Here is a 64,810-nt window from a genome sequence, read left to right as displayed (position 1 = left end):
GTTTTTCGGCAAGAATTGTTTTAGTGATGTTGATTTTTTTTAATTTTGCCAACCCCGTTTAGCAAATTACTTAAGAATGTCTACCACTTATTTGTTCATAAATTTTCTCATAGGTTGCCTTTGCCAATGCATTCAAGAACCTTTTTGTTGCTTGAGGAATTTTATGCTTTCTGGATTTGCCAATATTGAATGATATAAAAAAGCGATTGCTTATATCAAATCTGACTATAATATCGCTTTAGCTGTCTTTAAGTTATGGATTCAGAATCACTCTGATGTTCTGAATAGCACAAAAAAGAGTTCCTGTGCTTGTCAGCCGAATATTTGCTTACTTGAATTTTATCAGACTTTGTCTGTTCGTATTTGGTTTAACCCGTGAACTTTCTCCTGGATACAATTTCAACCTGAGGATTGTTTTTTTTTTGAAAAAAGCTTTTTTGAGGGCGATTGAATGCTTTCTAGCGGCGATTTTCGGGTTGAAAGTGGTTGACTTTAACAGGTTTTTATAGGTCTTAAATAGTAGGTCCCTCTAGGTGGAGGCGAGATTCAGCGCAACTTTCTTCGGCAACATGGCGTTTGTTTTCGTCAGCAGAGTTTCCCATTTCGATCCAGCTTAATTTGGTCTATTTGAGATTTCCTTTCGGAGCGCATAAACTGGTTTTAAACTGGCGAAAGCTTGTCTGGGCTAGCGTTTATTGTATTGATTGGGAACTGCCGGTAAAATTCAACGTGAGATTTTTTTATGAAATTGTGATCCCATAATTGTACCTCCTCCCTTCCTAAACTACGAACGCTCCCCGACGACCCTACTGAAACCCTCGCCCAACCGTCCTATCTACCTACAGCTCTCATCCCCTCCCAAAAAGCTACCTACTCGCCCGTTATCTACATCCCCAGCCCTCACGTGAACCTCTACCTACTACCATTCCCCAACACCACGTGCGTTTTACCCTATCTACTCCTGGCCCCACCCCCAGGTACCTCCATTCCCCACTACCTCAAGCCCCCCCCCACAGCCCCACACAAACACCCTCACCCAATTACCTAGACTGTCTGCATTTTCAAAACGCTTTTTGATAGATTTTTTAGGGAAATATCTTTTGGTTTCTTTTATTTTTTGTCGTTGCTTTTTCTTTTGTTATTTATGATTCAGGCGAGGTTAGTTAAGAGTTCATGCAGGTTTTCCGGCATGCTACAGTTTTTCTATGCACATTTTTTGCTTGCTTGTTTTGACTTTTGGAATGACTTTTTGCTCCCTTGACTCTTTGCTTTTCCATGGATGTTAACGCCCGTGGCTTTTTATCCTCAATCACAATTCGGTCGCAGTTTTTTTCTTGTGATGTTTTGATGACTAGGAGGCAAAATTAAATGTTTTGTTTTGCGAGAATTGTTTTAGTGATGTTATATTTTTAATTTTGCCAACCCAGTTTTGCAAATTACTTAAGAACGTCTACCACTTATTTGTTCTTAAATTTTCTCATGGGTTGCCTTTGCCAATGCAATCAGAACTTTTTTGTTGCTTTACTCCATCCCAATGCTTTTAAGCAGGTTGTTGACTTGATCATGCCAAAGCAGATAGATAGGTCAAAAATCAAAAGATTTTGCGTCTATTACATAAAGTAGGACAACTAAATTGATTCCTTGAGGAACTTTATGCTTTCTGGGTTTGCCAGTTTTTAATGATATAAAAAAGCGCTTGAACATATCAAATTTGCCTATGATGTAGCTTTAGCTGTCTTTAAGTTATGGATTCAGAATCACTCTGACTATCTGAAGAGCACAAAAAAGGGGTTCCTGTGCTTGTCAGCCGAATATTTGCTGCCTTGAAATTTATCAGACTGTTTGTCTGTTCATATTTGGTTTAAACCGTGAACTTTCTCCTGGATACAATTTCAACCTGAGGATTGTTTTTTTGAAAATAGCTTTTTTGAGGGCGATTTAACGCTTTCTAGGGGCGATTTTCGGGTTGAGAGTGGTTGACTTTAACAGGTTTTTATAGGTCTTAAATTGTAGGTCCCTCTAGGTGGAGGCAAGATTCAGCGCAACTTTCTTCTGCAACATGGCGTTTGTTTTCGTCAGCAGAGTTTTCCATTTCGATCCAGCTTAATTTTGTCTATTTGAGATTTCCTTTCGGAGCGCATAAACTGGTTTTAAACTGGCGAAAGAGCTTGTCTGGGCTAGCGTCTATTTTATTGATTGGGAACTGCCGGTAAAATTCAACGTGAGATTTTTTTAATGAAGTTGTGATCCCATAATTGTACCTCCTCCCTTCCTAAACTACGAACGCTTCCCGACGACACTACTGAAACCCTCGCCCAACCGTCCTATCTACCTACAGCTCTCTTCCCCTCCCAAAAAGCTACCTACTCGCCCGTTATCTACATCCCCAACCCTCACGTGTACCTCTACCTACTACCATTCCCCAACCGCCCGTGCGTTTTACCCTATCTACTCGTGGCCCCATTCGCCACTACCTCAAGCCCTCCCCCACAGCCCAAACAAACACCCTCATCCAATTACCTAGACTGTCTGCATTTTCAAAACGCTCTTTGATAGATTTATTAGGGAAATTTGTTTTGGTTTCTTTTATTTTTTGTCGTTGCTTTTTCTTTTGTTCGTTATGATTCAGGCAAGGTTAGTTAGAGTTCATGCAGGTTTTCCGGTATGCTACAGTTTTTCTATGCACATTTTTTGCTTGCTTGTTTTGACTTTTGGAATGACTTTTTGCTGCCTTGACTTTTTGCTTTTCCATGGATTTTAACGCCCGTGACTTTTTATCCTCAATCACATTTCGGTCGCAGTTTTTTTCTTGTGATGTTTTGATGATTAGGAAGCAAAATAAATGTTTTGCGGCAAGAATTGTTTTAGTGATGTTATTTTTTTTTAATTTTGCCAACCCCGTTTAGCAAATTACTTAGGAATGTCTACCACTTATTTGTTCATAATTTTTCTCATAGATTGCCTTTGCCAATGCATTCAGAACCTTTTTGTTGCTTTACTCCAGTTCCAATGCTTTTAAGCAGGTTGTCGACTTGATCCTGCCAAAGCAGATAGATAGGTCAAAGTTCAAAGTTCAAAAGATTTTTGCGTCTATTACATAAAGTAGCACAACTAAATTGATTCCTTGAGGAATTTTATGCTTTCTGGATTTGCCAATTTTGAATGATATAAAAAAGCGATTTCTTATATCAAATTTGACTATAATATCGCTTTAGCTGTCTTTAAGTTATGAATTCAGAATCACTCTGATGATCTGAATAGCACAAAAAAGGAGTTCCTGTGCTTGTCAGCCGAATATTTGCTTACTTGAATTTTATCAGACTTTGTCTGTTCGTATTTGGTTTAACCCGTGAACTTTCTCCTGGATACAATTTCAACCTGAGGGTTGTTTTTTTTGAAAATAGCTTTTTTGAGGATGATTTAACGTTTTCTAGGAGTGATTTTCGGGTTGAGAGTGGTTGCTTTTAACAGGTTTTAATAGGTCTTTTATAGTAGGTCTACCTAGGTGGAGGCGGGATTCAGCGCAACACACACACACACACATATATATATATATATATATATATATTATATATTGTTCTAAAATGGGATCTTTTCCGTTTGTTCACCCTTCTTTCTTCTTCTTTCATCGTCATGTCTGTTGACAGACGTGGATTGCCTCGTTTGTAAAAAGTTGCCAAGATTTCCGAATTCTGGCAGCATGGATGATGGAGCTGGGACATCCCGGAAACTTTTGTAGGAAGAGTTGTTTTCCTCTTGCTTTTTCCCCTCTATTTGCCTTGTGTGTGTCAGCTCTTCCAGTTGCTGTTTCCTGATGACGTGCCCCAGGAAACGAAGTTGCCTTTCCCTGATGTCTTTAAGGAGCCTCGCTTGCCCACTTCGGACATCCACTTTCCTCCGGGCCGTCCATGAAACTATTTGAATTTTGCGCTTGCACCACATTTCAAAGCCGGCAACCTTATTCTGAAGATGCTTCGATATAGTCCAAGTGTCGGAGCAGTATGTATAAATAGGGTACACAACTCTTTAGTACGGGATACCTCCATTCAAAAGGCAGTTTTTTGTTACACAGAATAGCTCTCAGTAGTTATTTCCTTGTCGTCTCTACATTCGCAGGAATTCGTCCAGCCTAGGTATTTGACATAATCAATTTGTTTCAAGGTTTCGTCGTCCACCCTTAGTTCACAAGACGGTGATCTCGTTTTCTTTGAGATGACATCACTTCAATTTTTTTAATGTTTTTTTCCATTCCAAACTTTTGCCACAATAATGGAATTGTGTCCAGTATTTGAAAGCCTTCTGTGCATGTGGCTAATAACACCGTGTCATCGGCGTGTCTCAAGTTTTTGATGTTGACTGCCCCAACGACCAGGCCAGGGAGGTGGTTCATCGTTCTAATCAAATACTCGCTAAAAAGAACATCATGTGACAGTACGCAACTTTGTCTTGCCCCTCTTTCGATCGGCACCATCTCGCTGACTTTGTCTCCTATCCGGATCCCTGCTTCTTGCTTATAGTATAGACTCTGGATAATTCTGAAGTCTTTATCATCAAGATCCAAGTCGTCCAATAGTGCATCAGTTCGTTATGTACAACCCTGTCGAAGGCTTTAAATAGTCGACGAAGCGTAGATATAAGTCATTTTGCATTTTTTTTGCCCGCTGACCGAGTTTTTTCAATAAGAAAACCGAATTTCTGGTTCCACAGTCAGCTTCAAAGCCATACTGACATACTTTTAATTCATCATTGATATTCGCTTTCATGCTGTGGCCAATCACCTTCAGCAGAATTTTGGTCTGGTGCGACATTAGGCTGATTGTTCTGAACTCATCACATAGCACAGTTCCAGTTTTTTTGGGGGAATTAAGATCGAATGGCTCATTTTCTTCGTGAGCGCGCCCCGTGAAGACATGTTATGGTATTCATCAGCTCGTGAAGATAACAAAACGCAGTTCTTTCAATCATGAGGTTTGCTTTGCCATGATTTATGACAGCAAAGCCAATTGCTGCTACCAGAGCCTCGTTAGCTCAGTATTTCTGGACGGGAAGCACCACTCAGTTCCACTTACGATGGGGCCACCACGGGGAGGTGAGGCTGGAATTTGACCCTCAGTGCCTTAGGCCCCCCAGTTACAAAACACAGCACGTGTCAGTACATGGTAAATCATTAAAAATGTTGCAAAAGCATCTGGGGGGGGGGGGGGGGGTGCACATATTATGCACCCACTAAGCTGGGGGGCACAAACAGAAAAGAGTCATAAAATGTTTAAAAAATTTTAAATCCAAGATCATGTGTTAAAGAGTTCTTTGAGATTTAGGCAGTCGCTCTTTCTACAGATGTTTATTGTTTATCTGCTTCACTTTGTTTAACTATGCTTTTCTGAGTTTTAAAAACCAATATGTTTTAAAAAACGTTTCAGTTGAGAGCTTTTATTAATCTTATGGCCTCAAATTTCCTCCTGTAAAGCACATTTTTGACGATAATTTTTATTTTGTTTTAATATTTTGTCTACTGTGATATTTTCTTAATTTTTTGTGTTTAATAATCTCAACGGCTATTATTTAGACTCTGTTTTACAAATTTGCTTAACCTTTTGATCAGGTGTTTGGAATAACGTAAGTCTGGATCCTTACGTTTGACTCCTGACGTACTTCGCTCACTGTTTCAACTTACTAAATTTTAAATTCTGTCACTCATTGAATTACTCAATTGTAGTGAAAATGATCAAGGTTGTAAGAGCAAAATTAAAAGAAACTGGATAAGCCGATAAAGCCCGCCCTGTCATCAAGTCGAAGTGCATTAGGTTATCAAATTTCGTGGGAGTGATTGCTAGCTGTTATTACTATTAAGCTTAATAGGCTTCAGCTGATATGTATTGTCTAACTGAAACTGAACACCAATTTTGACACTTAGAATAGTTCTCTCAATTTTCTCCCTTATTTTATTCTTTTTCTTTTTTCTGTTTCAATTCCGATGTGTGTCAAGCGGGTTAACGGCAGCTGTTTTGCGAAAATTTGCCGTGTCTGTTTTGTTAATCGCGGCAAAACGATGGCGAGAATATTGTTTGTCTTTGTGATGTTTTGATTGGTCTTTTTTTTCGTTGCGACTCTTTTGATCGCGCACGAAGAAGTCAAAGAGTGACTTTACTCCTCACTGACTCCTACCCCTTTTGAATTCTTAGGTTATTAATGTGATAAATCATACAGGACGTATCTTGCTTAAGAAAATGTCTTCAGCAGTCACTTATTGAATCTAGGTTGGACTATAAACTTTAATTGATATTGAACGAGGTTGCCCGAAGTACATTATTAAAAACTATTTCATTTGAGAGACATTGGTTGTTGATTTGACAATTGGGATTGAATTGGGAATCAGAATGTTTTCAGGTAGCACGTTTTTTGGTCATCGGTTTTTAACTAAAGGTCTCAATGGTCTATTTCCTGACTATTTTCTGGCAATTTGTTGGCTGTTCAATTAATCAAATAGCGAAAAATGATTATTATAATTTACAGCAGGATCAAAGTTTGTTTCGGGAAAAGAAGAAGCAGCGGAACGGATCAACTGGTTCTGCACAATTTGGCAGTCAGGCTTGCTAGATATGAATATATTCATATCTAGCAAGCCTGACTGCCAAATTGTGCAGAAATCTAATATAGTCTATATAATATATATAATCTATACTCTGCTAATTTCCGAAGCTATGATGTCGTTTGTAGTGAAAATGATCAAGGTTGTAAGAGCAAAATTAAAAGAAACTGGATAAGCCGATAAAGCCCTGTCATCAAGTCGAAGTGCATTAGGTTATCAAAATTCGTGGGAGTGATTGCTAGCTGTTATTACTATTAAGCTTAATAGGCTTCAGCTGATATGTATTATCTAACTGAAACTGAACACCAATTTTGACACTTAGAATAGTTCTCTCAATTTTCTCCCTTATTTTATTCTTTTTCTTTTTTCTGTTTCAATTCCGATGTGTATTATCTAAGTTTGTTTCGGGAAAAGAAGAAGCAGCGGAACGGATCAACTGGTTCTGCACAATTTGGCAGTCAGGCTTGCTAGATATGAATATTTTCATATCTAGCAAGCCTGACTGCCAAATTGTGCAGAAATCTAATATAGTCTCTATAATATATATAATCTATACTCTGCTAATTTCCGAAGCTATGATGTCGTTTTTTGTGGTTTTTTGTGGAAATTTCCTCTCCCCTTTTTGTCGCCTTTTCTCATTCTTACGCTAAATTGACAGCAAGCATTGACAAATTTCTGGAAACATTTTATAATTTTTTGGTATAGAAAACATTTTTGTGGAATTCCTTCATTAGCCGATACTTAATTGTAATTTACTCCAATAGACTGCTCAGTTCACGGCATCTTATCTTGCCAGGGTCATTTAAAACTAAGTTTTGAAAACATTTTTTTGAAAAGATTAGTTTCTTCAACCATTATCTTTAACGTTTAAGCACAAATTAGTATTTTTAGGATTGTGTCGTAACTATGCATATTGCTGAATTCAAATATGATTGTGACTCTTTCGAAGGAAAGATGCAAGCGCTGCGAATTTTTGCTGAAAATCATTACTTGTTCCCGTTGTTTTGATTATGCATTAGATAAAAAATTAAGTAAGGCATGTTTAAGTAGTGAATATTGAAAATTAAATAAGCACTGTATTACTGTCGCGGTAACCATGAAAACTGTTATGCTCAGTGTTTAAAAATGATTTTTACTTTTTCGGACGTTAAAATATTGCAAAAAACGTTCTATCGCATTTTAATTTCAAGGAAAAATTAACCGTTCCCTCTCTGAAGTTGCAAAGATTTCGATAGTTGGTCGGTTGTCAAAATTGAGATTTCTTGTTTTTTCTTCTAAAAGCAATTAAAGGCATATTTTCATTAATTTTTTTATCGTACAAGTTTAACCTCGACAAAGTTTAAGCTAAACATTCTTAGAAAACTTTCAATGGTTCGTTCTGGACTCATCTAGCTGTTTTGAATCGCTTTTCGTTTTTTGATGACAGATGGTTGATCAACTTTCGCACTCCGGAAAAAATTTGATTTTCAAACGAAATGATTTTTGCTTGTGACCACAATTGAACAACAAACATATATTAAATGGTAAAGTATGGAATAGGTAATACAACAGACCAGATCCTGAAATGGATCCAAGAACAATCTGAAAGTTATGTTGGATGTGTGCGGTTTTCAGTTTAGTTGTGTTCCATGATGCAAGTTGACACTGGCGATGAGAACAACAATAAAGACCGCAGAGAAAAAGTTTGCAATGATAGCTTCCTATATACCAGCAAAATTACTTCTGAACAGACTAGCGCCGTTGAAGGCAATTATAGTTGTGTTGGTTCTGAAAGTAGTGAAGTTTTGAGTTCTGTCCCGATTAACTATTTGGATGGCACTTATGATGAAGATAGCATGGATCCAATTATCACTTTCGCTGCAGAGACGGTGGCTGGAAATTCCATGAACAAGTGAGTAATCTTTGAAGTAAATGTAAATTGGGACTCGACATCCATGGTTCGCAAACCTACCCTAACCCTAACCCTAACATATTCCCTACTTCATTATCACGGTACTACACTGATAACATTGTTCAGCAGCCTCCTTGTAAAGGTAAACACTGAACAGCCAGCTACAATCGATTCCCCCTAACTGTTCCTCAATGTTGGCCGGTTAAGTTAACTGCATGATTCGTACCTCGCATTCTCAATCAAAACATCGGAGCTGTTTTTCAAGTTTGTAGTGGAACTAATCATAATCAACGTGAAATCAGTGGTCAAAATATCCTTACCGACGATAACAGGTAACTGTACTACATTGCCAACAATGAAAGTCGGTTATGTTCGGTCCAGAATAATTAATTCCGACTATAGCATTTTTTAATCAGAATTTCATCCGTAGTTCCAAGAATATTTGTGATCGCAGTTTTTAAAGATCTAAATTTTATAAATTGTTTCAATTTGTGAAAAACACAATCATGAAATTACGGTACAGAAAACCGCGCAGTTAGATATGACCTGCCGTTTATGTGGAAATTTAGAGGGTATAAATCGGCTGCATTAATTGTCAAATGGATAAAAGGAAATCTTTGAACCACACACGCCAACTTTTAAAAACAGCAACAAGTGAACAAATTGTAAGAAACGCTCTCTAAACTGAGAGATTGAAAAACTTTTTAAAAATAGGCCTTGTCAAAGCTATTGAAGTCATTATTCTTTTGCGTTGCCGGGGAACTGAAACTGCGTTTCATTAGAACACTCAAAACACTTTTAACAATAGCATGAAATGACAAAATTAGCAGAAAGAGATTGCCGGCACCATTTAAAAAACAAAATCAATTTTTTTAAGAAAAAATAGGTGTTCTGAAGAAATGAAGCGCTAAAAAACAGTGTTTAAATCAAATTGCTGACGCAAAGAGAAGAGTAGAACGAAGGGAGAGTGTTTTTCTGTTCTTTCATAGTTTTGAGAGAGCGAGAGTAGTTGCGAAAAAATTTTTGGTTAGCGAGCAAATTTTCTTGATCACGTGCGGCATCTTCACAGCCGTTTTTTGTTTAAACTTCCAATTTGTCAGATGAAGGTGTTTGTACCACTGGTTGTTAACTTCTCATAGTGCGTTTGGAATAATTTTTGACCATCTGAAGCAAATGATACACTTGAAGATTCAATTTTGAGCTATTTTTTTAAACCGTTTTGGCATGTTGGAATCGTTTTAAGTTTTCAATTGTATTCTTTTTCAATTCTTTATAGCATTTGGGGAGTTCTGTTGTTTAAATTGGTTGCTCTAGTTGTTTTCTCTGCCTTTTGATGTAATCGATTTTAATTTTCAGTTGTTTTACTTAAAGATAAAAGAGTAATTTCAAGAAAATTTTTGCCGATTTTCATCTTTCTTTTTTTTCAATTTCTTTTCATTTTTCTTCTGGTTTTCAATATTTATTTTTGAGCTATTTTATCGGGGTTGCTCCTAAAAGTTGCGACTGTAGACTATCAGGGAACTGTTTTTCTGAAAAACAACACAAATTTTCAATTGTTTTTTGTTTTTATTTGCGTTTATTATTGTTGTTTACTGTTTCTCCCAGGTGTTGAAGGTTCGAATGCTAGATCAGTTAATTGTTTTTGCGCAAAGTGACGTTTGGGAAGCTGCGTGTCAGCATTTTCTGGATAATTTTGTTCGAGAATTTGACGAAGAATTTTTTATTTTTTGACTTTGTCCTTCTTTTCGTAATTTTCCTCGATTTTCTCGTGATAAACTATTTTTTGGTCCAACCTTCAATGGGTAGTGGTTTGACGAATGAAGACTAACCTGTCGCAAGGTTTTATGCCAGTAGCGGTTTGGATTTCGCATCTTTAAAGAATTTTTTTCAGATGATTTGAGCTTTTTTCGTGTTATTGTTTCAAATTTACAAGTTTTTCAAATTGACAAGGGGGGGGGGGGGGGGGGGGGGTTGACTTTTCTACTTCTAGTTGTTTCCGGTATTCTCCCGGCAAGGTTTGTTTTTGTATGATATTTTTACACATTTTCCATGACTAGCAATGGAACGGTTTTCAATATATTAATTGCTCAAACATAAGCAACTTTTTAATAAAATTTGCATTTTTTTGAAATTTGTTCAAAAGGAATGGTCATTTTTCTAATTTTGCAACCTTTAGAGACCGATGAAACGTACAAGGATTAAAGATAGGTTACTGGTTAGTAGTTAACGTTAACCAATTGGTTTTCGAGATAATATCAAAATTGTTAGCAGATTTTTGTTTTCATTTTTTTGATGTTTTATTATCTTTTTCCGAGTTTTCCAATCCTTGGGCTCCAAAGGAACTTTTGGGGGCTATACGCTGGTTTACTGATGTGTTTTTAGCCTCAATGAAATGAAATGGAATATGATAATATTAAGAACGTTAAAAATTTTTTAATTAAGTTCTCTTTCAATTTGTTGAAAGTTTTATCTTTTCCAGGTTTTTGATCTCTAGGGGCAAGCGAATCCTAATGCTTACTTTTTAATGGCATAATTTGGGTTTTGAGAACAATAGCGCCCAAAGTTTGAGCAACCTTCAACTAGTTTTTGCTTCTGTTTGTTGCTTATATGAGCAGCCTGATATTTGGTTGCCTTCAAGTTATTTGTTTCTGTAGAGTTTAGCTGGAGCAAATTGTTTTTGAAGCCATAAGTAGACAAATTTTTGATGAATTCAGTTTTATTTAAACGTTTTTGGAATGTGTCATGTTCAATTTTTCTGAGCACTTAAGCCGTCACTAAGATTTTTTAATGCACTCGGTGCGGAATTTATGGGTCAATTTGAACACAGAAATTCTGGTTTTGTTGATAATGACAGCAATGGTTTCTGTTGAATTTTTCCTCTTTCCTGACTTCTAGTTTTTCTTTGTTGCTTTGCTATCTCTGATTTTTCTTTCTATACCATGGTAGTTTTGTATATTTGCCAAGTTTTCTGCTCTTTTAACATTTGTAAACTGAGACTGATATTCAACACTCTGATCCTAGAAAAAATATTTTATTTCTTAATTTTGTTTTTCTTTTGTTTAATTTTTGAAACCATTCTTGTCATTTAGCTGGCTTCGCCCAATTGTTGAATTGGCCTACTGGTCAGGTAGGGTAGTTTTAAATTTTTGGTAAATTCTTAATATTATTTCCGGACTTGTCCTGTTAATTTTTAAAATTATGCTGTACCTTGTAATCACGTTTTTCGTTTTCCATAAGTCACGATTTGCACATTTAACTGGTGACTTACGTCAGTGTTTCAACTGAATGGATTTTAAACTCTTTCACACACATTCAATTACGCAATGTCGTGATTACGGTCGAAGTCAAAAGCAAAATCGAAGGAAACAGAAAAACCGATAAAGCCTTGTCATTAAGTCATAGTGCATGATTAAGTCATAGTGCATGAGGTAGCCTTCAATTTAGAAGCTGAATTAATTATAGTCTTAGAATCTACTCGAATTTGCCGACTATGCACGCCAATTTAGAAAATTTTTAAACTCGTTTTTCAATCTTGTTTTTTTTCCTTTTCTGTTTCAAATGTATTTCTGTTCCGGATGTATGTCACGCGGGTCAACGGCGGCTGTATTGCGACTATTCGCGGTCTTTGTTCTATTAATAGCTAGCTCATAAATCATTTTTTTTCTTAATTTTACCCTCATTTTGGAGGGAAAACCTAGATCCTTAAAAACCGTATATCTGATCAGCGAAAACGGAATTCGAAAAACGGAAGAAAAATTAGCCTGTAAGGGTTTTGGAATGATACTACTCATGGCTTTCTCTGGTCAATTTTTGGAGGTTATAATATCGCTGACCCGATTTTGTTGTTTTAGCCAGCGTATACGGGTTCTAGCCTACAAAATTACCAAATCTATCTTCTCGACTAGAAAAACAGAATCGTGGATTATTGTCCAGTTTCTAGACTCTTTTTCATTATTTTTCATCTTTTATTCAATACTGTAGATATAAGTATACCGCATTGTGATTGGTTAATAACAATGATGCTTTTTATCAATTTAAATACATATCAAATATGATATTTATAAGCATCAGGGCATATTAAGGATTCGACGAATCGGAGATTTTCTTTTTGTTTGGCTCATCGATTTTTTTGTGAAACAGATAACAGAGCATAAGAAAGCGTAGTTGCATCTCCTTTTCTTAGGAAATGAAAATAACTAAAATAAAAGACTTTTTGTCGTTTTTCTCAATTTTAACTTTTCTCTGTTTTGATATTTTTCTGCCTTATCGGGCTCCCAAGTTAAATGAATTGAACTCTAACTAAATATACAATGAAGAGGATATGTACATTAGAACAATGAATTTATATATTAGCAACATTTACTGCCGTCAACAAACAAAGTTGTAAAGTACATTTATGCATGCATAGTGGTGAAATTTAAACATTTAAAATGTTTCCCTTTAAAGTTTATATAAATTTGTAAGTTTCCTCATTTATCGATTGGAAGACTTGAATTGGAATCGGGATAACATCATTTTGTATTTCCCAGCTACTTCGTTTCGGATATGAGTACATACAGCATCGCTTCATTAAAGTGAACCGACGCTTTCCATTTAGGTTAAAATTGGAGATAAGGAATCAAAACAAAACCGGTTTCAGCAGTCAGTAGTGAGGATTATCGCTTCCTCCAACAGCACCCAGAACATGTGTTTTACAAGTGCTCGATGGTGGTTTGAACACGACCACTATACAAGAAAGTGGTATGATAAGGTTGTAACCACCAGAACACATCTTTGCTCAGCCACTGTTGAGGGCACTACCAGAAACTCCAGTAGTTTCTCTGTTTTTGCAATAGCTTATTTCAACAAACTACTTCAATATTCTTCAATGCAATTTATTAAAGAGCTAAATGGATAGAGCTAACGTTTTCATAGCTGCGAAGCTGTAAGCTGAGCGAAGCTATATTGCTATATTGGTTTTTTACAATTCAAAGAATTTGAATTGTATTGGGGCGCTGTCTTTTTTTTTAAGATCTGTTCACACATTTTCATGATTTTCGAAGTCAAATTGGAGTAGTGATTTTGGTCACGCCGAAACAGGAAATGGAGCGAAAAAGCGAGTGGTTTTGCGGCGTGAATTTTTTTCGCTCTAATTTTAAAGTAGAGTGAGAAAACGGTGTTTGAACGAAAATTCGGTTTCTCGGTAGTGGTTTTTTGTTCACATGCGGCAATTTCACTCTGATTTTTATTGTTTTTTCGATTTTTTGGATCGGATTTTTTTTCTAAATGGTTTTCCCAATCCATTCGCAGCTCATTCTTGGCCTTGTTTTTTGTTTGAATTTTAATTTTCATTTCTCGCTAATGGTTTTTTTGTTCAAATGCGGCATTTTGATATTGATTTTCTGTTTTTTTTTCTTATTTTTTTGTTCTAATTTTTTGGTTTTCTCAATTCACTGATAGTCCTTTCTAGGTCTAGTTTTTCTGTGTAGCCAATGAAAATTCTTTGAATTGTACGTCAGGACTTGTCCTGATATGTTTTTTGTTTCGTCCTCTGACGCTCTTTTTTCGTTTTACGTTTGTTCACTCAGCAAAGCTGAAAAAGTCAGAAAATTTTCTGAATGACTTCTTCCTCTCACTAACGGCATTTGCGCGCGTGACGTCATTTCTCACTCGCTTTACCAAAAGTTTTTAGGTTATTTGCGTGATTAGATTTTGATCATACGTGACTTACCTCACTCAATAAAATGACTTTGCACTTTAAAACTTAAGTTTAGTTTGAATTTGTTTAAGGTTAAAGGAACTCATTTGTGCAGTAAAGGTCCTTGATAAGAGGCTTCTGCGGAATGAATTTTAACAAGCTTTATTAATTTATCGCTGAATGTTTTTTACCTAGTTTTTTGAGCGGCGTCAATTTTTTTTTTCAATTTAGATCTGTATCTGTTTCTATCTCTTATATGGCACGCAGGTCTATTCTTTCGCAGCTATTCCGGCAATCTGCCGGCTATGTTCTTCAATTTGATTAATAGCCGTCGTCAGCCTCTCAAACGGCTATTGTTTAGGCGCGCTTCTTTTTTTAATTCGATTTACCTTTTCACGTTTTTCATTTTACATAAGTCACGAATTTCACGCTTGACTTCTGACTTACTTCACTCACTCTTTCAGCTGAATGGATTTTAAATTCTTTCACGTATCCAATTACTCAATGTGGTGAATACTGTCAAAGTCACAAGTGCAAAATCAAAAGAGACGGTATAAACCAATAAAGCCCGGTCATTAAGTCATTAAGAATTAGGTTATCAAAGTTCATTAGAGTGTTTGCTAGCTGACATTGTATTAAGCTTGTTCGCGCGTCAACGGCGACTGTTTTACGGCAATCTGCTGGCTATGTTTGGCTGAAAATTCGTTTTTCACCAAATGTCGAAGTCACTTGGCTCTAAACCCTTGTCACCATATAATATCGTTAAACCGAATGTCTTGTTTTAGCCAGCGGATACGATTTTTAGCCTACAAAATCCTCAAATATGTCTTCTCGACTAGAAAATCAGAATCCTGGAATTTACTGTATTATTATCCCGTTTCTAGCCGCTCTGTCTCTCTCTCTCTCTCTCTCTCTTATTATCTTTCATCTTTTTTATTCAGTACTCTAGATTTAAGTTAACGCATTGTGATTGGGTAATAATCATACTGTTTTTTATTAATTTAAATACCAAATATTAATTTAAATGCCAAATTTAAATATCAAATATGAATTTTATGAGCATCAGGGGATATTTAGCATTCGACGAATCAGAGATTCGTCACACAGGGTACAAATTGTTAGAACAGGAAAAAAACTGTCTCCAATAGATTCCCATCCCTCTTTACATGATGCCAGGACAAAAGAGGCCCGTTTCTTTTACCCGAAAATTTGCTATCCATTTTTAATATGTATAACTGTTTGTAATGGTTTTTCTGCAAGTAGTGAATTTTCTACGGCTGCTCTCCAGAAACTACCCTCCTTTTCTTTCTATTTAACCAGATAGACAGAACATTGTGACCGATTTTTTTTTCTAAATCAACTCATATACCACGTGAGTTTTATTTTGTTGTCTTAAGTGCTCAAGATTCAACAGTGTCAACAGAAGGAAGTTGCAAAGACAGAATGCCAATTGTGGCAAGATGTTTGAAATCTGTCACTCCTGCCATTGTGGTAACTTCGACTCCAGTGCCATCCAAGAAATGCGCCAGAATTGGAAGAGAAGAGTTATCCAATGACAGTGAATCGTCGAGGTGAGATTTTTTGCTCAACCTTTCCTTAATACCCTCCCGAGCGACTAAAACACGTGCAAACTTTCACAGATACACACTCATGCACGCATTTACACAGTTCAGTTATTCCACAAGATGATCTCTTGGTTGTTTGTTTTTTTTTGTTATCTTTTTGAAGAAAGGAGCGGAAGTGAAAAGCAACAAAGACTCGCTTTTGAAGATTTGCAATATTTTCTCGCGTGAATAAATGAAAGTTCGTCGGAAATTAAGTTCTGCATCAACAAAAATTTTTGATATTGTTAATACTGTTTTTATTTTCTTAACCCGGTGCACGTAATTTTGCTTTTGCTTTTGACCTTTTGAAAGATAGTAACTTTAGGAAAATTCAGAATGTTTTCCTGTAATAGACTATTTTGCTACCAGCATTTGAATACTCTCGAGATGTACAAAAAATATTCGAGCTTTTTTTTCAATTCCAAAATTTAGTTATTTGCATTCCCCTCTCACCAAAAAATGCGGGTGAATGGTGCATATCTAGACACATTTGTAGGTGCTTTCCACAATTTTCTGATTGCACTGACTGAAATTAGGCGATGTCTCCAACTCCCCATTTTTTACCTAATTTGTAGTGAACCTTGGATAACTAAACGTTCTTCGGGAGATAAAATTTTTTAAAATGCTCAACAATCAGTTCGGTTTGTTAATAGCCGCCCTCATCTTCTCAGCCGGCTATTATAGCGCTCTTGATTTTTTTTATAATTCAAAGAATTTGAATTGCATTGGGGCGCTGTTTTTTTCTTTTTTTTAAGATCTGTTCACACATTTTAATGATTTTTAAAGTCACATTGGAGTAGTGATTTTGGTCACGCCGAAACAGGAAATGGAGCGAAAAAGTGAGTGATTTTGCGGCGTGAAACTTTTTTTCTCTAATTTTGAAGTAGAGTGACAGAACGGTGTTTGAACAAAAATTCGCTTTCTCGCTAGTGATTTTTTGTTCACATGCGGCAATTTCACTTCAATTTTTACTGTTTTTTTCGATTTTTTCGGATTGGATTTTTTTCTAAATGGTTATCCCAATCCATTCATAGCTCATTCTAGGCCTAGTTGGTTGTTTGAACCACATTTCCATTTCTCGCTATTGGTTTTTTTGTTCTTTCGCGGCATTTTGACATTGATTGTCTGATTTTTTAAGTTTTTTTGATCTGAGTTGTTTAAAAATGGTTTTCCCAATTCACTCATTGTCCGTTCTAGCTCTAGTGTTTTTGTTAAGTCAATGAAAGTTCTCTGAATTGTTCATCAGGACTTGTCCTGCTATGTTTTTTTTTACTTCGTTGAACAAAAAAATGTTTCGCCTTACCTCATTTTGCCGCTTTTTCAACATTTTGAGTGTTCAAAATCTTTTTTTTCCATTGTCGTCTATTCTTTCAATCCCATTTATGCTTATTGGAATCAACGGCGGCTATTTTTGGGCAATCTGCCGGGTATGTTTTTTTGTTCTTGTGGTTCTTCAGGTTGCATTTTGTTTCTACTGAATCATTATTTGGTCTTTATACCTTTAAAGTTTGAACTGATATTTGTATGGTTTTATACAAGTTTTCACAAAATTTTTTGCTTGCTTGGATTTTTTCCCATTCATTGTTGTTGTCTATTCATATTATCAAATTATTGACAGGTTTCGTTGACCTTTAGAAAGGCGCAATTCAATATAAATAATGTTTTTAGTTAGCTTATGATTTTAACGGCCTTGACACAGTTTTTTTTGCATGATTATTTGAATTTTTGATTTTTGCATGTATTTGTCGTTCTTTTTGCGGCCGTATGAAAATGACATAATCTAGGAGATGAATCGTATGACGACATAATCTAAGATGAATCTATTGTAATAACTCCAGTTTTAATTTTTTCAAAATATAAACGTTTTCTTGAACCTTTCTAACTTGTCGTCTAGTTACCTGATCTCATTAAGGACATATTCCATATTTTTTCTACTGAATTAAGGCTTTTTTCATTTTGGTTTTTATCTGAATGCATTTTTGGCTTTGTTAAGTGTTTTTTTTCTTTTAAAAAGACATTTGTTATTTTTGTTTTGTTCGTAATTAAAGTTTGTTGTTGTAATCATTTGCTTTTGTTTGCCTTGTCTCGTAGTCTCATTGATGGCAGTTCTCATCGGCGGCTAATGCGGCATTTTTAAATCTGTTAGTGGTTTGCGCTCCAAACGATTTTTTAAAATCCCATACACCATTTATTTTCGAACAATGTGAACTTGTGTTTTTTGTATCTCTTCCTCATTTGGTAGACAATTAAGTCAGAACGCACATGACCCAGACTTCTTGTATTGATTCAAGGAGGGATTTTGTTTGTGTAGATCATCTCTGATTGTTTCATTTTGCAATCATTTTTTGAGCTATTTTTGTTAGCAGATATTGCAAATATTTTGTTACCAGGATTTGTGCACTGTGGCCTTGTCTTGTTTTCAGTTGAACAGAAATATATAAAGCAAAGCTGAAACGTCTAGTGTGGAAAGAACTAAATTATCTTGTCAACAACTGATGAAAGGTGTTCTGCTATCTGCGTGGTTTCTGTCTAAATATCAGTAGAGCGAACGTTTTATAAGTAAATAAGCTTGGTCGAGACGAGACATAATAACAATTTGGTACTTTGCTCTTTTAGAAATATGGTATCACATGCAGCAGTTGACAAGCAACTGTCTCTTGAAGTTGATGACTCCGGGACATCAACTGTGGCAGACGTTTCGCCAGCCACATCAGATATAGAATCAGCTAGCGTGCAACTTATCGATGAAGATGTTAGTAAATTCATTTTAGCCTTTACCACAAACATTGCAGAAATTATCGTAGCCTCGTTTTTATTAGTGCCTGTTCATTAAAGCTCCTTATGCTTTATGTAGCTTATGATTCTTAGCTCACTTATTTTTGTATTGTGACCAAAAAAATCTTACTCATTAAGTTAGAACTCATTAAATGCTCTCAAACGAGGTTTGAAGCAGTTATTCTAAACGTCTGTCCTTTTTATGCAAAATTTTTGCTTGATCGTTTTGACCTTTTCTTCTAGAATAATCTTTCACTCCTCAAATGAATTTCATGCAATTCTGGATTTTTAGTGATTTCAATTACTCTCACTCCGAAATAAAGTTTGTTGCTCAAACGAAACCGATTGTTAGAAACTCACTTGACAACGCCCTGATAGCCGAGCGGTTAATGCCTGTGTCGAGGTGACAGAGTCGGACTCAAGAGGTCGGGGTTTGAATCCGACCGTCTTATGTAGATTTTGCGCCCATAAAGAAAAATTTAACTAGGCCCTCCCCTGAATTAAATTGCCCCGCCTGTCATTCGAGAGCAATTTTTCCGACGTCAGTCGGTTTATGCTCTTGACACCTTTGAGGGTAATTACCGATCATCCTTGATTCCCGTCTTGCATTCTGCGTCTGTGGAGTCTGCAAAGTGTAAGCTGCCATTGTTACAATGCAATATTCAAATTTCGACTCTCAGATTACATGTCAACCATGTTTTTTTCCGGATGCAAAGGATGTTCTCATGCTTTATTTCTGATGCCTGATTTCAATCCGAGCTGATGTTTTGACAGCTATGTTTATGCTTTTGTTTTAAATAGTGATTCGTTTTTACGCTTTTGTTGACGAACATTCTTTGACTTCTTGAGTGACTTTTTCCACGCTTGAGTACTTCATTTTGAGTGATCTAAGTTGCTCGCTTTCTGAATTAAAGTTTTTTGCTATTATAAAAACGATTGTGAGAAAAAGAGGAGCAAAGCTATTGTAGGTTAGGGTATAGGATGTTGGGCTGACATCTTGGAGGTCACGGTTTCGGGTCCCGGGGGGGGGGGGTGCGTTTTTTTGCATACATAAAACATTTTTAAGCTACACCCTCTCTAAATTAAATTGCCCCCGCCTGTCGTTCGAGAGCAATTCACTCGACATTAGTCAGTTTTTGATTCTTGCTTGGTGAAAAGCTCAATTTTTAACGCTTAGTGCTGGGTTTTAATCCCCGGGAAATTTACAAAAAAAAAACGGGCTGTGGCCTAATTGACGTCCTTTTTCATTCTTAAGCTGAACTCCCTATATCAATCTCCCGTTATATGCAGATTCAAATTGTACAGACAGTTTCCACGTTGAACTTAAGTTTGCAAAATTCCTTAAGGAACCTTGCATGATGAGAACATTACGAAAGTTATATGCCTCCCTTATTTGACTCACGTTTTTTTTTAAAAAAAAACATGCGGATTTTCAAACAAATGCGTATTTTTGGACCATGGATTTTGTAAAGCCGTTAATTGAACTCCCTATATTCGCAATTAAAATTCATGGGCCAGTTCTTTGCAAGAAGTTTGCATTTATGGGATCTTGGAATCTTTTCCGTTTGTGAGCAAACTCCGGGTCTTTCCCATCATAGCCCCCCCATGAAATTATAGCTCCCCTTTATGGTATAATTACCCTGTTTTTTGGGGGGGCTATAGGTTATCTGACCACTAAGCTGGGGGGGGGGCTATAATGGAAAAGACCCCAAACTCCTCCCGCTACAGCGCAAGTGATATTTCGTAGAAATCAGTGTAATTATATGGTACAAATAGTGTGTACCCACTAAGCTGGGGGTATGCGTTCCGACAAACTCAAATTATCCAAAATATCTTTCAGGCCTTGAGTGACGAAGATTTGGATGTTGAGCCTGTTCAGCTCTTGTGTAGAGTATGTCGCAGCGTGAAGTCAGATAAGCAGATGGCTGAGTTGACTCATCATTGCCAAGGATCCAATCGCAGTGTCTGTGTCCAATGTTTGCTGATAGCCGTCAATAGTAAGTAATTTTATGACAAATTCTAACAATTTCACTTCACCAGATAAGCTAGCATCCGGTGAAGTGAAATTTATCACAGTACGCTTTACAGTATGTGATTCACCGATTCAGGCATATTCATGATGTGAAGGGAGTTTCCTAAGAGTATGAACAGCCGCACCACTCACCCCCCCCACACACACACACCTCCGCCATATCCTAACTGTAACCCAAAACGCGCCCTCCACCCACACTTCTCTCGAACACCCCCCACCCACCGCGCTTCAAGCCCTGAACCCCACACGCCTCTCTATTAAGCTTATGCTAGCTTCTCTAAGCCGCAGATAGCTACTGACGAAACCAGCCGCTGGCAAGTTAATTGAGAGCAATTCGCGCAACGTTTGTCGGTTATGATTTTGTTTTTTTCCCGTATTTTGTCATTTATAATTGTTCTCAAGCTTTTAAAAAAGCGCCTTTATAAAAAGGATATTGCAGAATTTTCATGAAAAATGTTAGCAATTATTAATAGCCGCCCTCATCTTCTCAGCCGGCTATTATAGCGCTCCTATTTTTTTACAATTCAAAGAATTTGAATTGTATTGGGGCGCTGTCTTTTTTACGACTCGAAGAGGAGTATTGGAGAAGTCCTTTTTTTAAATGAATTTTATTTTGAAGCGGGAAATGAAACGCGTGAAAAAATTTGGAGTGATTTTGGCGCTGAACAAAAGTGAAGAGCGGAGCGAAAGGAGAGTGGTTTTTGTTCATACCGCTATTTTTGATAGAGCGAGCATTTGATGTGTGAAAAAATTTTCTTTAAGCGAGCAAAATTTTTTTCACGTGCGGCATTTTATAGCAGTTTTTTTCATTTATTTTGGTTAAGAGGTTTGGTTATGATTTTGTTTTAATTTTAGGCTGGTTGCGGTAGTGGTTTGAAGGTTTCTGGAAATTAATGTGAATTTTATGATAATTCGGAGGTTTTTAATGTATTTTGCTGATTTTCGGGCTACTTTTTGCTTTTTTTTGACGATTATTTTGTTTTTCTGGCTCAAATGGGTATTGAAGAAACCCCTTCTACTTGAGCAATTTTATGATAACAATTGGTTACAGTTTTGTGGGTAAGAATCATTTTTTTTTGTTGAGAAATATGACAAAAAAATGGCGAAAATTGGAACTATTTTTCTTAATTTTTTGCAGTATTTTGTTTTTTTTTTCGGTTTTTAGCTTAGTTTCTTTGCCTATTATGACTTACCTATTGTTTTGCGAGCATCTGGATACCATATTGGTTGAAGGGAATTTGTCTTTGGATTTATATGTTTTTGAAATATTAAAAAATTTTCTAACTTTCCAGTTTTTCAGTAAAAGTTGTTTTTAAGAGCTTTTTTTTCATAATTTTAGCCTAAAGTATTTTTTCAAAATTCAAATAAGTGGTTTTTGTAGGTACTAGTTGTTTTGATGAAGTTATTTTGGCAGAGATAGTTTGTTCGGGATCTCAATTTATAACAAAATTTGGTCAGATTTTTTATCATATTTGAACAGATTTGATTTTATTGTTTTTACTTTTTTGTTTCTTGACTTTGTTCCAAGATAATCATAAATTAGCACGTTTTGTTTGATGAGTAGTTGGGCGGCGTTTAAATGGATTTTCACTTCGAATCGTTTCCGGAATTCTTCTGTCTATGTTTTTTTTAAGATCTGTTCACACATTTTCATGATTTTTGAAGTCAAATTGGAGTGGTGATTTTGGTCACGCCGAAACAGGAAATGGAGCGAAAAAACGAGTGGTTTTGCGGCGTGAATTTTTTTTCGCTCGAATTTTAAAATAGAGTGAAAAAACGGTGTTTGAACAAAAATTCGGTTTCTCGGTAGTGGTTTTTTGTTCACATGCGGCAATTTCACTCTGATTTTTACTGTTTTTTCGATTTTTTGGATCGGATTTTTTTCTAAATAGTTTTTTCAATCCATTCACAGCTCACTCTGGACCTTTTTTTTTGTTAGAATCAAAATTACATATCTCACTAGTGGTTTTTTGTTCTCCCTAGCAGCATTTTAATATTTTTCACTTGCGTTATTTTGACATTGATTTTCTAATTTTTTAAAAAAATTTTCCATCTGATTTGTTTAAAAATGGTTTTCCCAATTCACTCATTGTCCGTTCTAGGTCTAGTATTTTAGTTTAGTAAAAAAAATTCCTTGAATTGTTCGTCAGGACTTGTCCTGCTATGTTTTTTTTTTACTTCGTCGAACAAAAAATGTTTCGCTTTACCTCATTTTGCCGCTTTTTCAACATTTTGCGTGATATCTTTTTCTAGACTTCTCTTTTCCTAGACTTCTCTAGGCTAGTTTCTCTCTTCTCTCATTCTGCTAAAAGTGATTTTGAACATCAGTTGCTGAGCAAAGCAATTCAAAATGAACAGAGTCAGTATACAAAATTGAAGTCAGAGGTAGAAACGGGATAAACCCATAAAGCCCATTTTTAGATGCCCGCTATTTGAACGTCGTTCCTATAAGTCTTAGTTACCATCTCTAATGCTTATTGGTTTTGATAGTAGCCCCTGTAGCCTCTCTCTAAGAAACAGAAGTACGTTATGTTCAACTACGAAATGCCATCAAAATAAATCGGACTTAAATGTTTTTGTACAAAAATCTTTTTTTTTTTCAATATCTTCTATTCTTTCAATCCCAATCATGCTTATTGGAATCAACGGCGGCTATTTTCCGGCAATCTGCCGGGTATGTTTTTAGTTCTGCTGGTGCAATCGACTTTTTTTCTGATTCTTTTTTGCTGACCATTTGACTTTGCTTCTCGAAGTACAGCCATTGATTGTAGTTTAGTAGTTAAGGTGGTAGTCTAGCATCCTGGTGGTCCTGGGTACGAATCCCTGTGGGGAATTTTTTTGCACCCATTGAACATTTCGTTGCCCTATAATTTAAATTGCCGCGCCTGTCGTTCAATGTTTTTAATTGCTCTTGAACGAAGTTCATAGCAAATATTGTAAACGTGTGTCTTTTTTTATGCAAAATTTTTGCTTGACGGTTTTGAATTTTCGAGTGACTTCTACGCGCTTGACTTTTTGCGTTTCGCGTGATCTAAAATCATCTCTCAATCACAATTTCAAGCAGCTGAACTCAATTGGCGGCAATTTAATACTTAAAGTCAAATGAAAAGTGCACCGAAACTGGTGCCATTTTTTACTTTAAATCTTAATAGAGCTTTAATAATGTGGTTATTTGAAGCCCACTATTGAACTTCTTAGTCCCATTTAAGTTCCCCCCCCCCCCCCCCCCCCCCGACTGAAGCAGGCTGTAATTGATTAGAGCTCCCACAAGTCGTTCGAGAGCAATTCTTCCGACGTTTAGTCGGTTATATTTCTCATTGTTTTTTTTTCAAACTACATATCTACGGAGCAGATTCATATATTTTATGGCAATCTAACTATATTTTTATTTTTGACCGTTTTGACACTTGGTCAATTGTTTGGGATGGAACAGTTCGGCAAAGGCGGTTCGTCTTGTCTAGTTATCGAATTATCGAGAGCGCAGGGATAACTTTAATTTGAAAACGCACTGATTCCCGAGCCTTTTTGTAGCATTAAGTTATTAGAATTTTTAGTACTAAGCCTAATTGACCTGAATTAAGAAGATGAGTACAAGAGATTGATTTACCTTATTTAAAAAATTTCATTGTCAATTGACCAAGTTTCAAAATTGGATGTCCAAAATGTTGTATTTTTTGTTGATTTCAGGGTCTAGCGGAAAACAAGTGAGTTGTCCTGTTGCAACATGTAGTCAGCTGCTCTCAAGAATGGATTTAGTGAACAATATTGACTCTGTTGAATACTTTGACCATATCAGGAAGCAACGCACTACTATTGAGTGTGCAACTCCAAACTGCAGTGGATCGACTATCACAAACATGCCTGATATCGGAAGTTTCAAGTGTCATATATGTGGCACGACAACTTGTTTTGCATGTAGACAACGACACTTTGGAGTTAGATGTGCTCTCATGCCGGTTAGTTAACAGCCGGGACACGAGTCTGACTTGTTAGTTAATTTCGCATTATACTCGAGGTATGCTCGAGAAAGGCTACAACTTGGTCACCAATGTTCCTAAATTAACCATGATCATCTACTTTGGCAAAAGCTTAACCAAAACTTATGTACTTATGCACAAAAGAAAGAACGATTAAGATTGTTGATCCTATCGATTAAGTTCATCTTACTGCAAAAGGCATACAGGGTTACGAGTCGACTTTAATTAAAACTATCAGCATTGCTGATTGGGAGGAATATCTTTGAAGACAAGGAGCACTTATTACATGTACTTTTTTAATTCCTCTCATACGAAGTTTTTAGCAATTATATTAGTCCTGTTGGTCTTTTTGAATGCAATTTTTCGCTTGAACGATTTTTCGTCTGACCCATCTGACTTTTCTTCCTCAAAAACGGGATAAACAGGTAGCGCCCAGCGGGCATTTAGTTCTATTAGAGCCTTTCAGCTCACTAGTCTTCAAGTATGCGATTCACAGAAACTGTTCTGGAGACTTAATACTTATGGTGTGAAGGGCGTTTCTTATAAGTTGACCCCCCCCCCCCCTAATCCGCACCTCTGCACATCGTTCAGGCCGTAAGGAAAGGGCCTCCTCCCATCGTTGCCACCCCCCCCCCCCCGCCCCAATCCCCCCGCGCTCGCTGCACTCACCTCACTCGCCTTCAACGAAGCTAAAGCTAGCCTCACTAAACTGTCGCTAGCTACTGACGAAGCCAAACGCTCGCTGGTCGTTTGAGAGCAACTGGTCCCGACTCCAGTCGGTTATGTTTATTCGTAGGGTGGTTGCTAGAGGGTTTTTAATGGCCACAAAGCGATAGCTGTGGTTATTATTAGCCTTCTCTTGGTCCTTTTTTATTTCTCCCTCAGGACTTTCGTTACGACCATATGACGTCACAATTTCTTCAAATCTGCTTTTTGCTCATTCATTCATGCATTTTAAACTTGCTTGCGTGCGTGACGTCATTATTCTCTCAGTTGATCGAGTTTTTTTACAATTTAAAGCACTGTATGGGGGCGCTGTCTTGTTTTAAGATCTGTTCACACATTTTGATGATTTTTGAAGTCAAATTGGAGTAGTAATTTTGGTCACACCGAAACAGGAAATGGAGCAAAACAGAGAATGGTTTTGCGGCCTGAAAGTTTTTTCTCTCTAGTTTTAAATTAGAGTGAGAAAACGGTGTTTGAACAAAAATTCGCTTTCTCGCTAGTGGTTTTTTGTCCACATGCGGCAATTTCACTTTGATTTTACTGTTTTTCCAATTTCTTGGATCGGATTTTTTTCTAAATGGTTTTCCCAATCCATTCGTAGTTCATTCTAGGACTAGTTAATTATTTGAACCAAATCGTCATTTCTCCTTAGTGCTTTTTTGTTCGCATGTGGCTTTTTTACATTGATTTTCTGTTTTTTTCTTATTTTTCTATCTGATTTTTTGGAAATGGTTTTCCCAATTCACTCATAGTCCGTTCTAGGTCTAGTTTTTATTTAGGCAGTGAAAATTTTTTAATTTGTTTGTCAGGACTTGTCCTGCTATGTTTTTTGTTTCGTAGTCTGACGCTCTTTTTCGTTTTACATTTGTTGACAAAAAGTTGAAAAAGTGAAATTTTCATAATGACATCTTCCTCTCACTAACGGCGTTTGCGAGTGGTTTTGCGGTGTGAATTTTTCACTCTAATTTTAAAGTAGAGAAAAAACGGTGTTTGAACAAAAAATTGCTTTCTCTCTGATTTTTGCTGTTTTTTTTTCATTTTCCATTCATGTTCCATTCTAGGTCCAGTTGTTTGTTTAGTCATTAAAAATTCTTTTAATTGTAGGTCGGGACTTGTCTTGCTATGTGTTTTCATTCGCATGATTATGTTTTTGGTCTCACGTGACTTACCTCACTCTCAAGTGATTTCCTCACTTTCAAATTGACTTTTCTTTTACTTTAATGAGATAAGATTAAGTGAGTGTGTTTCACTCTAATTGAAGGTTATTTGAGTGCAGCTTATAGAAGCAGCATTAGGTTAAACAGATTCTTAATCAAAGTGTCTGTTTTTTGGTTTGTTTCTTTAACTATCTTTTTAAGATTGCAGATCTACGAATGTGGCTTTTTTCTGGCAGCCATGTTGTTACCCCAGTCATTCAAATCTTTTACAATTTCTTTAAAATGTAGTGCAATTAGTTTAATTTTCGTTTCCTTCAAAATGCATTTGAGGTTTTGGATCAAACTTTTTAACCTCAGTAATTCTGGCCATTCGTTTTTGATCGTGTTTGAGCTAGATCGACTAAACTAAAAATCCAAATTTTATTAGTGGTTTAACGTTATTAGTATAATATTTGAAAAGGTGCTTCCGGGGCGTAACCTGTTACATTTTAAGCAACAGACCACAATAATGATTTCCCAAATAATTAACGCTGTTAGAATTCCCTCGTCAATATGATATCTCAAATATTTAACGCTAATTGATTGCTCTATTTTACAATGAACTTTGAAAATGAAACTCATAGTTTTTTTTACTACTATTGGTTTTCAATTTGTTACGCTCATCGCAGGCAAAAGAAAACATGTTTTGCAAAGAGCTGATTTCTAAACAATTTGATTTTGCTATAGGAAAAGTTTTGTCAGCGAAAATAGCAAGTTGCGACTCATCAACGCAATTGATTTCGTTAGTATAGCAGTTTAAAATGGTGACGATTAACGGAGCCCTCTGTATTTGATGCTGGGCCCCTGATAATATAACACTCAAAATATTTCTGAGTATGCGATGTCCATCAGTTTCAAAGGCTTTACGCAAACCAGAAAATGCTTTCAATAAAAATTTCCTTTCGCGTGATTTCAATTAAGCTTTGGCAGCAGTAGTTGAATGCTTGGATCAAAAACCGATTTGATTTTGTTTGATTCCTGTATCTTTTTTTTCAAAAATTTCCATAAAGATAGAATTAAAGATGTTAGTCTAGCAGGTTGAAAGGATCAAGAAACAGCGCATTTTAGAACTTTTGTTCAAAAGATTGCTTATGTAGTTCGCAATTGTTATTGGTTCACAAGTTTTAAGAAATTTTTTTACTCGGCAGACCATGAACTTCAATTTTTGTTCTTCAATTATGCATTATTGCCGAAGTTCAGTTTTTGTTGTGCCAGAGATAATCATAAATTTTCGGAACTGAGCCTTCTGAGCTGCCTTCTAAGTTCAAAAAATAGCTGGGTTCAATATTAAAGAAAAATTTATTCATCATTGGATCCCTTGTTTTGTTCTGATCCATTGTTCGCTCCAACATTTTTTTTGTTCTAACTTAAAGGTTCTGAAAAGATCTTCAATTTTTTATTTTTTGCTGACGTTTTTGTTAAGATACTGATGTATCATATAGTCTAGCTATTGTAAGCCTTCGTGTTTTATCATTTTTCATTTTTGCGCCCTAGATTGGGTTTGTTTTCGAAGTTTTTAGGTACCGTTTACTTGCCTTGCATATGCAAAACAAGACAATCTGTATTGATTTTTGGTATGATTTTTCTCGTCCCATCTCTAAATCAATATCATTTGAAGACAACACCTAGTCAGAAAACACCTAGTCAGGAAACTATTCAGAAAACACCTATTCAGGAAACTATTCAGGTCGTTGCATTTTCTCAAAGGTTTTTTGAACTGTTTCTTGGGATTAGTACCGCTTTTTCATGTTTACTAAAATGGAGTAATGTTAGATTGCAACAATGGACTTATTAAAGCTTGGGCTAAAAGTTTTATTTTTATCAATTTTAGTTTACCATTTTTTCTTTTAGAGCTATGGCAATTGGTATTTCATTGAGTGTTATTAGAGGCAAAAGAAGCAATATTCGTCAAAGTGATGCTTTAGAAGCAAAACTCGTCAAAGGATACTTTAGTGCCTTTTGGTAAGATTTGATGGCATTAAGTTTATCGTTTAGCCTTGAACTTGAAGAAATTCGCTTGTTGTAGCTGAACACGGAGTACAAATATTAGTAGTTTTTTAAATGGAAGTCTTTGGTAGTCTTTGTTCATTCGTTTCGGCTTTGTGTAATCATTTAATTAGTTGAGAATAAGTCGCGCATTGCAGTTTTTTTCGATTGTTTTCCTGGGTGCAATGAAATATTAAAAACACACGATAGTTTTAGATCAAGAGATTTAAAAAAGAAGTATAGGAATGTTGGCTCATAAAACTGTTTTGCCTCTAGAATGCTTGCACCAACTCAATGGAAGGTATAAAATTGATGATGGATGTCCAAAGAGAGATATACACGAGCGGTTGTCACCTTGATGTCATTGTCACTTGCAAAACGGGCAGATGCGGTGGCTGGTGCTTAACAGCTCAAACGGATATGGGCTGTTTCGAGTGCCCAATTTGCGGCAGGATCACATGCGTGGGTTGCGATAAACAGCACTACCCGTTCAGTTGTGTTGATGTTGACAAGGTAAGACTCCATGAACGAAAATTGAGACTTGTAGTTGTTGGTTTGAACGCAACATCCATCCTGAAAAACGTGCATTGATTCAAATTTTCCATGACCATCTCCCCCCCATTTTGAAATTAAACAGCTGTTATGATGAACAGAGGTGCAAGGAAGGATAAATATTGATAAGTATTGCATCAATTTTAATTGATTAATTATAGCTGCGAAGCTGTAAGCTGAGCGTAGCTATATTGCGGTGCTCTTGGTTTTTTACAATTCAAAGAATTTGAATTGTATTGGGGTGCTGTCTTTTTACGACTCGAAGAGGAGTATTGGAGAAGTCCTTTTTTTTAATTAATATTATTGGAGTGATTTTTGAAGCGGGAAATGAAATGCGTGAAAAAATTTGGAGTGATTTTGGTGCTGAACAAAAGTGAAGAGCGGAGCGAAAAGAGAGTGGTTTTTGTTCATACCGCTGTTTTTGAGAGAGCGAGAAATTGATGTGTGAAAAAATTTTCTCTGAGCGAGCGAAATTTTTTTGTTCACGTGCGGCTTTTAAAAGCAGTTTTTTTGCAATTTTTCTTGTTTATGAGGTTTGATTATGATATTGTATTGGATTTGGGCTCGTTCTGATAGGAATTGAAAGCTTCAAGTTGTTAATTTGAGTTTTATGCAAATTTGGATGTTTTTGATCAGTATTGCTGATTTTTCGACGAAATTTAATGTATTTTGGCCTTTTGTTTTGTTTTACTGCTTTAAGTGCAATTTGCATAGAAGCTCGTTACTCAAGGATCATCGGGGATAAAAATTGATTAAAATTTTGTTGTTATAAAACATTTTTTCTGAAGATAAATGGCAGAAAAATTAGGAATTTTGTAATCACTTTTTTTTGGCTTTTTTCGTTTTTTTTTTCAATGGCAGACAATTTTTTTTAGCTTGCTTTGACTTGCTCATTTTTTCGCGAGCATTTCAATGCTGTATTTGCTCAAAGTAACTTTATTTGGCTTTATTTTTTCTTGTAAAATTTAAAAAAACACCTTACTTTTTCTCGTTTTTTATTTGTTCAATTTGGTTTTAAATGTCGTTTCTGTTCTTCCTCAACCTTTGATAGCTTTTGGGGAGCTTTCTAGTGGAAGTCAGTTGTTGTAGCTCTTTTGGATGTCTCTCATTTTGATTGATATTAGTTTAGAGTTGTTTTTGTTAAAGAAAATCGAGTAAATCATAGCAAATTTTGGCCACTTTTTGTCTTTTTTCTAAGTTTATCGCCAATTTCTTCCAATTTAATGTTTTCTGTTGGTAACTTTTTCTCAAAAAAGAGCCTTTTTGTAGGTGTCGATACTATGAATTTGCACTTGAAGGCTTAGTAGGGCAGTTTTCATTTAAACAAATTATACAAATCTCTAATTCGTTAAAGAGTTTTTCTTAGTCTTTTTTTTAGTTTGTTGTTTAACGTTTCTCTGCAATTACTAGGTGGGCGATTGATCTAGCCAAATATATAATTAATTGATTTCTATGAGTTATGGATGGGAAGCTGCATATTATCTTTTTTAAGAGAATTTTGTTTGGATTTTTAGAGAATATTTTTTGATTTGGTCCTTTGTCAAGTTTCAAGTTCTCCAGTCTTTTCTTTGTGAATTACTTACACTGTCTGTCTGTTGATAATATGCTGTTGATGCATCTGATTAGTGAGAATAGTCAGACTTCTACTTTGAGTCGTTTCCGGAATTCTTCCGGCTATGTTTTTTTTTAAGATCTGTTCACACATTTTCATGATTTTTGAAGTCAAATTGGAGTAGTGATTTTGGTCACGCCGAAACAGGAAGTAGAGCGAAAAAGGAAGTGGTTTTGCGACGTAAATGTTTTCGCTCTAAATTTAAAGTGGAGTGAGAAAACGGTGTTTGAACAAAAATTCGCTTTCTCGCTAGTGGTTTTTTGTTCACATGCGGCAATTTCACTTTGATTTTTACTGTTTTTTCAATTTTTTGGATAGGATTTTTTCCTAAACGGTTTTCCCAATCCATTCATAGTTTTCTGTTTAGTCAATGAAAATTCTTTGAATTGTACGTCAGGACTTGTCCTCCTAAGTTTTTTTGTTTCGTCGTCTGACGCTTTTTTTTCGTTTTACGTTTGTTCACACAGCAAAGCTGAAAAAGTCAAAATTTCTGAATGACTTCTTCCTCTCACTTACGGCATTTGCCTGCGTGACGTCATTTCTCACTCGCTTTAGCAAAAGTTTTTAGGTTATTTGCGTGATTAGATTTTGATCATACGTGACTTGACTCACTCAATAAAATGACTTTTGGACTTTAAAACTTAAGTTTAATTTGAATTTGTTTAAGGTCAAAGGAACTCCTATGTGCAGTAAAAGTCCCTATTAAAAGGCTTCTGTGGAATGAATTTTAACAAGCTTTACTAATTTATCGCTGAATGTTTTTAGCCTAGTTTTTTGAGCGGCGTCGATTTTTTTTTCAATTTAGATCTGTATCTGTTTCTATCTCTATTATATGGCACGCAGGTCTATTCTTTCGCAGCTATTCCGGCAATCTGCCGGCTATGTTTGTTCATGCACCAACCCCGTTTTCAAATTGAAACAGCTGTGAGAACATACTCAGAATAAAGAATTAAATTTAATGGTTTTCATTGTTTGCCGGGTTTTACTATACTCACGGTGTTTTTTGTATTATTTTTCTTAATGACAGCTTGCCAATTTTCAGCTTTTTCCTGCTCCATCAATTACTCGAGAAGAATGGAAGAGATTGCTAATTGAAAGTTTGTCTGTGTCTTTCAAAGTTAGCTCAGAAGTTGAGTCATTGGTTCAATTGTTCATCGAGTTAACTGACGAAATTCACAAGTCAGAGAGCGATCGGCACATACAAGATCTACGACAGCAGCGACAAGTTGTCAGGTCTGTTTGTTTCCCAGAGATTCTCAAAATTTTATCACGTAGTGTGATAATGTGAAGCGGATGTAATGATTATTGAAAACTTTTTCCGTTTAATATCTGATAAAAATTTTGATCATTTTAAATCAGATTATCTGACCGTGACAACACTATCGCATGCTTATACACTAATAATTACTGGATGAGTACTCGACTAAGAGTTGTGGCTTGTAGCAATTAAAAAATGCCAATTATTAAATGTTGATAAGTTTGTAAATTTTAATTTTGTGCTTTTAATTGTATGATTATGGAAACACTCAACTGAAATGTAACTTATGATACCCGTGTCATCTCCCCAGTCAGTTTTTATTGGGCTCTTATTATTTATAGCCGCACAGCGATAGCTGGGGCTATTATTGGCCCTCTCTTGGTTTTTTTACAATTCAAAGAATTTGAATTGTATTGGGGCGCTGTCTTTTTACGACTCGAAGAGGAGTATTGGAGAAGTCCTTTTTTTAATCAATTTTATTGGAGTGATTTTTGAAGCGGGAAATGAAACGCGTGAAAAAATTTGGAGTGATTTTGGTGCTGAACAAAAGTGAAGAGCGGAGCAAAAAGAGAGTGGTTTTTGTTCATACCGCTGTTTTTGAGAGAGCGAGAAATTGATGTGCGAAAAAATTTTCTCTAAGCGAGCGAAACTTTTTTGTTCACGTGCGGCTTTTAAAAGCAGTTTTTTGCAACTTTTGATGGTTATGAGGTTTGATTATGATATTGTATTAGTTTTAGGCTTGTTTCGATAGGAATTGAAGGTTTCAAGTAGTTAATTTGAGTTTAACGCTAATTTGGAGGTTTTTGATCAGTTTTGCTGATTTTTAGACGAAATTTAATGAAATTTTTGCCTCTTTTTTGTTAATAGCCGCCCTCATCTTCTCAGCCGGCTATTATAGCGCTCCTATTTTTTTTTTTTTTTTACTTCGTCGAATAAAAAAATGTTTCGCTTTACCTCATTTTGCCGCCTTTTCAACATTTTGCGTGAAATCTTTTTGACTTCTCTAGGCTAGTTTCTCTCTTCTCTCATTCTGCTAAAAGTGATTTTGAACATCAGTTGCTCAGCAAAGCAATTCAAAATGAACAGAGATAGTACAAAATGGATGTCAGAAATAGAAACGGGATAAACCCATAAAGCCCAATTTTAGATGCCCGCTCTTTGAACGTCGTTCCTATAAGTCTTATTTACCATCTCTAATGCTTATTGTTATTGATAGTAGCCCCTGTAGCCTCTCTCTAAGAAACAGAAGTATGTTCAACTACGAAATGCCATCAAAATAAATCGGACTTAAAAAATGTTTTTGTACAAAAATCTTTTTTTTTTTCAATATTTTCTGTTATTTCAATCCCAATCATGCTTATTGGAATCAACGGCGGCTATTTTCCGGCAATCTGCCGGGTATGTTTTTAATGCTTAAAGATGGATTTGAATAGAAGCTTGTTACCTAAAGAATATTCAGATACCATTTGGCTGAAGTCTTCTTGGTATATATCATTTTTTTCTTAGGAAATTTGACTGAAAAATTGCGAAATTTTAAACAATTTTTCTTATTTTTTTGCTATTTTTCTTTTTCTTTTAAATCTTAGAAAAGTTTTTTAGCCTATTATGACTTGCCCATTGTTTTTTAAACTCTTCATTGCTCTAATTGCAAAGGAACGTTATTCGACTTTATGTTTCCTTGTACTATTTAAAAAATGTCTTACGTTTTTCTAGTCTTTTTTTTTCAATTTGTTTTAACTTTTTGAATGCCGTTTCTGTTCTTTTTCAAATTTTTTATGGCTTTTGTAGAGGCTTAGGGTTCACAATAGTTGTTGTAGTTGTTTAGTCATAGGTATGGGCAATTTTCTCCGAGTCGTTTCCGGAATTCTTCCGGCTATGTTTTTTTAAGAGCTGTTCACACGTTTTCATGATTTTTGAAGTCCAATTGGAGCAGTGATTTTGGTCACGCCGCAACAGGAAGTGGAGCGCAGAAAAGCGAGTGGTTTTGCGGCGTGAATTTTTTTCGCTCTAATTTTAAAGTAGAGTGAGAAAACAGTGTTTGAACAAAAATTCGCTTTCTCGCTAGTGGTTTTTTGATTACATGCGGCAATTTCAATTTGATTTTTACAGTTTTTTGATTTTTTGTATCGGATTTTTTTCTAAATGGTTTTCCCAATCCATTCATAGTCCGTTCTTGTTCTAGATTTTTGTTAAGTCAATGAAAATTCTTTGAATTGTACGTCAGGACTTGTCCTGCTATGTTTTTTATTTCGTCGTCAAGATTTTTGTTACGACCATATGACGTCACAGCCACTTTTTGTTCATTCGTTCATGCAATTTCAGCTGAATTGCGTGCCTGACGTTATTTTTCACTCTGATTGTAGCTAGTTTTTTGTTCATTCGAGTTATTAAATTTTTGGTCACGCGTGACTTACCTCACTCTCAAAAATGACTTCCTCACTTTGAAATTGACTTTTTTTAAGTTAATTGAAATAGATAAGGTCAAGTGATTGTATGTCACTTTAATTGAAGGTTATTTAAAAGCAGCTAATAGAAGCAGCAATAAGTTATGCAGATTCATAATCAAAATATAACATCTTACCATTTAAGGAAAAATTTATTTTTGTCTTTCTTTTACTATCTCTTTGAGATTGCAGATCTACGAAGCTATTGCGGCTATTTTCTGGCGATCTGTCAGCTATGTTTTTTTTAAAAAACAAACACGCTGTCATCGTCTTAGTCCCTATTGTATTTTTCACTTCGTCAAACAAAAATTTGTTTCATTTGATTGTTTGATATATTTTCGACTTCTATACGATAGTTTTATTCTTTGCTTTTTCTGATCAAAGTGCTTTTAAATAGCAGTTAATAAGCAAATGAATCTGATATGAACTCAGTCAGCATCGAAGAATGAAATCAAAAATGGAAACGGGATATACCTATGGAGCCGTTTTATATGCCATTAATTTGAACTTACCAGGTCTAATGTTTATTATAGCTGCGAAGCTGTAGGCTGAGCGGAGCTGTTTTGCGTGATTAGTTTTTGATCATAAGTGACTTACCTCACTCAATAAAATGACTTTTGCACTTACAAGTTTAAGTTTATTTTGAATTAGTTTAAGGTCAAAGGAACTCATATGTGTACTAAAGGTCCCTAATGAAAAGACTTCTGCGCAATGAATTTTAACAAGCTTTATTATTTTATCGCTGATTTTGTAAATAGTTTTTGGAGCGGCTTCGATAACTTTTTCAACTTATATCTGTATCTGTTTCTATCTATATCATACGGTACGCAAGTATATTCTTTCGCAGCTATTCCGGCAATCTGCCGGCTATGTTTGGTATCGATATTAATCCCTGTAGCCTCTCATAAAGAATGAGGATTATGCCTACATATGAAATCCAATCGTAATAGCACGAACATTTGAGATTTTTGTTAAACAAGCTTTTTTCTGTTTTTGTGGCACTCCAAGTCGGGAATCATGGTAATCAATGAAGGATATTTTCCGTTATTTTGGCTTGTATGTCTACTGCGTCAACCAAAAATTTGTATTTCGTTGCTGAATTATGTTATGATTTTTTTAACCTCTTGGCTAGTTTGCTCATCCTGATCAATCTGCATTTCAGCAGCAGATGGTCGACAAAGAAACTTGAAATGACACAAATTCCAAAATAGGAACAGTATTAACTCATAGAGCCATGCCTGTTATTGAAACTTAGTTTTATTTAATCTAAGTTACCAGGTCTTTAGCTTATCGGAATTGGCATTAAACCCTCGATCCTCTCTCTATTGTCCGGTAATTTGCCTGGTATATACTTCTATAGCACGTGGCTAGTGTTTAACAAAGTCGTCAAATTTTTCAATGGTTTCCTTTGTCGCAACCAGCAACGAAAGAGGAAGGGGAGTGAGGAAAGCAAGTGGTTTTTCGGCGTGAAACTTGTTTGATCTAGTTTTAAAGTAGAGAACGAAAACGGTGTTTGAACAAAAAGTGGCTTTATCGTTAGCGGTTTTATGTTCACATGCGGCATTTTGACATTTACTTTTACTGTTTTTTTCAATTTTTCGGATCTGCTTTTTTTTCTAAACGGTATTTAATCGATCCGTAGTGCCTTCTGGGTCTAGTTTTTTGTTTGGTCAATTGATATCTTTTGAATCGTATGTGAGGACTTTTCCTGCTATGTTTTTTTATTTCGTCGTCAAGATTTTTGTTAGACAATATGATGTCACAATCTGCTTTTTGTTGATTCGTTCATGCAGTTTCAATGCAATTGTTATTTTGCACTTTTAGTGGAGCGAGTTTTTGTGTTCATTCGCGTGATAAAGTTTTTGGTCACACGTGACTATCTAATTCTCAAAAATAACTTCCTCACATTGACTTTTCCTTACTTTTATTGAAAGAGATAAGGTCAAGTTAGTGTTTCACTCTAATTGAAGATTATCTAAGTGCAGTTAGTAGAAGCAGCGGTAAGTTAAACAGATTCTTAATTTAAAAAGATATAACAACTCAGCATTTAATAAAAGGAAATTTCTCATTTAGTCTGTTTCTTTTACTATCTTTTGAGACTGCAGATCTACGAAGCTATTGCGTCTATTTTCTGGTAATCTGCCAGTTGTGTTTATCTGATGGCCATTTTATGTTCAGGTACAATTTATTGGATATGACAGGGGCTGATCCGAATCTATTTTTGTGGTACGATACAAATACAAATGTGTTCAGTATGGTCAAGGGGTCTCCAAGAATCGTAACTACTAAGATTGACATGGGCGAACAGTTATACACATCGTTGGACCAAAACACGGAGGAGAACATGAAGCAAACGTATCTACAATTATTTCAGTTTCTTCAGGATGATTCTCTCACTTCTTCATCAGGGTTTAGACGACTAAGCTTAATAGCTACAGATAGAGGTAGTAACGTGGATATTGTAGGTGAGCAATACTTCGGTATTCGTTCTCTTCTATTTTAGGTTTGAACTTAGTTTTGTGCCAGTATAATATTTCTGGGTCTTTCAAATTATGCCCCTCTCCAGCTTAGTGGACATTGCATTGCACCCAATTACCGTAAGTATACCATGATTGGGGGCTCTATTTTTGTATGAGGTGAGTAACAATGTTGGGACCAGTTATTCGGGTCTGGTTTGCCCTTTTTTTCGATTTTCGTAGCTTTGTGATCTAATCTGAAAAGCGAAAGGTGTGTCAGAGCTCTTTTTAATTGTATTATTTTTGAGACCTGAGCTAGTTTCTAAACTCACATGGAAAATAGGGCAATTGAAGTTTCACTTTTCAATTTAAATTTTCTAAATTAATAATTTTCAGAAGGATCATTGGGGTCCCCTCAGCCTTTCCATCGATTTAACATTCAACAATTTTTTGATGGGGATATTTTTTGATCGTGATATTTAATTGGTCTTGAACGAAGTTCATAGCAATTATTGTAAACGTGTGTCTTTTTTATGCAAAGGTTTCTCTTGACAATTTTGACTTTTCGAGTGACTTTTACGCCCATGACTTTTTGCGTTTCGCGTGAAATCACAATTTCAAGCAGCTGAATGCAATTGGCGGCAGTTTAATACTTAAAGTCAAATGAAAAGTGCGCCGAAACGGGTGCCATTTTTTACTTTAAATCTTTATAGTGGTATATGTTAACCTCTAATGTGGTTTATTGAAGCCCGCTATTGAACTTTTTAGTCCCATTTTGGCTCCCCCTCCCTCCCTCCTCGCCCCCGAACTGAAGCAGGCTGCAATTGATTAGAGCTCCCACTAGTCGTTCGAGAGCAATTCTTTCGACGCTTAGTCGGTTATGTTTTTATGAATCTGCTATGCTTTTGGGCAACTATTACCAAACGGATTAAACGCGTCGTTCTCATCAAAGAAAGTATCACACTGAAGCATGAACCATATAACCAATTTCAAACGTTTAAATTTAAGTTATTTTTGGTAAGACAAAATGTCATACTTGCTCTCAAAATGTTTCAATTAGTTTGGTCTTCTTGGCCTTTGAATGCAAATTATAGCCTTATCGACGATTAAGCTCAAGGAAATTAGGTTTTCTAGCCGCGTTATTGAAGTTTTCTAGCTGCAGTTAGCTCAAAGTGCATAGATCACTCAAGCTATGGATAAATGCCTGAAGAGGCAGAAACTTGAACCAATTTTGAACCTATTATTGCCTGTTGGTCTTCTATGCAAAATTTTTGCTTGGCCGATCTGACTTTTCGAGTGACTTTTGCGCGCTTGTCTTTTTAGAGCTGCGAAGCTGTAAGCTGAGCGTAGCTATATTGCGGTGCTCTTGGTTTTTTTTACAATTCAAAGAATTTGAATTGTATTGTGGCGCTCTGTGTTTTTTAAGATGTGTTCACATTTTTTTCAATGACTTTGATCTTTCAAAACGAGATAAACAGGTAAAGCCCAGCAGGCATAAAGTTTCATTAGAGGCCCAAAGTGAGCTTCAGTAGTCCTTCAAGTGCTTAGAGTGGTGCAGCTGCTGGGATGGCCTTAATTAAAGGTTAAAAGATCATTTTTAGGAGTTTTTGGGCTCAAAATGGTGCAATTTTTCATGTTTTTTGTGATTTTTTTGAGTTTTTTGTTTGTCTTACGTTGAAGTTTTTGAAAAATGATGGAGGCCTTTTGCGAGACAAAATAACTTGTTATGACCATTTTACGAGCTATATGTTTTGGTACTACAAATACAAACATGCAAAATGAGGCTAATTTTTTGCATTTTTTCAAGTTTTTGGAAAATTTTCGTCATTTTTAGAGTTTTTCTAGCTTCAGGGGCCAGCAAATATTCTTTGTGGTTTGAAAATAGAGCACTGCATGGTTTCTAGTAATGGATTGGTTTTCAACATTTTAATGTTTCGATTTTGGGCATTTTTTATATAAAATTTGCAATTTTTTTAAGGTTTCCTTACGTTTTTGTCAGTTTTTGATATTTGTCCATTATCAAGTTCCAGAAAACTTATTCCACGCTCTGATAGAAAAATACTGCATGGTTGTTTGTTTCAATGAATTTGTTAGCAACACTTTAGCTTTTCGAATTTTAGAAATTTTTTGATAAACTTTGCAGCTTTTTTCAAGTTTCTTCAAAACATTTGTCTTATATTCAGTTTTTCTTGCCTCGGTAGCCATCTAACCTCATCCAGGGTTAATAGAACGAATTTCTATTTTTTGTAAACTAAGATTTTTTCCAAAAATTATTGCATATCGATCTTTGAGCCAATGAATTTTTTAATGCTTGGAATTGGGTTAATGGACAGCCTCTAGTGACACAGAAATGATTCTAAAGATATTAATATCACAATTTTCAGCAAAATTTTATTAAATTTTGCAATTGATTTCATTTTTATATTTTTCGGTCATTTTTGAGTCAATCGATCTTCAAGAGCCAATGAATTTTTTCAGGTCATGCAGATATAATACTGGACCGGTTGTTTTAGTTTCTCAATTTTTTTTAGATGATTTTGTTTGTGTTTTGGCTGGCTTTGTTCTGCTGGTCAGGTAGAGTTCTTTTAAGTTTTTCATTCAATTCTTTGAATTGTATTTCAGGACCTGTCCTGCTATGTTTTTTTTGTTTCGTCGTCTGACGCTCCGTTTTCGTTTTACATTTGTTCTAGAACATTCTGTCTCGTCACTGCTTAAATGATTTTTTTCGCGCTTGATTTCACGCTTTCTGCGTGACCTAAATTGCGGTTATTCAGAAGTTGTCTGTTGCTAAAACGAAGTTGATTGTAAGAAAAAAGATTGTATGGTCCGACAGCCGAGTGGTTAAGGCGACTGGCTGTTAATCAGGAGATCGGCCGTCGAGCCGCGGCAGTGGAAAATTTTTTGCACCCAAAACCAACATCCTTTGAATTAACCTTGTAAGTTTTATAGGCGGCGGCGATAACTTCTATCAACTCATTTCTGTATCTTTTTCCATCTGTATTTTACAGCACGCAAGTCTATTTCGCAGCTATTCCTCAATCTGCCGGCTACGTACTACGAAACCCATCAAGGACTTTTTAGTTTTTCGTCCTCAAAAAAGGGATAAACAGGCGAAGGGCATTAAGTGTGCGGAACAGCTCTCTTTGAGCCCTACGCCTCACTTGTCTCTAAGAGTGGGGTTTACTGAAACTGTTTTCCCCTGTCACCGCCCAACACTCCACCGTCCACACCCGATTTGAACCCCCTCTCGTCCAGCCTTCCCAACCCTACCCCCTTCGCTTGACCCCCTCCGCTTACTCCTATCATCCCTAAGCCCCAGTTGCCTACTACCGAAGCCAACCTATCGAGCCGGACTTTAGTTGGTTGTTTTTCATCTGGTTTTTACTGGAATTGTTTACGAAAGATTTTTTAAAGCTAATTTTTAATGTTGTTCTGAACCTAAGCCGCCGGCAGCCTCTTAATGGGTATTAATTAGGCGCTCTCCGTTTTTTATCCGCCTTATCTTTTGATCACGTTTCTCATTTTAAGTCACATTTGACTCCTGACTTAACCTTACTTACTGTTTCAACAGAATGGAATTCTGTCACTTGTTCAATCTGGTATTGTGGTGAATACGGTTAATGTCAAATGAACAAAATGAGAAGAGAAGTGATAAACCAATAAAGCCCGGTCATTCAGTCTTAGAGCATTAGGTTATGAAAGTTCATTAGAGCGACTGCTAGCTTAAATTAGTTCAAAGCAAAATAGCTTTCAGTCCAGATATGCTTTAAGTGTAGTTTTAGATTCTAACTGATATTGCACAGCAAATTAACTCTTTTCAGCACTTGGAAAAAATTCTGTCAATCTCTATTTTTTTGTGTTTCAATCCCAATGTGCGTCAACGGCGGCTGTTTTCCGGCAATTTGCCAGCTTTGTTTTGATATGTACCCGCTCTTGAATTGTGAAAAGCCAAATGGAACTATGTTTGCTTGTTTGTATCTGCTTAACACCCTCCAATTAGCTGAAAGCCTTCTTAGTCATGGCGACGCTAAAATTTGTTATTTCGTTTAGAGAGTTTGGCAGGATATCATTAATTTATGGTTAAAATTTTTCTGCCGTAGTAACTGAATTCGTAACTATTTTTCAAGTGCTCTTGAACGAAGTTTTAAGAAATAATGGATCTTTTTCGTTAATGCCTCCCCCAGCTTAGTGGGTGCATATTATTTGCTCCCCCCCCAGACGCACGTGCCTTATTTTACATAAAAATTTACTACGTAATGGCACATGCTCCTTAACTGGGGGAGCATAACGTACTGGGGGGCACAAACGGAAATGATCCAAAATAATTGTAAACGTGTTGGCCTTTGCCAAATTTTTGCCTGACATTTTTGACTTACCGAGTGACTTTTGCGCCCTTTATTTTTGGTTTTGCGTGATCTAAATCTCTCTCTTCTTCACAATTTCAAGCAGCTGTACTTAACTGGCAGCAGTTCACTCCTAAAAGTCAACTGAAAAAGGCGCCAAAATTGGTGTAATTTTTTCTTTTCAAATTTTGTTAGTGGTAATAAAAGTATATAATAACCTCTAATGACATCATTTGAAGCCCACCTTAGTGAACTTAGCCCCCCCCCCCCCCCCGACTGAAGCTAGTTGTAATAGATCGGAGCTCCCACTTTTCGTTTGAGAGCAATTCTTCCAACGCTGCCGGTTATGTTTATCCATCGTTGTTGTCTACATATTGCGTTTGTGTGCTTCACGTAAATTCATCCTTCTGAAGCCTCCAATCCAGAGAGAGATCAGACAAACGTAACTAAAGTTTACAAAAGGGATAACTAGAACCAATGTATTAAGACCAAAAGTAGACTTCAATCCCAAAATCGAGCACGTTTGCGCAAAATTGCGTAAACATTCAACACTTGATGATGTCAGTAATCTTGATTGTTTTTAGGTGCTTATCTACACGTTAATCCGGAATTGCGAGCAAATTTTGAAGTTGAGTTGGCAAAGTTAATCAGTCAGTACGGCGAAAACAGTGCAGAGGCCACACCAGTCTGGCTGTACCATGGCACTGCCGCCATAAATGTTCAGTCCATCTTCGATAACAATTTCGACTTGGATGTGAGTCGCGGAATGGTTTATGGCCGTGGAATTTATTTCGGAGAAGATCCGGAAACTGCAATTTCATATGCCCAATCTCGTGATGCTGAGATGCGGCGCAGATGTTGGGACAGATATGACAACTTACCAAATAGGGTAAAAGTTAAATGATATCGAAGTCCCATTTTGTCTTTAGAATGCTCTAATACCCTAGCTCACTTTTAGCAGAACTTAAAAATACCATCATGGGGTCTATTTTTGGGGACAAGTAAGAAAAAAGTGGACGTCGTCATCACGTTTAATAGAGAATGCATTCGTAGTGCGAGGCTACCTGTGTTCCCTACGACTCAAAATGTTTAATTGCTCTCCAACGAAGTTTGTATCGCTTAACCGATTTTTCGTCTGACGCTTTTGACTTTTCGTCCTCAAAACGGGACAAACAGGTAGCGCCCAGCGGGCATTAAGTGCTCTTAGAGCCTTTCAGCTGTTTCAGCTCAAACTGTTTTGGAGACTTATACTTATGGTGTGAAGGGTGGTTCTCAGATGTTGAAGACACCCCAACTGTTGACCCCCTCCCCCCCACTATTGCCCCCACCACGCTGTTGCCCCCCACCTCAATATTGCCCACCCCTTCTCCCTCCCTGCCCATCTGCCCCCCCCCCCCGCTGCACCCCCTCCAAAATTTTCAAGTTTTTTTTATCTTTTTGACCTTTTGAGTTTTCGAACTTTTTGATTTTTTAATCATTTGTTCCGGCAACAGGGTCCTAGGGACGTCCTCCAAGAATTGATGATAAGCTGTTGCATAGTGTCTAGGGTTAATTGATCTTTATGAGCTAGTGAAACTATTTAAAGCTTGAAATAGGGATACTGGATAGTCTCTTGAGACAATGAAATGGTTTTGAAGATTTTATTATCTTGAATTTTAGCAAGATTTTGTTTAAGTGGCGATTGTTTTCAAAATTTTTGAATATTTTTGTCGTTTTCCGAGTTTAACGATAATTAATGGCCAACGAAGTTTTTCAAGTCTTGCAGATGAGTTACATGACATATCTCCAGAGACAAAAATATAGTTTTGAACATTTTCACTGCGAAATCTGGAAGCTTTTGTTTTAAATTTTGCAGTTTTATGCAAATTTTCAAAATTAAAAATTTTTTATAAAGTTACTAACGAGGCTAAAAAACTAAAATTTGCAGAGTCGATTCAAGCTAAAGCTAGCCTCTCTAAACCGTGGCTAGCTACTGACGAAGCCGACCGCTCGCCAGTCGTTTGAGAGCAATTCGCCCGACGTTAGCCGGTTATGTTATATCAGTTTTCTAGACTTTCGAAGTTTGGCTAAGCTCACGCGTCTGGTTTAGGGAAAAGGGCAAAGAAGTCCGAAGCGTTAAGAGAAAATTTTATTAATTTTTTGATAGTTTTACAAATTCTCAATTTCTCTTTTTAAACTTTCCTTGGTTACATGCGGTTTTTGCTTCATTTAACAAAGAAAGTTTCGTAGGTACCCCCCCCCCCCAGCTGCTTGATACGTTTTTTAGTTGATCCCCGGTCATTTTTTAAAAAAAATCTGTCAGACATTCATTGACCTCGTTGAAACTCCAACAACAGAATTTGAAGTCCCTTCCGTATTAAAAGCATAGGACTGCTACTATTTCTCCCATGGCTGAAGCAGACTACAGTAGAATCAACGCTCTAATGGTTGTTCAATAGAAATTTGTCCGACATTTGTTGGTTATGATCATGTTATGACCGTGGCTAGCTACTGACGAAGCCGACCGCTCGCCAGTCGTTTGAGAGCAATTCGCCCGACGTTAGTCGGTTATGTTATATCAGTTTTCTAGACTTTCGAAGTTTGGCTAAGCTCAAGCGTCTGGCTTAGGGAAAAGGGCAAAGAAGTCCGAAGCGTTAAGAGAAAATTTTATTAATTTTTTGATAGTTTTACAAATTCTCAATTTCTCTTTTTAAACTTTCCTTGGTTACATGCTGTTTTTGCTTCATTTAACAAAGAAAGTTTCGTAGGTACCCCCCCCCCCCCAGCTGCTTGATACGTTTTTTAGTTGATCCCCGGTCATTTTTTTAAAAAATCTGTCAGACATTCATTGACCTCGTTGAAACTCCAACAACAGAATTTGAAGTCCCTTCCGTATTAATGCATCGGACTGCCACTAATTCTCCCACGGCTGAAGCAGACTACAGTAGAATCAACGCTCCATCGGTTGTTCAATAGAAATTCGTCCGACATTAGTTGGTTATGATCATGTTTTCAAAATCCATGCAAGCTCAAATTTCCGCAGCCGATCAGTTTTGGTCAAATTGGTTCATATTGGAATTTTGTTTGTTTTCAGAGATATTTCAATAAATATTGAAGTCATTTTATCAGTTGAACAATGATTACACTTGCTTTTAGTGGTGGAGAAAAGAGACTATTTCTTTAAAAAGGCATTTATTTGTAATTTATTATCAGACGAAATTTTTACCGATCATAGTTGTCCGATTTTTCCTTTTTCCATAAATTCTCAGCTTTGATGAGGTCAAATGGCACTGCCTCTTGTGATTTTGCAATGCAACAAAGGCATCTATGGAACTCTTAAGTATTGATTTCCATTTATGATTGCGGGTACTAGTACCCTCCTTTGCTTAGTTTTGGTTGATTAGTCAGCTTAAAGGCTTGATTAGTTAGTGCGATAATCTTAAAAATTTATCAATAAATTTTCATTATGTTTTAAACAAGTGAAAGCTCGGAGGTTGTTTTGCAGAGTTATTCATGTTCTTTCTGTTCCTTGTCTGTTGTTGTTACTGCTTTGTTGTAATTTTTTGGATTTTTCAGGTCAAGGAGAACTACAAGTACGTGATATTATGCAAAATTTTGAAAGGAGTCTGCAAAAGTAATTGTTATGGAGCCTCGAGGGTTACCACTGCTAATTGGGCTCGAGTGGAAGATTGCGATTGTGACAGTCACAAAATTCAGTCCAAGAAGTACTTTGTTGTAAAAAATCCAGCTAGAATTTTGCCATTGTATGAACTTATTATCAGAGTAGACAAATTTAATCAGGATGCGTGATCAATTTCTGGTAACTCCTGAAATAAAACTGTTCATCTGTGAACAACGTGTCGGTGCAGAAATTTTTGCGTGGTTAAATTCTTGTGTTGCATTGAATATTAGTGCTGGTCTCCCATAATAAGCGGCATGGTTCGCCTGAATAAGTTTCACTTGGGAAGATCCTTATGTTATCAAAATTTCCAAATTATCAATCGGTGCTTTTCGTAATTTAGAGTCTGCGTTAGCGCAGTTATATTTTATGTAGCTATTTACATCATTTTATTCATCAGGCTAGATTAGGCATTTGTTATCTTTTGTGAGATATACTTGTGATTGATTTTTGTCTTGTTTAGTATCAGGTGCTGTTTAGCTATTGTAAATGATTAATACATGAACTACACAATGATGTCCATGTAAAGATATGTATAGTATCATCATGTCGAATGTCGAATCTTTCTTGTTGACCACAAATTGAGTGAATAGTTGATACCTCGACAAAAATTTCCTCAAATTAAGATCAAAATTTACTCGTAGTTACGAAATAACGATAATAATAATAATACTTTTCAAAATATTCATAGTTATTCAAAACAGTTATCGTAATGATTATATGTAAAACAAAATACAGCAACAGTCCCGTCAAAGTGATGTACTCGATGCAATTGTCTGTGATTAGAAGGGTCCACCACTTTGACGGGTCTGTTGACCCATTTCGTTTTACATATAATCATTACTGTAATTGTTCATTGAATATTTGAAAAAATATATTACCAATATTTTGAAGATAATACTTTGGACTTTAGCCTCTTTGAAGTCGTTTTTTTGCTCAATCCTACATTTATATGAGTTTGAAAAACATCCAAAATATTGAGTTGTTCAATGTTAATTTATTGCATTATGTTTAGGGCAATTGAGGAACAATTTATTAATGTTCTATGACCAACAAACTATTTTAAAGAGGTGTTGTAGGCCTACAATGAAAGATCCACTGGGAAATTTCTGTTTTTAATGGTGCTATTTGTATAGGCAATCATACAAACATGCATAACTGATAACTGATGTAGATATATATCGCCTGGCTTGGATTAATGTACGCTTCCTTTCATGTAAAAGCGGTAAATATAACTTAATCAATTAATCAACTCCTATAATTGCAATGGAACTGTTTCCTCATCGGCATCTCCCCCTTGAAAGTAAAGTTTGTTTCAATGGAAAACAATTAAGAACTCGGGGGGGGGGGGCAGTTCCATATCAATTTCAAGCTAACCGGGGCCAAATTTCTGTAATTATAGTTTGTTTAGGTTTAGACGAACATTTTAAAGCCTTATAATGTCTATATTTTAAATTCCAATTATTTGTTATTAATTCTCTTTTGAGTTCTCGAGGCGTAATTAAATAGGACAGTTGTAAGCTGCCGATTTTAACCGCAGTAAAAAATAAATTAAATGAAGAATGCAGATAGATTAATACTATAAAACCAATTTTTAAATTCCAGTGCCGACAGGTAGTGGCACTAATCACATAATCCCTATGTTGCTCGCGGATGGCGGTCTCAATTAGTGTAAGGGCATAACTTGGCTTTTATGTATTGCACCCTAACGTCAAATTTTACAAATAGGACGAATGGTTATCGAAATTGAGGGATCAATACCGAAACTATTCCCCAAAACAGTTGAAGCACAAATTTTACAGTCTTGTCAAGATACGCATATAGAGTTCAGTTTTATCTCGTTTTTTTTCCAATTGATACTCGAAACCTATTTTTTCTACTTTAAAATTTTATTCAGCTTCAGTCTGAAAAACATTTGTTTTGAGAAAATTACACCAATGAACAATCAAAAAACCTTGTCATTTTTTTTAGAAAGTGCTGTTTTCTTCAATTTATCTTAGTTCCGTTTCAAGGACTCAAGATGGGATATTTTGTTTGAACGTTTTTAATTTTGCTGTTTTCTAGAAGAACGATCTTTTTAAAAACTATTCGCATGCTCTATTGTACAACTTTCATTTGCTGTGGTGTTCAGGGTGAAGTAATTTCTATTCAAGGTATCAAATCTAAATTTTCTCAAAAGTTTGAAATTGTTAATCCATTTTAGCTACAACAGACTCCAGTAAACTGAAAAACTTTAAAATTGAAGCGTGAGAGCAGTATAAGAAATTTAATCAATCATCTGATTAATAATCTGATCTAAGTTGAAAAAAATGCAAGATTAGCACCCATTTTTTTCCTGTATAATTTTTTTGACGTGTTCGTGATTTTCTATGACAACACTGCAAAATTCAATTAAGATGGTAGGTAACTGTTTGGAACTGCAATGGAAATGTTTCCTCAACGGCATCTCCCCCTTGAAAGTAAAGTTTGTTTCAATGGAAAACAATTAAGAACTCAAGGGGGTGCAGTTCCATATCAATTTCAAGTTAACCGGGGACAAATTTCTGTAATTATAGTTTGTTTAGGTTTAGACGAACATTTTAAAGCCTTATAATGTCTATATTTTTAATTCCAATTATTTGTTATTAATTCTCTTTTGAGTTCTCGAGGCGTAATTAAATAGGACAGTTGTAAGCTGCCGATTTTAACCGCACTAAAAAATAAATTAAATGAAGAATGCAGATAGATTAATACTATAAAACCAATTTTTAAATTCCAGTGCCGACAGGTAGTGGCACTAATCACTTAATCCCTATGTTGCTCGCGGATGGCGGTCTCAATTAGTGTAAGGGCATAACTTGGCTTTTATGTATTGCACCCTAACGTCAAATTTTACAAATAGGACGAATTTTACAAATAGGACGAATGGTTATCGAAATTGAGGGATCAATACCGAAACTATTCCCCAAAACAGTTGAAGCACAAATTTTACAGTCTTGTCAAGATACGCATATAGAGTTCAGTTTTATCTCGTTTTTTTTTCAATTGATACTCGAAACCTATTTTTTCTACTTTAAAATTTTATTCAGCTTCAGTCTAAAAAACATTTGTTTTGAGAAAATTACACCAATGAACAACCAAAAAACCTTGTCATTTTTTTTAGAAAGTGCTGTTTTCTTCAATTTATCTTAGTTCCTTTTCAAGGACTCAAGATGGGATATTTTGTTTGAACGTTTTTAATTTTGCTGTTTTCTAGAAGAACGATCTTTTTAAAAACTATTCGCATGCTCTATTGTACAACTTTCATTTGCTGTGGTGTTCAGGGTGAAGTAATTTCTATTCAAGGTATCAAATCTAAATTTTCTCAAAAGTTTGAAATTGTTAATCCAATTTAGCTACAACAGACTCCAGTAAACTGAAAAACTTTAAAATTGAAGCGTGAGAGCAGTATAAGAAATTTAATCAATCATCTGATTAATAATCTGATCTAAGTTGAAAAAAATGCAAGATTAGCACCCATTTTTTTTCCTGTATAATTTTTTTGACGTGTTCGTGATTTTCCATGACAACACTGCAAAATTCAATTAAGATGGTAGGTAACTAAATACCTCAAATTTTCATTCGGATTCCTATTTTGAATTTTTCTGATGTTTCTGTATCAAAAATATTGAAGTCGTATTGGTGCCAATATATACTGCGTGACATGAAAAAATGCATTGTTCGTAATCAAGCCGATTGCTTTCTTTGTTTTTTGCATATTTGCAAATGATATACCATCGAAATAGCAAGTTTTTGATGTTTTTAAGACTGATGTTACTATTACTATAACAACAACTGCGATGAGACGCTTTTTGTGAGATCGATTAAGTCTGAAGCAGTTTTGTAGAAGAAGTTGGGTACATGCAGAAGATAGGTAAACTTCTAAGACCTACTTTTGTGGATTTTGTAAACAGGATTTTTGCACAAAAAAGCTGTTTTGTCTTCCATTGAGCTGAAATTTTAATCCAATTTGTTATAATTGGAGTGTTTCCGAGAATTTTTGAGGATAGCCGTAGTGCGTTTTTATTACAGGTTGCGTTGAACCACCATTTAAAAGCATTGCGGAACACTTTATCTATGGTTACTGTAATTTGTGATTTTGTATGTTTTTGTTTTGAAAATTCAGTAATTTAAGCTGAGGTAGAATTGGCTTGGTTGAGTGTTGTGTTTTTTTCAGAACATTTTTTCCTTATAGTTGGCACTTAGTTTTTGCAAAATTTCTAATTCTACGGCAGATTACTGCTGATAGTAATCAAAAAGAGGATAGAAAATTTTGAACGTGTAAACAATAAATTATCTCCACGAAGACGTAGAAGAAACAATTCTTTCGTTCAAAAAAGTCATTTTAGTATTTGTTCGTCGTTCTCAAGTTTTTGTTTTAATTGTCAACTGATACGTATCTGATAATAATTTGTTGTAATTATAGTTTGTTTAGGTTTAGACGAACATTTTAAAGCTTTATAATGTCTGTATTTTATAACAAATGCATATAGAGTTCAGTTTTGTCTCGTTTTTTTTTCAATTGATACTCGAAACCTATTTTTTCTACTTTAAAATTTTATTCAGCTTCAGTCTGAAAAACATTTGTTTTGAGAAAATTACACCAATGAACAATCAAAAAACCTTGTCATTTTTTTTAGAAAGTGATGTTTTCTTCAATTTATCTTAGTTCCGTTTCAAGGACTCAAGATGGGATATTTTGTTTGAACGTTTTTAATTTTGCTGTTTTCTAGAAGAACGATCTTTTTAAAAACTTTTCGCATGCTCTATTGTACAACTTTCATTTGCTGTGGTGTTCAGGGTGAAGTAATTTCTATTCAAAGTATCAAATCTAAATTTTCTCAAAAGTTTGAAATTGTTAATCCAATTTAGCTACAACAGACTCCAGTAAACTGAAAAACTTTAAAATTGAAGCGTGAGAGCAGTATAAGAAATTTAATCAATCATCTGATTAATAATCTGATCTAAGTTGAAAAAAATGCAAGATTAGCACCCATTTTTTTTCCTGTATAATTTTTTTGACGTGTTCGTGATTTTCCATGACAACACTGCAAAATTCAATTAAGATGGTAGGTAACTAAATACCTCAAATTTTCATTCGGATTCCTATTTTGAATTTTTCTGATGTTTCTGTATCAAAAATATTGAAGTCGTATTGGTGCCAATATATACTGCGTGACATGAAAAAATGCATTGTTCGTAATCAAGCCGATTGCTTTCTTTGTTTTTTGCATATTTGCAAATGATATACCATCGAAATAGCAAGTTTTTGATGTTTTTAAGACTGATGTTACTATTACTATAACAACAACTGCGATGAGACGCTTTTTGTGAGATCGATTAAGTCTGAAGCAGTTTTGTAGAAGAAGTTGGGTACATGCAGAAGATAGGTAAACTTCTAAGACCTACTTTTGTGGATTTTGTAAACAGGATTTTTGCACAAAAAAGCTGTTTTGTCTTCCATTGAGCTGAAATTTTAATCCAATTTGTTATAATTGGAGTGTTTCCGAGAATTTTTGAGGATAGCCGTAGTGCGTTTTTATTACAGGTTGCGTTGAACCACCATTTAAAAGCATTGCGGAACACTTTATCTATGGTTACTGTAATTTGTGATTTTGTATGTTTTTGTTTTGAAAATTCAGTAATTTAAGCTGAGGTAGAATTGGCTTGGTTGAGTGTTGTGTTTTTTTCAGAACATTTTTTCCTTATAGTTGGCACTTAGTTTTTGCAAAATTTCTAATTCTACGGCAGATTACTGCTGATAGTAATCAAAAAGAGGATAGAAAATTTTGAACGTGTAAACAATAAATTATCTCCACGAAGACGTAGAAGAAACAATTCTTTCGTTCAAAAAAGTCATTTTAGTATTTGTTCGTCGTTCTCAAGTTTTTGTTTTAATTGTCAACTGATACGTATCTGATAATAATTTGTTGTAATTATAGTTTGTTTAGGTTTAGACGAACATTTTAAAGCTTTATAATGTCTGTATTTTATAACAAATGCATATAGAGTTCAGTTTTGTCTCGTTTTTTTTTTCAATTGATACTCGAAACCTATTTTTTCTACTTTAAAATTTTATTCAGCTTCAGTCTGAAAAACATTTGTTTTGAGAAAATTACACCAATGAACAACCAAAAAACCTTGTCTTTTTTTTAGAAAGTGCTGTTTTCTTCAATTTATCTTAGTTCCTTTTCAAGGACTCAAGATGGGATATTTTGTTTGAACGTTTTTAATTTTGCTGTTTTCTAGAAGAACGATCTTTTTAAAAACTATTCGCATGCTCTATTGTACAACTTTCATTTGCTGTGGTGTTCAGGGTGAAGTAATTTCTATTCAAGGTATCAAATCTAAGTTTTCTCAAAAGTTTGAAATTGTTAATCCAATTTAGCTACAACAGACTCCAGTACACTGAAAAACTTTAAAATTGAAGCGTGAGAGCAGTATAAGAAATTTAATCAATCATCTGATTAATAATCTGATCTAAGTTGAAAAAAATGCAAGATTAGCACCCATTTTTTTTCCTGTATAATTTTTTTGACGTGTTCGTGATTTTCTATGACAACACTGCAAAATTCAATTAAGATGGTAGGTAACTAAATACCTCAAATTTTCATTCGGATTCCTATTTTGAATTTTTCTGATGTTTCTGTATCAAAAATATTGAAGTCGTATTGGTGCCAATATATACTGCGTGACATGAAAAAATGCATTGTTCGTAATCAAGCCGATTGCTTTCTTTGTTTTTTGCATATTTGCAAATGATATACCATCGAAATAGCAAGTTTTTGATGTTTTTAAGACTGATGTTACTATTACTATAACAACAACTGCGATGAGACGCTTTTTTGTGAGATCGATTAAGTCTGAAGCAGTTTTGTAGAAGAAGTTGGGTACATGCAGAAGATAGGTAAACTTCTAAGACCTACTTTTGTGGATTTTGTAAACAGGATTTTTGCACAAAAAAGCTGTTTTGTCTTCCATTGAGCTGAAATTTTAATCCAATTTGTTATAATTGGAGTGTTTCCGAGAATTTTTGAGGATAGCCGTAGTGCGTTTTTATTACAGGTTGCGTTGAACCACCATTTAAAAGCATTGCGGAACACTTTATCTATGGTTACTGTAATTTGTGATTTTGTATGTTTTTGTTTTGAAAATTCAGTAATTTAAGCTGAGGTAGAATTGGCTTGGTTGAGTGTTGTGTTTTTTTCAGAACATTTTTTCCTTATAGTTGGCACTTAGTTTTTGCAAAATTTCTAATTCTACGGCAGATTACTGCTGATAGTAATCAAAAAGAGGATAGAAAATTTTGAACGTGTAAACAATAAATTATCTCCACGAAGACGTAGAAGAAACAATTCTTTCGTTCAAAAAAGTCATTTTAGTATTTGTTCGTCGTTCTCAAGTTTTTGTTTTAATTGTCAACTGTTACGTATCTGATAATAATTTGTTGTAATTATAGTTTGTTTAGGTTTAGACGAACATTTTAAAGCTTTATAATGTCTGTATTTTATAACAAATGCATATAGAGTTCAGTTTTGTCTCGTTTTTTTTTCAATTGATACTCGAAACCTATTTTTTCTACTTTAAAATTTTATTCAGCTTCAGTCTGAAAAACATTTGTTTTGAGAAAATTACACCAATGAACAATCAAAAAACCTTGTCATTTTTTTTAGAAAGTGATGTTTTCTTCAATTTATCTTAGTTCCGTTTCAAGGACTCAAGATGGGATATTTTGTTTGAACGTTTTTAATTTTGCTGTTTTCTAGAAGAACGATCTTTTTAAAAACTTTTCGCATGCTCTATTGTACAACTTTCATTTGCTGTGGTGTTCAGGGTGAAGTAATTTCTATTCAAAGTATCAAATCTAAATTTTCTCAAAAGTTTGAAATTGTTAATCCAATTTAGCTACAACAGACTCCAGTAAACTGAAAAACTTTAAAATTGAAGCGTGAGAGCAGTATAAGAAATTTAATCAATCATCTGATTAATAATCTGATCTAAGTTGAAAAAAATGCAAGATTAGCACCCATTTTTTTCCTGTATAATTTTTTTGACGTGTTCGTGATTTTCTATGACAACACTGCAAAATTCAATTAAGATGGTAGGTAACTAAATACCTCAAATTTTCATTCGGATTCCTATTTTGAATTTTTCTGATGTTTCTGTATCAAAAATATTGAAGTCGTATTGGTGCCAATATATACTGCGTGACATGAAAAAATGCATTGTTCGTAATCAAGCCGATTGCTTTCTTTGTTTTTTGCATATTTGCAAATGATATACCATCGAAATAGCAAGTTTTTGATGTTTTTAAGACTGATGTTACTATTACTATAACAACAACTGCGATGAGACGCTTTTTGTGAGATCGATTAAGTCTGAAGCAGTTTTGTAGAAGAAGTTGGGTACATGCAGAAGATAGGTAAACTTCTAAGACCTACTTTTGTGGATTTTGTAAACAGGATTTTTGCACAAAAAAGCTGTTTTGTCTTCCATTGAGCTGAAATTTTAATCCAATTTGTTATAATTGGAGTGTTTCCGAGAATTTTTGAGGATAGCCGTAGTGCGTTTTTATTACAGGTTGCGTTGAACCACCATTTAAAAGCATTGCGGAACACTTTATCTATGGTTACTGTAATTTGTGATTTTGTATGTTTTTGTTTTGAAAATTCAGTAATTTAAGCTGAGGTAGAATTGGCTTGGTTGAGTGTTGTGTTTTTTTCAGAACATTCTTTCCTTATAGTTGGCACTTAGTTTTTGCAAAATTTCTAATTCTACGGCAGATTACTGCTGATAGTAATCAAAAAGAGGATAGAAAATTTTGAACGTGTAAACAATAAATTATCTCCACGAAGACGTAGAAGAAACAATTCTTTCGTTCAAAAAAGTCATTTTAGTATTTGTTCGTCGTTCTCAAGTTTTTGTTTTAATTGTCAACTGATACGTATCTGATAATAATTTGTTGTAATTATAGTTTGTTTAGGTTTAGACGAACATTTTAAAGCTTTATAATGTCTGTATTTTATAACAAATGCATATAGAGTTCAGTTTTATCTCGTTTTTTTTTCAATTGATACTCGAAACCTATTTTTTCTACTTTAAAATTTTATTCAGCTTCAGTCTGAAAAACATTTGTTTTGAGAAAATTACACCAATGAACAATCAAAAAACCTTGTCATTTTTTTTAGAAAGTGATGTTTTCTTCAATTTATCTTAGTTCCGTTTCAAGGACTCAAGATGGGATATTTTGTTTGAACGTTTTTAATTTTGCTGTTTTCTAGAAGAACGATCTTTTTAAAAACTTTTCGCATGCTCTATTGTACAACTTTCATTTGCTGTGGTGTTCAGGGTGAAGTAATTTCTATTCAAGGTATCAAATCTAAGTTTTCTCAAAAGTTTGAAATTGTTAATCCAATTTAGCTACAACAGACTCCAGTACACTGAAAAACTTTAAAATTGAAGCGTGAGAGCAGTATAAGAAATTTAATCAATCATCTGATTAATAATCTGATCTAAGTTGAAAAAAATGCAAGATTAGCACCCATTTTTTCCTGTATAATTTTTTTGACGTGTTCGTGATTTTCTATGACAACATTGCAAAATTCAATTAAGATGGTAGGTAACTAAATACCTCAAATTTTCATTCGGATTCCTATTTTGAATTTTTCTGACGTTTCTGTATCAAAAATATTGAAGTCGTATTGGTGCCAATATATACTGCGTGACATGAAAAAATGTATTGTTCGTAATCAAGCCGATTGCTTTCTTTGTTTTTTGCATATTTGCAAATGATATACCATCGAAATACAAGATTTTGATGTTTTTAAGACTGATGTTACTATTACTATAACAACAACTGCGATGAGACGCTTTTTGTGAGATCGATTAAGTCTGAAGCAGTTTTGTAGAAGAAGTTGGGTACATGCAGAAGATAGGTAAACTTCTAAGACCTACTTTTGTGGATTTTGTAAACAGGATTTTTGCACAAAAAATCAGCTGTTTTGTCTTCCATTGAGCTGAAATTTTAATCCAATTTGTTATAATTGGAGTGTTTCCGAGAATTTTTGAGGATAGCCGTAGTGCGTTTTTATTACAGGTTGCGTTGAACCACCATTTAAAAGCATTGCGGAACACTTTATCTATGGTTACTGTAATTTGTGATTTTGTATGTTTTTGTTTTGAAAATTCAGTAATTTAAGCTGAGGTAGAATTGGCTTGGTTGAGTGTTGTGTTTTTTTTCAGAACATTTTTTCCTTATAGTTGGCACTTAGTTTTTGCAAAATTTCTAATTCTACGGCAGATTACTGCTGATAGTAATCAAAAAGAGGATAGAAAATTTTGAACGTGTAAACAATAAATTATCTCCACGAAGACGTAGAAGAAACAATTCTTTCGTTCAAAAAAGTCATTTTAGTATTTGTTCGTCGTTCTCAAGTTTTTGTTTTAATTGTCAACTGATACATATCTGATAATAATTTGTTTAAATTTGCTGTGTAATATATAAACCGAAGAACCAGCAATAAACTTTGGGTTGAAGAACCTGTGAGATGTAGATTGTTGTATGGCTGAATAGATTCGTATAAAGATAGATATTTTGGAAAGCATAAAAGACATTGACCGTTATAAGTGAATCGTCTATTCAATTTGCAATTTTCCTGAAAAAAGGTTAACTTGTTGCTGTCTCAGAAAAACGTTTTTAATACTTATATTTGAGAGAAACAATAGAAAATGTCGGCTGTAAGTATTTTTGTAACAGCTGTAAAAGAAATACTTTAATCATGGTAAATTCTGACACTGAGTGATTGGCTTTTAAACACTTTATCATTTCCTCAACTTCAGTTTTTTGAAAAATTGTTCCGTGACGTAGTTAATTTTAAAAAACTCTTAAGGCCGGCAGAAAAGTTTTGCAAAATTACGGTTAAGTTGCAGAAATAATCACGTGCTGCAAAATGAGAGTTGTTTAGAATAACAAAACAGCAATGCAACTGATTTCTGGAAAAATATGTTACAGGGTGAATTGAGCGGTGATTTTCGTGTCATAAGTCAATAAGAAACTTAGACCAGATTGTATTGATTCTTATGTATATATTGTATTTATAGTGTACTTCGTCATCAGAAAAATTCATATTAGCGAAATATCATAAAATAACTTTTAAAATAGCTTGGTTATCAAAGTTTGGGTCGCACAGATGATGAAGCAAACAATTCAATAAGGGCACGTAGAGTTTTTTAATGAATTTAATGACATTTGAGTTTCCCTATTGCTGTTGTATATTGACGTTGTATACGATTGACCTCTTTCCAATTTTCCTCCGTTGTTTGATGCTTCAATCTTCAGTTGTTTTTACTCTTCAGTTGCATTTATCGGCCATGAGGTAGAGGCGACGATCTCGGTCGGAGCTGGCATAGAGTGTTCCAGGATCTGATGAGATTTCTTCTGACCTCACCAAAACACCATTACTTAGATACCGAGAATGTTGTTGTAAATAGCGACGAGTCCTGATTTTTTATAATGGCCAAAGTGTAAGAAAAAAAACAGCGGGCACAACGGGTTGCATTGTTCGACTCCACTTTCACTACTCATAACAAATTTGCCGTAAATTAACTGGCTCTGTTGAAAGTAACAGAAGTTGGTAAAAGTGGCAATGCCAGGCATTAACTTACCAACTTCATTCTATAATTTCGCTGCGCTTCATGGAATTGAATTCATTGCGAAAACCAATTCGCCAAACACCTGTGGAACTTGACGAGGTTAGTATCTTTCATACAAAAGCTTTAAAAAATGTGTTATGGCTTCCTCTCCAGAAGGCTGTTGAAAATGTCTGTTGCTTCTGAGTTTGTTTCCTTCGCTAAGCATTTAGCTATCACCTTCTTTAAGACTTCCCCTACTGAAATAGGGCGATCTTTTATATGTACTTCATCAATAAAAATCTAAGCCTTTATACGTATCACATTTACCCGTACTGGAAACAAATTTTTAAATTTTTTACTGTAAAAAGTAAAGATTAAAGGCACCGAAAATCTACTTATTTTAAAATTTAGACGATAAATCAGCAATAACTAAATTGATTCGAATTCAGTTGTTAGCTTTATTCATAATTTCATTTTAAAAGGCGCTTTTTCGATATCCCATTCCAATTTATGAGTCTTTTTCTGATACCATACAGGATACCTTCGTTCAGTTTTTTAACGAGTTCGACATTAAGTGCAGTTATTCTACCATTGATTGGCGAATGAAAATTAGATCTTTTTGAGGGTTTTTATGCAGCAGTTTTCGCGTTATTACGATTGACGTTTTTCGTTTACGTTAAAGAGGCTTAAAAAATGAAATATCCATTGCTCCTTGTTTGAGTTTGTTAGGGCGCAAGATATGTGCGGGGAAGGAATAAGTCGATTGATTAGTTGAATGTGGTTGATTGTAGTCATAATAATTTCGGCATTTGATCGTACGGCTGCTAACTCCAGAGTTGGAAAGAGGTCGCTGTAAATCAGATGGATGAGCTGACTCAGATGATAGAAAGTTTTTTATGGCATTGACGGGGGGGGGGAGCTAGCGAGTTGCCAGGTCCTTGTCTCAGGCGTGACCTGGAATTAGTTTGTTAGTTGTCGCTGAGCCTTCATCTAAATATTTTTTTATTTTGCCCGGTTAACCAAACCGCTATATTTAGGTTTGGAGTATATGATGATAATCGGAATATTTAGTTTTTTTATTAGAATTTGCTTCAAAGGTTTGTTTTTTTTATATATTGCGTTTTTTTTTTGTTTTCATATTCGGAGCTGGTTGGCTATAAAAATTTATACTGACTTCATATTGAACGAATCCGTTGCTTTCATGTAAACATTTTTTTAGGCGAGTCGGCTTTGAGAAATGTGTCACACTTGAGCGGAGACAAACTATACTGATAAGTTTTTGACGACTCACCCAATGAGTGGGGAACTCAAAATATGCTTTATCATACGGGTTGTAATTCAGTGGCTGGAAAAATCTGAATGCAAGAACAGGAAGTACTACCTGTTTTTTCAAGAAGCAAGCGAGTGTGATTTCATTGGTGATTCGGGCTGAACTCGTGATAATAATAATGATCATTTATGAACCAAGATTTTCTAATTCTGAATTTTTTTATTCTCAATAAAAATTATTATAACCTGTTAATCAAACCGTTATGTTTAGATTTGGAGTATATATTACCTTCTTTAAAACATGCTGCTCTTCAATTTATCGTTTGAATTAGTTTTTTGATACGCCCATTATATCTGTGATCAATAGCAGATGATTCGATTACGCCACTTTTGTTAAGTTTACACAAATTAGTTACTTACCTACCAATCAATCAATTACCTACCAATCAATCAATTGTTGAAATCATGATGTTTCTCAATCGATTCCGGCTAATTGATTGATTGGTTGGTAACTTACGCAAATTAGTTACTTACCTACCAGTCAATCATTTAGTCGGAATCGATTGAGAAACATCATGATTTCAACAATTTAGACGTATATTAAATAAAATTCAGGAAATTTTGTTATGCAGAGAACATTGTTCTTTAACCATTATTTCAGCTGTCAAGTTTTTTAAAAGTTCGTAAATTGCTACTATAAAAAAAGTTCATTGATTTTTTTCATTTAATAATGAGCCATCAATATATTTTCAATTTTCCTGATTTGGAGCGGTGCACTCTTTATGAGAACGAAATTGCGTGATAGGGATCATTGTTTTTTGTACCAATTGCAGTGGAAGACCAAAGAGCTGCAATTGTAGTTGGTCTACCGCCATTAACAACGTTGGTTCATAAAAATCGTGGCGAAGGTTCCGGTAATAATTGTCACTTTTTCAATAGGAATGAATAATTGGACTACTTATTTTCGGTCTTGTTGCATTATTTTAATTTATACTATCTCGACTTCGTTATGCAATGGATCGTTGCACGACTTCTTTATGCATTGGATCCTTGCTAAGTGCGGTATTCGTTAAGGACTCACTGAAAATTGTTAATCTAATAGAGTCAAAGGTGGAAATGTTCGAGCTATCTATTTGGGGTTGATCAATGTTGAGGATGCGCTTGGTTAATTTTGATGCATTGGTAGTGCTCTTTGTTGAGCAAGACATTACACCGCAGAGGTATACATTAAAATTTCCGCCTTAAAAAAATTAGATATATAAAATGAACGAATTAGGAGACATCCTTTTTATCTTACTTTTCGGAAAAGGGGTTCCGCCAATTTTGCGAAATAAAAGAACTTTCAAATCGAAAATAGGTTACAAATCTTGTAGCACGTTTCCGCTCATTTTAGGTATCTATTATCAGCATTAAAAGTATCTCTAATCCTCAATTAAGCCTAATTAAAAACGCGCATTTTTAGCAAGCAAAATTGGTTTAATACTCTGTAATAAGCACTTTATTAAAGATTTAATTGAAGCTTTTAAAGCTTTAAAGCGATTTAAATACAAACCACTTTAAAGACAAAGTTTAAAAGCCGAGCCATCGGTTTTTTTTGACAAATCCCGCGCTCAAAAAAAGGTTTGTATACCAATGTTGGACTGGCAAACTTCTTGAAAAGCCAAAAATGAGACCCACCTAACCTCGGAGGTTAGGTGGGTCTCATTTTTGGCTTTTCAAGAAGTTCGAGCTGAGCTGGGGGCAATTACTAAAAACATTAGCTTTGACATCATTTTTTAGGTTGCTCGATAATATGTGGCAGATGTTTTCCAGCAAGAGAGAGCAGCAAAGGGGTTTGTGCAAAAACTGATTATTTCTCTGATTGTTCAGTGAGACAAATTTTGATGTGCAACGGACTTTTTGACTAGTGATTGCGGAAGGAAACTAACATTCTGTAAACGCTGTGTTTTATTTTAAGTGCTGTTATTTGAGTCACCAAATAATGAGTAAAAAATTCTCGCCAATGCGCTCTGTGAAAGTCGTTTTTTCGTTAATTGATTGCTTTTCTCACTTTCAGTGGGTTGGTTTTTTGCGTTGCAAGTAAGTCAGCTTGATTTAAAGTTTTTAATAAATCTGCTTGTATTGTAACTGAGTCATTGCTGGTGTAGGTTGTTTTTGACGGTGTTAGACGAGTGTTGAGTTACTTTTTAGATAGATGTTTTTTTTTAATTAAATGAAATGCTTTAAATTTTATTTTAGATAATTTGTTAGTTTGGGACAATTTTACATGGGATCAGGATTTTCACCATTATTTAAGTTGTTGGGAGTTCCTGAAAAGAAAACGAAATTTTGTTTGTTTTGCATTATATGTAGAGCCACCAGCATGTTATAAATTTTCCTGATTTGAAGTAGTGCTTTTTGTAAAGATAAAATTGCCTAATGGGAAATGATTAATTTTGCTTTTTTAACCAAAGGAAGTGTGCATTTTGTCTTACAAGGATCAAACAATGAGATCGTGGCTCAGTTTTTGCCATCAACAGTATGGGCCAGACAATCATTCTCAAGGTTCCCGGGTGACTTTTGCGCAAACTATCAATTAGGGTTTTTCTGGTCGTATGATGGATGGCAAACTTTTTATCCGGTAATACAGTCTTATTTTTTTCAATCGTGGCCCTTTATTTTAAAGTGTTCAAACTCCTTGCCATTGAGTGATATGATCAACGACTTACTTAAAACCATTCTTATAAAGGAGAGAAAGGAGAAAACATTCGAGCTCTGTGTTATTGATTTTCTTTGTGTCGATAATGCGCTTGGTGATGTACGCTGTCGTGGTGTTGTTTGTATGAAGCTAGAGGTTGTTGGGTAGGTGTCAAGCATGGCTCTAGGAGTACGTCGAGCTGCGCTTTAGCGCAATAAATAGTGCAGATATATAATAATGTTCATGGGCATCTGCTGTTTGACATCATGATCGAGTTTTTTTGATAAGATATGGCAGAGTTGTTCTTCAGAAAACAAGAGCTGAAAAGCAAGCAACTTTTGAAAAAGATTTGGGCGAACGCCGATTTTGTTTGTTTATTCGTTTAGCGATTAAACATTTTGTGATTAAACATTTTGTTGAACTTGACTCCTTTGGAGGGAAATTGATATCATTTTTTCTAGTTTTAATTTTATTATTAATTTGGGAGTGTTAGATAGCAGAACTTGAGTGCGAATTACGTTTTGAATAATAATTTTGGCGCGCATTTCGTATTCTGTAAATTCTTGCTAATGGTGTTTTTAGAATGCTGATGTTTGAGTTGCAAAAAAGACTACAGAACTGCTCGAGTACACACCCGGCGAAAGTTTTCATTGATTTAATTGATTGATCTTTTCTTATTGGACAGCTAAATCAGATCTTGAATGGTCAGAGTTCATAAGTTGTTGGATGTTTGGTTTTGATTGAAAGTTTTCTGTTGTGGTGGCTCTTTTTACTAAATTTGCTTCGAAGTAGTAATTACGGCCGACTGGCGAAGTTGGGCTAACTTAAGAAAGAATCTGCTAATGCAATCCACAGCAAATACTAAACCTTCTGTGTGTTTAACGCTGCAAGTGGAGATTCGCATTTCCAAGTTGCGGAATTGCTGACAAATTACCTTAAGAAAAATAAGAGTGAAGACTATTTTTGTCCTACTTTTCGATGGAATCGAAAACAGTATTTTTTTTTCTCAGCTTCCGGCTAGTGTTTTTTTTCATAGAAGTCTTCAATAGAGTTTCCATTCAATTGTTTAATTGTTCTCAAAAAAAAGTTTGTAGCAATTATATTAGTCCTGTTGGTCTGTTTTAGGCGAGTTTCCGCTCGACAGATTTTCCGTCTGACCCATTTGACTTTTCGTCCTCAAAAACGAAATGAAAAGGCAACGCCCAGCGCGCATTAAGTTCTCTTAGAGGTTTTCAGCTCACAAGACTCTAAGTATGTAATTAAAAAAACTGTTTTCGAGACTTTTACTGGTGTGAAGGGTGGTTATTAGAAGTAAACCCCCGACAACGACCCCCCCTCCCACATCAGCCCCTTCACTTCCTCACGTCACCCCCAAAGCCAACCCCTGCACATTGTTCAGGCTTTAAGGGCCCCATGTAGCCAAAGACCGCCCTACCACCGCTTCAACCCTCCTCCACGTTGCCCGCCTCATCAGCCCCCCCCCCCCTCCCCGCTGCGCTCACCCCAGGACCCTTCATTTACGCTAAAGCTAGCCTCACTAAACCGTGGCTAATGACGAAGACAACCGCTCACCGGTCGTTGAGAGCAACTCGCCCGACGTTAATCACTTATGTTTTTGCTGTCGAACCTAATTATTGGAAATGTTATGAAAAATATTCCTTGAGGCCTCAAATTTCTAACGTTATAGGGAGTTTGATATCGTGTTGCCTGATTTCACTACTAAGGTTAAATATCATTTGATAACATTTTCCGAATGGTCTGTGCTGCAAGATGTGCATCCATAACAATCTTTTTCGTTCAGAAAGGATGTTTTAGTTAAGATTGTCATTTCTCCTAGCAAAGAGGGAGAGTCAGGAGTCCCCTTTTCCCAAAGGAAATCACATCCAATGACTTTTTTCGTAGAAGTGTTCCACAAATGTTCATTTTAATTGTTTTCATTGTTCTCAGACAAAGTTTGTAGCAATTATATTAGTCTTGTTGGTCTGTTTTATGCCATTTTCCGCTTGAGCGATTTTTCGTCTGACCCATTTGACCTTTCGTCCTCAAAAACAAGATAAACAGGTAGCGCCCTTTATTCACTAAGTTTTCTTAGAGGTTTTCAGCTCACTAGTGTCCAAATATGCAATTCAAAGAAACTATTTTGGAGACTTATACTGGTGTGAAGGGCGGTTATTAGAAGTTAACCCCCGACAAAAACCACCCCTCCCCCCCACCATAAGCCCCCCTCATTTCCTCACGTCAACTCCCAATGCATATACTTGCACATTGTTCATGCCTTTGAGGGCCCTCGTTGCACCCCGTTGCCCGTTTCATCAGCCTCCCCCCGCTGCGCTCACCCCACTCCCCATCAATTAGGCTAAAGCCAGCCTCACTCAAGCGTGACTACTGACAATGCCAACCTCTCGCCCATCAATTGAGAGCAATTCGCCCAAAGTTAGACGCTTTTGTTTTTGTTGTTAAAACTATTTATGCGAATTGTTATGAAATATTTTCCATGAGGCTTCAAATTTCTAATGTGGTTTGTATTTTGTATTCATGTTGCCGGTTTTCACTAAAAAAGGTAAATGTGATTCAATATCTTTTTCCGAATGGTTTGTTGTGCAAGAAGTGTTTTGATAAGAATGTTTTTTTTTCATTCTGAAGGGAAGTTTTAATTAGGGTTTTCATTTCTCGTAGCAAAGTAGGAAAGTCAGGAGTTCTCTTTTCCCAAACAAATTCAAATCCCACTTCTTTTTCTTCATAGAAGTGTTCAACACAATTTCTGGTCAATTTTTTAATTGTTCTCAACCGAAGTTTATAGCAATTATAATAGTCCTGCTCTTCTATTTTATGCCACTTTCCGCTTGACCGATTTTTCGTCTGACCCAGTTGACTTTTCGTCCTCAAAAATAAGATAAACAGGTAGCGCCCACCGTGCATTAAGTTCTCTTAGAGGTTATCAGCTCACTGGTCTCCAAGTATGCAATTCAAAGAAAACGTTTTGGAGTTTTATACTTGTGCGCAGGGCAGTTCTTACAAGTTGACACCCCCAGAACAACCCCCCTACATCAGCCCCCCCCCCCTCAGTTCACCACCCCATGCCTACCCCTGCACATCGTTTAGGCCGTAAGGGCCCCATGCAGCCAAATACCCGCTCCCTCATCCCCCCCCCGGTTTCCCACTCATCAACCCCACCCCCCCCCCGCTGCCCTCACCTCACGCCCCTTCAATTAAGCTAAAGCTAGACTCACTAATCCGTGGCTACTGACGAGGGTAACCGCTCGCCTGTCGTTTGCGAGCAAACCGCCCGACGTTAACTGGTTTTGTTGACAAACCTAATTATGCAAATTGTTATGAAACTTTTTCCTTGAGGCTTCAAATTTCTAATGTGGTTGGAAGTTTTTTTCGTGTTGCCTGTGTTCACTACTAAAGATAAATATCATTCGACAACCTTTTCCGAATGGTCTGTGGTGCAAGAAGTGTATCGAGACCAATTTTTTTCTTTCAGAAAGGAGGTTTTAGTTAAGATTTTCATTTCTCCTAGCAAAGGGGGAGAGTCAGGAGTCCTCTTTTCGCAAACGAATTCAAATCCCAATGGCATTCCTATTTTGCCGAATGGCTGCGCATTGATCTGCTGTATCTTGTCAACACAATTCTCTCGTTGCGCGTACCCTTGTTTTATTTCAAGATGGAGATTATTGGGAAAAGAGACAACTAGATTATTATAATGCTAGCGAAGACGTTCTGCAGAATCAATTTAACATTATGCAACTTATCTTGAGCTGAAATTTAAAAATTGTGTAAGTTAACATTCAGATTGTGTTGTGAAATGATTGGTATTTCAAGAAGGATGAAATACAAAAGGAGGTCATGATGTGGCTTGCTTGGCAAATCATGGGTTGAACAACTAAATTTAAACTTGATAAGACTTACACATTTTTGACCACTGCATTAATAAAAGGGGAATTCTAGATATATGTATGTATCACAATTCCTTGTACGACTCAAGAGCCCTGGGTTTTCTAGAAAAACAGATTGAATTTTTCATGTAGTAAAAGTTTCAAGAGGATGTGTCGCTAGTTTTCAGGTCTAGTTTTTTGGTCTCTTAGGTATGTTTATGTGGTTACTGAACCTGGTTAAGTTTTCCTATCGCAGTTATAGACGCCTACATGTCACAATTAGGCGATGCTTTTTTCGTGCTTAACTTAAATTTTGAATTGATTGGCATTGAAGTTCAATGCAATTAATTTATTTAATTCTTCTGATTTTTGTGTCGAATTCAAAGTAATTTATCAGCCATCTGAAACTTATTTACAAACTATATTTACATATCAAGTGATGAACAGATAGTATGACAGTCCATCAAAATCAGTTATTCAATTCGAGTTTTCAATTACTCAAATTTTCAAAATTGAGATAATTTTTGAGCAGCATTCGACGAAGAAAATTGTTAGCTGGAA

At 35.5% G+C, this 64,810-nt stretch overlaps 1 protein-coding gene across 1 annotated transcript; it reads left to right on the top strand.

Annotated features, from left to right (window-relative positions):
- Positions 1 to 8,194: 8,194 nt before the first annotated feature.
- Positions 8,195 to 45,389, top strand: LOC142350336 (uncharacterized). Its single transcript, XM_075402169.1, has 10 exons — positions 8,195 to 8,480; positions 15,555 to 15,728; positions 18,378 to 18,513; positions 20,377 to 20,533; positions 24,256 to 24,524; positions 28,730 to 28,966; positions 31,660 to 31,850; positions 36,498 to 36,784; positions 41,703 to 42,007; positions 44,674 to 45,389. Exons 1-10 carry the CDS (start codon positions 8,218 to 8,220, stop codon positions 44,905 to 44,907), a joined length of 2,253 nt encoding a protein of 750 aa, XP_075258284.1. The 5' UTR covers positions 8,195 to 8,217; the 3' UTR covers positions 44,908 to 45,389.
- Positions 45,390 to 64,810: the final 19,421 nt, after the last annotated feature.

Source organism: Convolutriloba macropyga, chromosome 12, assembly GCF_964194025.1.
Source record: "Convolutriloba macropyga chromosome 12, txConMacr16.3, whole genome shotgun sequence".
NCBI lineage: Eukaryota > Metazoa > Xenacoelomorpha > Acoela > Convolutidae > Convolutriloba > Convolutriloba macropyga.
The sequence above is the reverse complement of the archived record's forward strand: the minus strand, read 5'-3'. Positions and strand labels throughout refer to the sequence as shown.

Coding starts and splice junctions, on each gene's coding strand:
- LOC142350336 (XM_075402169.1), top strand. CDS start 8,218: ATGATGCAAGTTGACACTGGCGATGAGAACAACAATAAAGACCGCAGA. Junction 15,729..18,377: donor AATGACAGTGAATCGTCGAG/GTGAGATTTTTT, acceptor TTGCTCTTTTAG/AAATATGGTATCACATGCAG. Junction 42,008..44,673: donor ATGACAACTTACCAAATAGG/GTAAAAGTTAAA, acceptor TGGATTTTTCAG/GTCAAGGAGAACTACAAGTA.